The sequence below is a fragment of the Sapajus apella genome, unplaced genomic scaffold (assembly GCF_009761245.1).
Source record: "Sapajus apella isolate SASKATOON/1434 unplaced genomic scaffold, GSC_monkey_1.0 scaffold26, whole genome shotgun sequence".
Taxonomy (NCBI): domain Eukaryota; kingdom Metazoa; phylum Chordata; class Mammalia; order Primates; family Cebidae; genus Sapajus; species Sapajus apella.
Genome location: NW_022436966.1, coordinates 11,182,636 through 11,254,175, shown reverse-complemented (window position 1 = coordinate 11,254,175; position 71,540 = coordinate 11,182,636). Strand labels below are relative to the sequence as shown.

General features: G+C 45.4%; 1 protein-coding gene across 2 annotated transcripts; it reads left to right on the top strand.

Annotated features, from left to right (window-relative positions):
* The first annotated feature begins 32,667 nt into the window (after positions 1 to 32,667).
* On the top strand, positions 32,668 to 62,681 carry B3GNT2 (UDP-GlcNAc:betaGal beta-1,3-N-acetylglucosaminyltransferase 2). Of its 2 annotated transcripts, XM_032292006.1 has the most exons (3): positions 32,670 to 32,890; positions 48,790 to 48,867; positions 59,978 to 62,681. In XM_032292006.1, the coding sequence occupies exon 3, from the start codon at positions 59,987 to 59,989 to the stop codon at positions 61,178 to 61,180; it is 1,194 nt and encodes a 397-aa protein (XP_032147897.1). In that variant the 5' UTR covers positions 32,670 to 32,890; positions 48,790 to 48,867; positions 59,978 to 59,986; the 3' UTR covers positions 61,181 to 62,681. The 2 variants fall into 2 exon arrangements, with proteins under 2 accessions (XP_032147896.1, XP_032147897.1); XM_032292005.1 differs by lacking the exon at positions 48,790 to 48,867 and having other exon boundaries at positions 32,668 to 32,890.
* The last annotated feature ends 8,859 nt before the right edge of the window (positions 62,682 to 71,540 follow it).

Here is a 71,540-nt window from a genome sequence, read left to right as displayed (position 1 = left end):
AGCTATCAACTGGAGTCTTAAGACTCCTGGAAAATCCTCCTTAAGATGTTTAAGTGGATAAGCCACTAAGAGCTTAGTAATTGAGAAGCAAGGAAACAATGAAATGGAAAATATAGGAGTATAAATTGAACTTTGAAGATGTCACATTAGAAAAGTCAGAAGATGGCTTTCTAAAAGAGTGTTGTTGCATTTGAGTAAAAAAAGCTAAGAGCCAGGCATGGTGGTGCACCCTGCTGCCCCAGGAGGCTACAGTGAGCTATGATCGTGCCACTACTCCCCAGCCTGAGTGACAGAGCAAGAACCCCCCCGCCTTTTCTTTTATTTTTCATAAGGAAGCTAAGAATATTCTTTAAAATATGATAATTGCAGATGATAAATGTGAATTTGGCCATGTCTATTTTTCTGCTCCTTTTAACTAGTTTTGGTTCTGTTTTCCTTTTTCTTATCCTGTTTTATAGAGGAAAATATTTTAATTTTTAAATGTCTTCAAAGCTTTTTTGGAGTAGGGTGGGGTATAAAAAATACTTTAAAAAAATCAGATTATTATGTGAACAATAGATGTCCCCTGGGAACGGCTGGGGTGGAGAAAGGTATGCGGGGAAGGACAGAAAGTCCCCTGATAGCATTATTCCTCTATGTGGTTCTGAGCACAGTGTTCTGTGTCATTCCAGACAAAACTGACCTTTTGACTAAAGAATTCTTTTTTTAAAAACCAAGTACTTTTGATACATCAAGGCCGTCTGCTCCTCAGATAACCGAGATCCTTTAATTGGACAGTAATACGGTTTAATCCATATTCACAACTCATAGGAAAAGGAACGTATTGTCTTAGGCTTTATATAATACATAGAAGTTGAAGAAAATGAGAGAGTTGGACTTGGGCGACCACCTAGGAATCTCCTTTAACATAGTCCACTGGGGAGGGGTAGGGTGCGGTTCTCTCAGGTTGACAATCAGTTCCATATTGTCACAGGTGGGCGAGGGCCTTTGTTAGCTTTGTCCTGCCTCTTTACAAAACACAGGCAGAATCCAAACCCCTTTTTGGAGACCCAGGGAGTAAATACCCTTCCTTTCACCTGAAGCTTCAGACGGCTGACTTTGAGCCTCCGCTGGATCCAGACAATAATTTTCTTCTTTTAATGCTTCCATAAAGTTGATTTTTCCCTCTGAGCTAGGTGGTCCACAGAGGAGCTTTCCCTGACACAGCTTCCTGTTAGGGGTGACCAGGGGTCATCATCCAACACACATCCTGACTGCTGAGGCTGCAGGCTCTTAGAGCTAACTCTGGAGGAATGGGCCCTCCCTCATGCTCTAGTCTTGCCTCTCCAGCCCCTCACATACAGGAGCTGGGTGTCCTCCATGCTCAGAAAGCCTAACTTGGAGCCAGGCATATAGGAAATGTTAGCTAGTTAGCATTGGCTCTACTACTTTAATGTGTATATAGCTTTCCAAAAGGAAGTATGAACACCACTATCAGAATGGCTGAAACAAAATTAGTGATAATACCAAAGGCTAGCAAGAGGGCAGAGAAACAGAATCACTCATGTATCATTGATGAGAATGTAAAATGTAACAGGCGCTCTGGAAAAACAGTCTGGCAGTTTCTTACAAATTTAAATATGTACTTACTATATGACCTAGCAATTGCACTCCTGAGAAAGAAGGCAACTCATTTCTCGGCTCACTGCAGCCTCCACCTCCGGGGTTCAAGCTATTCTCCTGCCTCAGCCTCCTGAATAGCTGGGACTACAAGCACGTGCCACCATTCCTGGCTAATTTTTTTATTTTTAGTAGAGATAGGGTTTCATCATGTTGGCCAGACTTTTTTTAAAAAAATGTCTGATTCTAAGAATGCAGATGAAACACACAATTTGAACCTAGAGGGTCTTGTGGTGCCAAGAGGTAAAAAAATGCTCAAAGAAAACACGAAAATGCCATACTTCAAAAGGATACAGGAGTCAACTCAGAGAGCTCCTAACGACCAAAACTGGAACAATTTGAGCAACAAAATGAGTCAAATAGTATTGGATTATAACCCTAAGTAAAATAAATATTCATGAGTCTACTGATATAAATACATGATTGAATAAAAAAGTAAATTAGGGAGATTAGACATATCTCTATGCATGACAAGAATCACTTGCAAAAAAATAAAAAATAAAAATAAAAAGACACATCTTCATGCAGAATTCCAAATAATTGATGTCGATATTCTGCTCTTAAGAAGTTAGAACAGGGCCAGGCATGCAGTGGCTCACGCCTGTAATCCCAGCACTTTGGGAGGCTGAGGTGGGCAGATCACAAGGTCAGGAGTGTGAGACTAGCCTGGCCAACATGGTGAAACCCCGTCTCTACTAAAAATAAAAAATAAAAAAAAAATAAAAAATAGCCAGGTGTGGTGGCATGTGCCTGTAATCCTAGCTATTCAGGAGGCTGAGGCAGGAGAATCACTTGAACCCAGGAAGTTGAGGTTGTGGTGAGCGCACCATTACACTTCAGCCTGGGCAACAGAGCAAGACTCCATCTCAATATAAATAAATAAATAAATAGAACATAATTCCCTACTTCTTAAATATTAGTTGCACATAGTGACTTTTTCCCCAAGAGTACAGTATGAAATAGGGCTTAAAAGAAAAAAAAAGAGTAACTTTACGGTGGTAAAATCTGAAAAACACTATCTTAAGACAGGTGGTCAAGGTCAACATCAACAGTGATGTCAGCCTGGTGCAGTGGCTCACTCCTATAATCCCAACACTTTGGGAGGCTGAGGCGGGCGGGTCATTTGAGGTCAGCAGTTTGAAAGCAGCCTCACCAACATGGTGAAATCCTGTCCCTACTAAGAATACAAAAAAAAAAAAAAAAAAAAAAAAATTGGCTGAGCATGGTGGTGGGCTCCTGTAATTCCAGCTACTCTGGAGGCTGAGGCAGGAGAATTGCTTGATCCTGGGAGGCGGAGGTTGCAGTAAGCAGAGATCGTGCCATTGCACTCTAGCCTGGGAAACAGAGCGAGACTGTCTCAAAAACAAAACAAAACAAAAACCAGTGATGTCGATGTGATGACAATGGCATTTTACCTCTCTGGTCTTCTTCCCTAAAACACATGACCCCAATCTGATCATAAGGAAGTTATTAAGTCACAATTGAAGGACATTCTACAAAATACCTGATCTGTATTCCTCAAAACTCTCAAAGTCATCAAAAACAAGGAAAGTCTCTAGACAAAGTGTCACAGCTAAGAGAAGCCTAAGGAGATATAACTGCCCTGTTAGAACAGGGCCACCGCGCGCCCGGCCCTGTTCTAACTTCTTAAGGGCAGAATATCATTATCAATTATTTGGAATTCCTCATGGAGATATGTCTTTTTATTTATTGTTTGGCAGTTATATGGATATAACTTTCTGTATCAGGATCCCAACTCTGAATTTCAGATGGGAAATTAACTATCATCACTGCTTCCCAGAAAAAGTGATTTGAAACCAATTTGGTTTCCTACTCTAGCTCTGGTAGGATCCTGATACAGAAAAGGGACATTAGGAAAACGATGAGGAAATCTCAAGTATGGACTTCAGTTAATAATAATATCTCGAGATTCGTCCATTCATAGTGACATATATCCCCCACTAATGTTAGCTGTTACTAAGAGGGAAAACTGGGTGTGGAGTATATGAGAACTCTACTATCTTAACAGTCTCCCTGTAAATCTAAATAATTCTAAACTGTTCTAAAATTAAAAATTTATATTAAAATAAAAGGAATAGGTGAGGGTTGTGGTTTGCCTGGGCCAAGGTGGGGACGATGCCATTGCATTTTCTCCCTTCCTTCACTCCCTCTTCCCAAAACTCCTGGTGTGGCAGCAGCTGGAAAGATCCTCTGCTGAGATGCTCTAAAGACCTGGGGACAGGATGGGAAATTCACTATCATCAGTGCTTCCCAGAAAGACTGATTCATACCTCTCTTCCTAAGTTCCCAATTTGGTTTAGCACTCTATCTCATATGGGCTTTTATTAATTATTTGTTTTTACTTTCTTTTTTGACTGTTATTTCAGGTTTGAGGGTACATGTACAGGTTTGTTACATGGATAAATTGTGTGACACTGGAGTTTGGGGTACAAATAATCCCATCCCCCAGGTAGTGACATAGTAGTAGACAGGTGCTTTTTCAGCCCTCGCCCTCCTCCCACCGTCCACCCTCAGGTAGACCCAGTGTCTGTTGCTCCCCTCTTTGTGTACATGCACTCAATGTTTAGCTCCCATGTTTATAAGTAAGAACATGTGGTATTTGGTTTTCTATTCCTGTGTTAATTTACTTAGGATAATGGTGTCTGGCTGCATCTATATTGTTGCTAAGGACATAGTTTTTTTTTCTTTTCTATGTTGTGTGGGGTTTTAGATGTCAATTGTTTTTTTGGAGACAAGGTCTTGCTCTGTTACCCAGGCAGAAGTGGAGTAGCACAGTCATGGTTCACTGCAACCTTGACCTCCTAGGCTTAACTGATCCTCTCACCTCAGCCTCCCAAGTACCTGGGACTACAGTTGTGTGCCACCACACCTGACTAATTTTTATACTTTTGTAGAGATAGGATATTCCCATGTTGCTTAGGCTGGTCTTGAACTCCTGGGCTCAAGTGATCCTCCCGCCTTGGCCTTCCAAACTGCTGGGATTACAGGGATGAGCCACAGTGCCCGGCCATACCTGAATCTTGACTAGACTCCCTGGGCTTAACCAACTGGCCTAACATATATTGGGCAGTTGCATTACCTGTCTATCTCCTTATTACTGCAGTAATCATCTATGCATACTTATTTGAAATTAGCATGATGAATAGCCCTCCACTTGACTCCATTCATACAATCACAGATAACTGTGGTAAAAATCAATAGCAGAAAAATATCAAGAGGCTCTCTCAACGTTGAGATATTCCTATTAGTGAAATAAACTAAATATATTTTTCTTGCAGCCAAAGTACATTATACCAAAAAGTGAATTTTAGTAGACTTTTTTTTTTTTGAGACAGACAGTTTCACTCTTTTGCCTAGGCTGGAGTGCAGGGGCACAATCTCGGCTCACTGCAACCTCTGCCTCCCAGCTTTAAGTGATTCTTGTGCCTCAGCCTCCCTAGTAGCTGGGATTACAGGCATGCTCCACCACACCTGGCTAATTTTTTTTTTATTTTTAGTACAGATGGGGTCTCACTTTGTTGCCCATACTGGTCTCGAATTCCTGAGCTCAGCAATCTACCCGCCTTGGCCTCCCAAAGTGCTGGGATTACTGGCCTGTGCCAGCTCACCCGGCCAACACATAACAATTTATATTAAAATTTTGAAATAACAAAATTACAGAGATGGAGAACAGATTAGTGGTTGCCAGGGCTTAGGGATGTAGACTAGGGAGGGTGTGAGTACAAACAGGTACCACAAAGGATCCTTGTGATAATGGAACTGTTAGGTATTTTGATTGTCGTTGTTGTTACAGCCGTCCACACATATAATAGAACTACATACGCACATGAGCAGGTAAAAATGGCAAAATCTGAATAAGCTTTGTGGACTGTACCAATGTCATTTATTTTCCTAGTTGCAATGTGATGCCATAGTTATGCAAGATGTTACCACTGGGATAATCTAAATACAAGGTAAATGGAATCTTTTATACATTTTTAAAGGCATTAGCTGTTATTTTTATTCATTCTTTTTTTTTTTTTTTTCTTTGAGACAGGGTTTTGCTCTATCACCCAGGCTGGAGAGCAGTGGTACAATCTTGGCTCACTGCAACCTCCACCTCCCGGGTTCAAGCAATTCTCCTGCCTCAGCCTCCCAAGTAGCTGGGACTGCAGGCATGCACCACCATGCCTGGCTAATTTTTGTATTTGTAGTAGAGACAGGGTTTCACCATGTTGGCCAGGCTGGTCTTGAACTCCTGACCTCAGGCGATCCGCCCCCCTCAACCTCCCAAAGTGTTGGGATTATAGGCATGAGCCACCATGCCCAACTTTTATTCATTCTTTTAAAATTGACATATAATTCATATATCATAATATTCACCCTTTTAATGTATATAATTCAGTGGGATTTTTTTTTTTTAAGCATATTCACAGTTGTGTATCCAGCATAACTATCTAATTCCAGGACAATGTCATCATCCCCAGAAGGAACCCCAAACTCATTATTAGGTGCCTACCATTCTCCTGTCTTCCTCTTCTCTAAAAACTATTAATCTACTTCTTGTCTCTGTGGATTTGCCTATTCTTGATATTTCATAAAAGTGGAATCATATAACATGTGTTCTTTTGTTTGAAGTGAACATATTCAAGATTCATCCACACTGTAGCATGAATCAGTTCATTCCTGTTCGTGGTTAAGTAACATTCTGTTATACAGATAGGCCATGTTTGGTTTATTTATCCACTGATGGACTGGCATCTAGGTTGTTTCCACTTTTTGACTATTATGAATAATGTTGCTATGAACATATATTTTTTGTGAACATATGTTTTCAATTCTCCTGAGTATATAGCTATATACTCAAGAATTTTGGAATTTTGGGGTCATATTGTAATTCATTTTTGAAGGACTGACACAGTTTTTCAAGATGTTGTGCCATTTTACATTCCCATTGTCAATGTGCAACGGTTCCAATTTCCTTACATCCTCAATAACGCTTGTTATTACCTGTGTTTTAGATTATAGGCATCCAAGTGGGCATTAAGTGGTATCTCATTGTGGGTTTGATTTTCTATTTTTCTTGGCTCCATTTCACTAGCTCTTGTCATTCTAGGAATTTGTCTGTTTTATCTAGGTTATCTGATTTGTTGATATATACTTGATCCTTTATAATGCCTTCTATTTCTGTAAGGTTAGTAGTAATGCCCCCTTTTTCATTTCTGATTTTAGTAATTTGAATCTTCTCTTCTTTTTTCTTCATCAATTTAACTAAATGTTTGTCAATTTTGTTGATCTTTTTAAGGATCCAACTTTTGGTTTTATTGATTTTCTTTTATTTTTTTTTAATTCTCTCTCCTTTATTTTAAATTTTCTTCCTCTTTTTTATTTTTGGTAGAGACAAGGTTTTGCTGTGTTGCCTAGGCTGATCTTGAACTCTGGGGCTCAAGTGATACTCCCACCTCAGCCTCCCAAAGTGCAGAGATTACAGGAATGAACCACTGTGCCCAGCCTGTTTTTCTATCCTTTCTTTCATTTATTCCTTTCTAATTTTTTTTCCCCTTCCTGCCACTTGCTTCGAACATAGTTTGGTCTTCTTGTTCTAGTTTCTTTAGGTTGAAAAATTAGGCTACTGATTTAAATTTTTTTTTCTTTTTAAATATAGGCACTTATCATGTCTGTATATTTATTTCAACCTCATGTGAATTTATAATTATTTCAAAGTAAAACTTTACAAAGTATGTACTAGAGGAGCCATATATGGTGATGACTCAACCATTATACTTACCCTCAAGTAACTTAATTTAGTGGAGAAAGATACAAACAATGTTATAGAAGATGGGACGAGGAAACGGCTGGCTGCTGCAGAGATGAGAGAAAACACTAAATAATATCCAGGAAAGCCACAAAGGCACAATCAAGGGCTTTTTTGAACTGAAGAGTGATGCTTTTTATCTCCTTTTTTTTTCTTTCTTCCTGATATCTCCTTCCAGAGGAAGAGCGATGCTTTTATCATGAGAGTTCCATATTCAGAGGGCAAGCCTCTAGGGAGGCTGTCACTTATTTCTTCTCAGATCTTTAGAGACCACAGCTGAAGCCATTTGGGACAGTGATGGACCTACACTCTGATTAAGGCTAATGTTCCTAGCTGAGGGCTTTTCTCTGTAGCTCAAAACGTTCAAGGACACCCCATCTCGTACCAAGTCACTTAAGTGTTCTTTTTTTTTGAGACGGAGTTTCACTCATGTTACCCAGGCTGGAGTGCAATGGCGCGATCTCGGCTCACCGCAACCTCCGCCTCCTGGGTTCAGGCAATTCTCCTGCCTCAGCCTCCTGAGTAGCTGGGATTACAGGCACGCACCACCATGCCCAGCTAAACTTAAGTGTTCTAAATGTGCAGATTAACTTCCTTTACAAAAGATAGCAAGAATGGTATTTAAACAGCAAGAGAAAACTGTAGAAAATTTTTCTGGGGCTGGGAGCAGTGGCTCACACCTATAATCTCAGCAGTTTGGGAGGTTGAGGCGGTGGGATCACTTAAGGTCAGGAGTTTGAGACCAGCCTGGCCAGCATAGTGAAACCCCATATCTACTAAAAATATAACAAATTAGCTGGGTGTGGTGGTGTGTGCCTGTAATCCCAGCTACTCAGGAGGCTGAGGCATGAGAATTGCTTGAACCCAGGAGGTGGAGGTTGCAGTGAGCCAAGATCACATTACTGCACTCCAGCCCCAGCAACAAAGTGAGACATTGCCTCAAAAAAAAAAAAAAAGTAAAGAAAAAGAAAATTCGTTTTGGTTGTTAATGCTGAAAACATTTATTTTAACTTTTAATTTTGAAATAATTCTAGACTCACCAAAAAAAAGTTGCAAAAATAGTACAAAGAACTCCCGTATACCCTTTAGTCAACTTTTCCAATTCTCCGAAACACTAACAACTTGAATTGGGTTGCTAACACTTTTTCTGATGCCTGTTTTTAATTTTTTTTTTTTTTTGGACTAGGTTTTCGCTTTTACTTTATAAAGCAAAACAATATAAAGAGATACACAAGTGAGAAATCTTGTTCTTGCCCCTACCCTTTATATCCCGTCACTCTCACCCCTCACAAACACAGGTGACCATCTGTATTTTTCTTTATGAAAACATAAACAAAAAAATATTTTTTTCACTACCCCTATCTCTGTACACACACAAAAGGTAGCATCTACGCATACTGTTCTGGATCTTGCATTTATTGTTTAACAATATAGCTTAGAAATATTTTCCAAATTGTCAGGTGTGGTGGCTCATACTTGTAATCCCAGCACTTTGGGAGGCCAAGGCAGGCAGATCACCAAAGGTCAGTAGTTCAAGACCAGCCTAGCCAACACGGTGAAACCCTGTCTCTACTAAAAACACAAAAATTAGCCGGGCATGGTGGCAGGCGCCTGTAATCTTAGCTACTCGGGAGGCTGAGGCAGGAGAATTGATTGAACCTGGGAGGTGGAGGTTGCAGCGAGCCAAGATTGTGCCATTTCACCCCAGCCTTGGAGACAAGAACAAAACTACATCTCAAAAAAAAGAAAAAAAAGAAAAATTCCGGCCAGGCGCAGTGGCTCACGCCTGTAATCCCAGCACTTTGGGAGGTCAAGGCAGGTAGATCACGAGGTCAGGAATTCAACACCAGTCTGATCAATATGGTGAAACCCTGTCTCTACTAAAAATACAAAAATTAGCTGGGCATGGTGTTGTGTGTCTGTGGTCTCAGCTACTCGGGAGGCTGAGGCAGGGGAATGGCTTCTACATGGGAGGAAGAGGTTGCAGTGAGCCGAGGTCGCACCACTGCACTCCAGCCTGGGTGACAGAGCAAGACTCCGTCTCAAGAAAAAAAAAATCCCCAATCAGAATGCAGCAATGCTTTTTTAATTTTTAAAAAACTTTAGTATTTACTCTATCTTAGCCTCAGTACCCTCCAACCACATCTTAGACATTGCTTATGGCTCCCTCTTTTCTGTCTAACCTGGATTATTCAGCTCGCAAATCTCCAAGCATACTTCATTCTCTGCACTGTGTAAGCTCAGGGCCTACACAGACCTCAGGCAGTATGACTGGAGCAAAGCCATCAACCCCTTGTGCCTTCAGGACTATAGGGACACATTCAGAAACAACAGCAACAGGGTGATGATTGCTTAGCCTGAGCGACACCCCAAAGAGATCACTCTGGGCCAGAGACGAGATGGTCTGGAACAAGGCCTTGTTGCCAAGCAACCCCAGAGGGGATGAAATTAACGCAGTCTGTTTTTCATGTAACTGCATCTCAAATGAAAGCTGAGGCCAGAGTTGATCCCATGCAAAATTAATAATTACCATATGATTCTTTCTTTTAAATGGCTGTTGCCAAAAGACTGAGGACTAAAGAAACCAATATATCCTTTATTTAAAAGGGCTGAGGGAAGGGGAAGAAAAAGAACAAGTATATTCAAATCCTGTGTTTTTCCATTTGCGTCTTAGGTAGGAAATCAGACATTGCTATCTTAGACTGCTGTTGAATCTGCCTGTTGGGAAACCTGCTTTGAAAGCAGATCCCAAGAAGACAAGATAATATGTACCAAAGAGCTGAGAAAAGATGTTTTTTAGGGACAAGAAAAAGCTTAGGATAATTTAAGACCCTTTGTACTTTCTAGAAGATCTAAAATATACTTTTCCCCATTAGTACATTCAGAGAGGGCAAATTGTTGTAAAAATAAAAATAACACTACTGTTTTCACTCCACTCTCCCTAACCTCATTCTTAAAGGCTGAAAGAGCACAGCTTGAGATACCCAGTAACCCTTGTTTCTTGAGAGCTTATCAATATTTTAAAAAATGCAAAAATGAGATAGAAAAGAAGATTCTACCCCCATCCGCTTTTGCTGCATTGATTTGGGTAAATTAACTCTGTGGTCAGAGCAGAGCAATGGCCTTTCTCACCAAGAGAAACTTTTTAATTATTATTTTGTGGCTGTGCAATGAAACATAATTCAAAACAAAGCATTTTTTAGCCAAAGAAACTATTTTTTTCTGAAAAGGAAAACTTTCTTGCCTAATGGAAGGTTGGATCCAGACTTCGTTCTGGGGAAAGGTGGCCACCAAGTTCAGTGACTTCCAGCATTGAAGGATGACTCCCTTCCCTCCCTCCTGCCACCCCACAACCCTCACCTCATACTGGACCATCAAACTGGCAGATATGCTCCCAGCCAACTTGCCCCTGTGAAGCCGTGTGTATTTGCTCACAGGGTTGATCAGAACGTACCAGTACATAGAGGAAACCAGAGCAAAAACGTGCATGCTCCATTTTGGGGATCTTTTATCATTCAGAGTCTCAGCAAGAAACAGATGGTACCGTCATATTGGGTGGGGAAAGGGTGTTACCTTGGGCTGGTAACATGGGTTGGGACTCATCACCATGTCTAGGCCTGAATAAATGAGAGAATTGGGAGGCAGAGGGGTTGTATGGAGAGGGCTGCCTCACAACAATGTCAGGCTCTGGAGGAATGAATATCTCTGTGTCTCTTGCCTTCTTCCCTCTGATGTCTGGCTAGGGCTTTCCATTTGGCTGAACCCCACTGGAAGTCAGAGGACAGGGAAGCCCTTTAAGGTAGTACCCCCAGAGCAGCCTCCCCTGGCAGAGAGCAGCCGGAACATGGTGACACACAGATAGACAACACTGAACCTTAAATAATCTTTTTGGGCTGGGTGTGGTGGCTCACACCTATAATCCCAGCACTTTGGGAGGCCGAGGCGGGCAGATCACGAGGTCAAGAGATCGAGACCATCCTGGTCATGGTGAAACCTGTCTCTACTAAAAATACAAAAATTAGCCGGGCGTGGTGGCACACGCTTGTGGTCCCAGCTACTGGGGAGGCTGAGGCGGAAGAATCGCTTGAACCTGGGCGGTGAAGGTTGCAGTGAGTCAAGATTGCGCCACTGCACTCCAGCCTGGCGACAGAGCAAGACTCCGTCTCAAAAAAAAAAAAAACGTCTTTGGTTCCCAGTCTATTCAGTCACAGAGCCAGCACTTATTGATCACCAAGCTATTGATCAGCCAGCACTTACTGATCACCAAGCTGTTTGATCAGACAGCACTAATTGATTGCCAAGCTATTGATCAGCCAGGACTTACTGATCACCAGACAGGCACTGAAAGAGGAGATACAGTGGTAAACAATGCGGCCCTCATGGCTTACAATTCCTGTGGCTGCGTCAGGCCCTGGCAAGCTTCAAACCACATCCAGACTGAAAATGTAAGACCACAGTTCTCCAGCTTGTACTGTAGTTATCATATGACTTCTCTTATCTTCTTCCTGCCTATCAGGAAAAAGTACGGTCTCTGGTTACAATTAATAGTGGCGGTAATGGTGACATATACTTGTTGGTGTATGTTAAGGTGTGGATATTGAAAGGGTGCATATACAGAAAAACCCAGAAAAAGAAAAATGCTGGGCCTCAGGAAAGGCAGGAATGTGGTAAAGCCAGGTCACAGGAGTTTCTCTCCAGCGCTTAGCCTTTCATGTGATCCAGCTCCTACCCATGGATCTGGCCTCTGCCTCCTCCACATACACCCAGCTTCCAGGTGCCATTTCCATAAGTGTGGCCCAGCTCATCTATCCATGCCAGTCTCACTTGAGCTTACCGCCTAGTCTATGGGGGGGTGGTCCTTGGGCTAGCCCCCTGGTTCTGGCCCAATCAGTGGCTATTCCTGGGCATAGAACAGCGTGGTGCTATCTCTGAGCAGGGAGTTATAGGTGGGGTAGTTTCCCCCTCTATAAGAAACACTGGGCATGGCAGAGCCCAAAGCTGACATGCTCAGAGCCCCCTACTAGGAGATGATAAGCTTCTGGAGGCCAGGACCTAGGTCTTACATTGGTTTTCCAGTAGCATATGTCATCATTTCATGGAAGTCAGCCGTTCAGTTGACATTAAATTAGACTGGGAAAAATAACCCCAAAGCTAAAAATTGGATACCTCAATCACATCCATCATAGGAATCTTTTAAAGCACAAAGGCACTTGACATTTGTTGAAAGGACATTGTTGATCCACAGGCAGAGAAGCCAATCTGTGTTTGGGATGACAAGGAGACAGGCTGGCAAAGTACACATCCTGCTGAGGACAATGGCTCCTTTCTCCTGAAATGACTCCCAGCTGTGTGTGGCCAAAACAAGGTGAGGCAAAGCTCGATTCTTTGCCCTAAGAAACCTCCTGAAGCAGCAAGAGAGTAAGGGAGGCACTGCCTTTGTAGTATGGTGACCTGCTTAGTCTGTTTCAGTGACACAAGCTCATTGACATTGTATGAGGTGACTGATGCTGCTGATCTTCCCAGAACCAAGCTGGCCTTTCTGATGGTGCACATGGTGCTCCAATGCTGCGTACCATAGAGATGTTTTCCTCCTGGGTGGATGTGGGGAATCAAATTCCTTTGGCTGAAAATTTTCTATAAACCATAGTAAAAGCTGCTAGTAGGAAGGCCTTTGGGCTTTCCTGGCTTAGAATTTCTGAGGCGGAGAATAACTGTTTTCCTTGCAGGCAAGGGAAACAGTTTTCTATGTGGCAGTTTTCCAAACCAAATTCTTAAGTCTGGAGACTTAGCTGGAGAACATCTTGAAGGTTCTCCATGAACAGTAGGAGCTGACCCTTGGGGGAGGGGAAGGTTTTAATTAACTCTGTTGGAGAAGTTTCCAAGCACTCTTCAGCTGTTTTGGAATGTTGTATTCCAAGTTGTAGAGGTAATGACTTTCTCTTTCTGGAACCCAAAAACAACTTGTGGAAGCAAAATGAGGACAGCTTTTGGCCTCCAACACTGCAATGCATCAGCCAGGCCTGGATCTTGCTACTAAACCGAGGAAAAACTGTCTCTGGTGTCTCCTTATGGCCAGAGTGACATATTCAACCTCAGACATGAGGACGTGGCAGTTTCCGAGCAGCTTGTTGACCCTCTGCTAGGGTCTGGGTCTTCTCCTAATGCCTGGGAATTTGAGACATGGCCAGCTAATGGAATGGCCAACTGTGCAGTGCTGTGTACCAGGAGAGGGGAAATGGTGGCTCTTTGGTACCATGAGGCCTGATGTCTTGGAACAGACAGCACCTGTTAGGACTAACGTATCTTAAGAATGTCAAGGAAAAGCGTGTGAGAATATTTCTCAATTGAAAGGATGTGCTGCATCCTTTCAAGAATGGGCATCCCATTCTCCCATTCAGGGAAGACTGAGCCCCTTCTGCCTAGCAGGCACGATGCTGGGTGTTAGAGGCTAGAGCAGTGAATCACATTTTAAGGGCAAGAACCATGTTCCATTCTTCTGCATCTTGCTTGTAACAGATACTCAGGCAACACTTCACTGAAAGGGTTCTTTCTTTTTTTCGTTTTTTGGTTTTGTTGTTGTTGTTGTTGAGATGGAGTCTTGCTCTGTTGCCCAGGCTGGAGTGCAATGGTGCAATCTCAGCTCACTGCAATCTCCGCCTCCCGGGTTCAGGTAATTCTCCTACCTCAGCCTCCCAAGTAGCTGGGACTACAGGCGCCCGCCACCACATCTGGCTAATTTTTGTATTTTTAGTAGAGACAGGGTCTCACCATGTTGGCCAGTCTGGTCTCGAACTCCTGACCTTGTGATCCGCCTGCTTGGGCCTCCCAAAGTGCTGAGATTGCAGGGGTGAGCCATTATGCCCAGCCAGAAATGGTTCTTTCAAAGTTCCTTGGCTTTACCCCATCCTTCAGTGTCCATTTTTCATCCCCTTCCTCACTTTGGTCTCCTGTCTCACCAAATTAAGGAAAATACAGCTGGGCACAGTCCCAGCACTCTGGGAGGCTGAGGTGGGAGGATCACGAGGTCAGAAGTTTGAGACCAGCCTGACCAACATGGTTAAACTGGTCTCTACTAAAAATACAAAAATTAGCTGGGCGTGATGGTGCATGCCTGTAATCTCAGCTGCTTAGGAGGCTGAGGCAGGGGAATTGCTTGAACACGGGAGGCAGAGGTTGCAGTGAACTGAGATCACACCACTGCACTCCAGCCTGAGTGACAGAACGAGACTCCGTCTCAAAAAAAAAGGAAAATGCAATGTCTTCCCTATGCAATTGCACAGAAATTCACCTTGAAGCCAAATCAATAACCTACAAACCAAACCAAAAGAAAACAAGAGGGGAAGGGACGAATAATTGATTTCCCTGTGAGCCCTGCCTAGTTTTCATCTGGCACATTCCGATTCTAAGTGGTTGCTGGTCACTGGCAGATAGCCTGTTTCTCCTTAACTCTTCCCCCTCAACCGCCTACTCTTTCATTAAAGAGAAAGTTAATGAAAGCTTCCTGATTATAAAAATGATGAATGCATTTGGAATAGAGAACACATTGTCCCACCTCCACTACATTTTTGTTTTTTTCTTATTTAGAGACACGGTCTCACTCTGTTGCCCAGGCTAGAGTGCAATGGCATGATCATGGCTCGCTGCAGCCTCAACTCCTGGGCTCCTTACTGTTAAAACCCACCCTGAATGAAGAGACCGCCCCCCCCACAAACAGGCTTTGTGTGAGCAACATGGCTGTTTATTCACCTGGGTGTGGGCAGACTGAATCTGAAAAGAGAGTCATAGGACAGCGGAGGAATAGGAGCTGGTTTTATAGGTTTGGGGTAAGCAGTAGAAAGTTATAGAAGTTACAGTTTAGGGCTGTTTTTTGCAAGCTGGGAGGGGGTCAGAGGGTCTGGAGTCACAAGGTTGACCAAGGTTGGTTACAAAGTCCAATGGCCTTGTCAATTGAGGCCGGAATAAGAAACAATAGAAGAATGTCTCAAGCTAGTTAGGTGCCTCAGGGGTCATTGTTCCCTCTTCCTCTTTCCAGTTACTTCAGGTTTTCTAATTCCAGAAGGCCTTCCAGAGGTGTATGTTTGGGTCACAGGGGTCGCCATCAATGGCGCTGTCAGTCAGCCTAAAAGACCTTACACCTACACATTTTAAAAATGATTTTCAGGCCTGGCACAGTAGCTTATGCCTGAAAAATCAAAGTTCTCAGTGCTTTGGGAGGCTGAGGCAGGAAGACCACTTGAGCCCAGGAGTTTGAGACCACCCTGAGCAACTTGGCAAGACTCTGTCTTTATAAAAAACTTAAAGAATTAGCCGGCCATCTGCACACATGCCTGTAGTCCTAGCTACTTAGGAGGCCGAGGCGGGAGGATGACTTGAGCAGAGGAGTTCGAGGCTGCAGAGAGCCACGATCGTGCCACTGTACTCCAGCCTGGGTGACAAAACAAGACTGTCTCTAAAAACAAAAAAAATTCAGGGTGGCTTTCTGAAGCCATGCTTGGCCCTCCCCTCTCAGGGGTTTCCAGAGCAACCCTTGATCTCTGACTCTCAACTCCATTGTTTACCTCCTGCCCTACAAAGTGCTTCAACCCCAGGGTTTGTAACTTCATGCAGATGATCACAGCTGCCCAGATGTTAATTTTAACTGAATTTCATTCATACAAAAGAGAAGAAAATGGGCAGGAAATGAGGAGAGGGGCCCAGTAGTGAGATTTTGTTTATAATGGAAATAGCACTAGCCTGGGAGCTGAGCTGTCAGTGTGAGTCCAACCTTTGCCAACGATTAGCTGTTCCTTTACACAAGTCTCCCAGCCTCCCTAAGTGTTTACTTTATCATTTGTGAAATGATACAATTGCTTTTATTATCTCTAAGGTTCTTTAAATTGCCCTGACTCATAGAGTTTAAGAATAAAATGTGGGAGCCAGGCCGGGCTTCGTGGCTCATGCCTGTAATCCCAGCACTTTGGGAGACCAAGGGAGGAGGATCACTTGAAGCCAGGAGTCAGAAACCAGCCTGGGGAACATAGTGAGACCCTGTCTCTAAAAAAAAGAAAGAAAGAAAAAGAAAAACAGTAAAATGTTTATTTGGCTAATCTACTTCCTCCCCTACCACGTTCTTCCTCTTTTCACCTCAAAGACTCATCAGTTCAGTTTCACTGTTTCTTGTTACCCAGCTCTGCCACTGTTCTTTTTGGTAAAGAGTGAAATGTTTTTTCCAACAGTTTGTCCCACTGTTCATGCCAGTGGGCAAACTTGTCTCACTTCTCAGTCATTTTTATGCTTTTCTTCGTGCCCTTTCAGTTGCCTTCCTAGCCTTTCTTTGTGTTTTTTGTTTGTTTGTTTTTTGAGACAGAGTCTCACTCTGTCGCCAGGCTGGAGTGCAGTGGCATGATCTTGGCTCACTGCAACCTCTGCCTCCGTGTTCAAGCGATCCTCCTGCCTTAGCCTCCCTAGGAGCAGGGACTATAGGTATGCGCCACTACGCCCGGCTAATTTTTTGTATTTTTAGTAGAGATGGGGTTTCACCATGTTGGCCAGGCTGTTCTCGATCTCTTTACCTTGTGTCCACTTGCCTTTGCTTCCCAAAGTGCTGGGGTTACGACTGTGAGCCACCGCGCCTGGCTTTTCTTCCTAGCCTTTTATCCCAAACCAGGTCTCATACAAGCAGGTTTGCCTCTCTGATCTGTGGCTTTAATTACCATAATGAAAGACTGAACAAGTCTTAATGGACACTTACAATGAACAAAGCACAGCTTGGTGCTCGTAAAGATGAAATAGGTTTAAGACACGTTTCTCAGCCTTCAAGGAGATAAGACCTGTGAGGCTTCAAATCCCTTAGCTGCCTTATGTTCTACCACTAACCTCTGGGTGCTAACACTGACAGCCCCACCCACCGAACACCACTGTGCTGAAACCAGCTCTTCCATGGGATGCTGGGTCTTCACACTCTGGTTTTTTTTCTTCTCCCACTTCTTCCTGGCTTCCTTTTGCTGGATTCTCCCTCTGGGTCCCTCCACTAAATTGGATCCTCAGAGGCTCTATCCTAGGCCCTCTTCTCTCAGTCTCTTTTCATTCCCTGGACAAGTTCAACCATACTTGTGACTTCAGTTACCGTCTATATGCAGATAATTCCCAAGGGGGTGTGTGTGTGTGTGTGTGTGTGTGTGTGTGTGTGTGTGTGTGTGTATTTCTGGTTGCTATGGTTTGTTTCCACCAAAACTCAGGTTGAGGCTTAATCCCCAATGTAATGATATTGAGATGTGGTGAGACCTTCAAGAGGCATTTAGGTCATGAGGGATCTGCCGTCACAAAAGGATTAATGCAGTTTCTTGAGCGTGTGAGTGCAGGTTGTTACAAAGTGAGCCTGCCTCTCATGTTTGCTTTTCTTGCACACGCCTGCCTCCCCTTTTGCTTCTCTGCAGTGTTGTAACACAGCACAAGGCCCTCATCAGAAGCTGGCCAGATGGGCCACCCTATTGTTCACCTCCTGGGCTCCAGAATTGTGCGCTAAATAAACCTCTTTCCTTAATAAATTATTCAGCTTCAGGTGTTTTGTTATAGCAACAGAAAACAGACTGAGACACTGGTCCTTGCCTGGGTTCCAGATCCGTATATCCAGTTGCCTCATGGCCGCTCCACTTTGACATCACATAGACACTCATACTCCCCATTGTCACCACCGAGTGTATCACCTTTCCCACCACCCTGCTCCTTCTCCCTTCCCATTGTTCTCAAACTGAGTAGATGGGACTGCTACCATCTACATAGCTGTTCAATCCTAGGATTCCTTCTCATTTCCACAATATTCCTGTCCCTGCCCCCAAATCCAATCAAATTGCCTTATAAATATATTGAAATAGGCCAGGCATGGTAGCTCATACCTATAATCTCAGCACTTTGGGAGGCCACGGTAAGAGGATCACTTGAGGCCAGGAGTTTGAGAACAGCCTGGACCAACTGTGGAAGTTTGGACTAATATACATATATACATGTTTGGACTAATATACATATGCATATATGTGTGGACTAACACATATGCATGTATGGATATACATACACATATATGTATATTAGTTCAAACCTCCAAACTTCTAAACATCATCTCAGCCAGAATATATAAAGAATGCCTACAGGCCGGGCGTGGTGGCTCACGCCTATAATCCTAGCACTTTGGGAGGCCAAGGCGGGTGGAATCATGAGGTCAGAAGTTCGAGACCAGCCTGGCCAACAGGGTGAAACCCAGTCTCTACTAAAATATAAAAAATTAGCCAGGCATGGTGGTATGCACCTGTAGTCCCAGCTACTCGGGAGACTGAGGCAGGGGAATCGCTTGAACCTGGGAGGCAGAGGTTGCAGTGAGCTGAGATGGCGCCATTGTACTCCAGCCTGGTGACAGAGGAAGACTCTGTCTCAAAAAAAAAAAAAAAAAAAAAAAAAAGGCCAGGCTCGGTGGCTCACGCCTATAGTCCCAGCACTTTTGGGAGGCCGAGGTGGTGGATCACAAGGTCAGGAGATCAAGACCATCCTGGCTAATGTGGTGAAACCCCGTCTCTACTAAAAATATAAGTATTAGCTGGGTGTGGTGGCACATGCTTGTAGTCCCAGCTACTCGGGAGGCTGAGGCAGGAGAATTGCTTGAACCTGGGAGATGGAGGTTGCAGTGAGCCCAGATCATGCCACTGCACTTCAGCCAGGGCGACAGAGCAAGACTCTGTCTCAAAAAATAAAAGAATGCCTACAAATGAACAAGAAAAAGACAACCCAATTTATAATAGACAAAAGACTTAATCAGGCACTTTACAAAACAGGGCATCCAAACAGCCAATATGCTTACGAAAGGGCATTTACTGTCATGATCAAGTTAAATACAAGTTAAAACCGAAATGGGGACCAATATACCTCCACTGAAACAGCTAAAATTTAAAAAAAACCTGATGATGTCAAGTTTGGGTGAAGTCTTGGAGCAGCTGGAATCTTCACACTTATGGAAGTGTAAACTGGCACAACACTGTTGGAAACCTGTTTGCCTGGAATTACTAAACTAAACATATGCATCCCTTGTAACCCAGCAGTTCAACACCTAGGTACATATCCGACAGTAATGGGTGCTTCTGTCCACCAAAAGACATGGCCCGGGTTCCCGATTTTGTTGCTTTTCCAACATACAGGTGGCTGGATGTGAAGGGGCTCCCTCACATCCTCATCAGCCCCTCACTGTGCCCAGAAGTGGCAGCATGTGCTTCTTCCCTGCCAACATGAGCCCTTCGGCTAAACCTTGGTCACCAGTCCAAGTCCAGATGACCCAGTATTTTGTCCTGCACACTGACCTCATTGGGATTAACTTCATCCATCAGATTCTAATGCAGGCCCACAATCCTCATCGAGGAGTTAGAATTTTCCAGATTTTAGAGAAGTAATGGCGCACATATACCACCATGTTTCACTGCAGATATATGAATGTGTCTGGAGCAGCTCCGTGATCAAACACATTAACATATTTGTAGTAAAACACGGGATAACTAAAAACTATGCCCTCTCATAAGTTCCAGTCAGATTTTGCTGCCATGTTAGTTTTCGTGCCACCTTCTGAAAAAACTCTTTCATTTTCCAGAACTTTATGGACTTCAGAATTGCAGAGAAGATTGTGGGCCTGTGTGAGGAGGGCTGGCCTTTGTCAGGACAGAGAGGGAAAAAAAGAAAACAAAACTGTTTATTTCCATTTCTCCAAAACAACCAACACCCCTGGCCTTATATCTACATAACCAAAGGACCCTCCAGTGGTTTTTTTCCCCCAAGGAGAGTCAGTGTATCTACTGCTAGAATGAGGAGTGACGAGAAATTTGTAAATAGTTTTTCTTGTTAAAAAAGAAAAAAAAATTCTACCAGATCTGGCTCCACACTACAGTAGGTGCAGTTTGAAGTATAAGATTCAAGTTCCTTGCTCTTACTCACTTAGCTAAAATGCTTGAGGTTTCTTTAACACATATTCCTTGTGCTTCCTTAATGAACACACAAACACCCATGTGTATGGCTTTAATTTTGAGGTATTTAACTAGATATATAACAATGCACAAAGTAATTTCCCCAGCTTCTTTCTATGACAACTATTTACATACCCTAGCATAACACTTCCTATGAGTTGACCCTACAGCCAGAGTAGGAATACAGTCAGGGAGTTTTCAAAAAATGGCGGGGTGGGGTGGAGGAGCAGGGCAGTGTGGAGAGGCTGGATAAAGTGATATTTCAGTGTTTTTAGTGAGACAGGAAAAAAGTCATGCAAAGAGCTCTATTCCCTCTCCCTCTTTTTGTTTTGTAAAGTCTTTGTCCAAAGCTCAGTTTTGGATTAGACCCTTGTTGACCATGTCCGCTTAAGTCCTAGATAAAGACTTATTTATTGGACCTGCATATCCATAGTTGCTGGAACTGCTCATTTTAATTTTCCTATTGTCACCAGAAAGCTTTCTACACTGTGTTGGGAAGCTTGGCAGGAAGCATGCGATGGAAACGTGGAATCGAACAGTTGGATGTGTGTGATTTGGGAAGTTCAGCAGATGCCAGGGCTTAGCAGGCTCCCAGCTTGTTCAAGACTAATCCTGTGGATTTTCATTCCTGTAGGCATCATGCCCCTTAAGTCTGAGGGCTGGATCCCACCCAGACTCAGTTCACACAGCCATCTCCTAGCTGTCCTACTCCTAGTGACCAGGGCAATGCTGTGCTGACTCTTAGAGGCTCTCCTTTCCTTCTCCCCAAGGAAGTAGAGGGTTCCAGAAATGACCCTGGTCAGCCGGGCCTGGTGGCTCACTCCTGTAATCCCAGCACTTTGGGAGGCCGAGGCAGGTGGATCATGAGGTCAAGAGATTGAGACCATCCTGGCCAACAAGGTGAAATCTCGTCTCTACTAAAATACAAAAATTAGTTGGGTGTGATGGTGTGCTCCTATAGTCCCAGCTACTTTGGAGGCTGAGGCAGGAGAATCGCTTGAACCTGGGAGGCAGAGGTTGCAGTGAGCCAGTATCGTGATCACTGCATTCCAGCCTGGCAACACAGCGAGGCTCTGTCAAAAAAAAAAAAAAAAAAAGACATGGCCCTGGTGAAGACTGCCATGTTTTCTCTGGACATGAGTGTGGACTCCAGGTTGGATTCTGGGAGACCTGAGGGACTGCCCGTGCAAATTCATCTTCCCTATAGTGGATGACATGTTGTGTCACCCAGATCCCCGCTCCACGACTCAAGCACTCATGCCCCCCATCTTCTGGGAGTGCTGACGCAGCAACAGCCCTCTGAGTTCCTCCCTGACACTTGTCCTCTGCTGGAGAGAGAGCCACCTTGCCTAAGATGAAGCTCACATTGACCATGGGCAGCCCACATCTAATGACTGGCAGATGCAGGAGTAAAAAGGCCTTGTCCTTTCACCCCAATTTGGAATAACTCTGAGCCATTCCAGCACCAGAGCTCTATGAAAGGTCAGCTGAGACCTTTACCATGTTTGCACTGCAATTCAACTTCTTTGCCCTTTCCTGCCCACCTCACTTCCCTTCAGGCGTTGATGCTGTACCCTTCAATAAACTTCCTGCCTGCCAACCTGTGTCCGAGGTTGGAAACCTTACCTACAACAACCCCTTTATCCTGCGGGTAGAGCCTTTACTGTGTCTGGGGGATCATGCCTGCTCCATGCCATTCATGCTGTCCTCCCGCTCCACCCTATCCAGCCATCCTTTGAAAACTCAAAAGTGGTCTAAATGATTCAGGATGGTGCTATACACTCTTGCCAGTGATTGGCTTAGGTAGGGTCATGTGACTGTGTTCTAGCCAATGAGACGACAAGGGAACTTGGGTAGACAACTGTAGGAAAGGTTTTCTGGGTCATAATAAGAGGCAAGGGAGAAAAGAGTCCCTCTCTGTCGGATGTTGGCTCTGACTGAGATGCCTGAAATAGCTGTAGAAAGCAATAGATGTGAGAAGAAGATGGAGCCAAGAGAACAGCAGAGAAGTCAGACTGAAGCAGAGCCACAACGTGCTGGGCTGGAGCCTACTCTGCGTGTGATTTTTTTTGTCATGTGTGATACATCCCCTTTGACAGCACAGAAGGGATTTGTCACACAAGTACTTAATGATGAAGTTGCATCAAATTTGCAATTTTTGTTCCAGATCCAACTGTCCATTTCATTTTCCCACCCTTTTGGGGCCTCTGTGTTTTGAAATGCGTGGTTGTCAGGATTCTTTCTTCTTGGAAGCTTTCTGGTGACCCAAACTCTTTTTTTTCCTGATTTTTGATGATCGTTAACATGTCTGATTGATTAACTAAACTGCTTCCTTTTTCGATGTTCTTATGGTTATGAAGTTTTTAGGGCCAATGTTATGCAATGTGTATATAGTGCTGGGGGTGGAGGGCTGCTGACTCTGAAAAACCCTTTCCTGGGATGACCTTAGATGAGAAAAGAAGGAAACAGTGATGAAAAGCTTTCAAAATGTAGAGGAACAGGGCTTGGACCTAAATGGTTAGCACAGACTAGGATATTCTTAGAAAATGCCTCCTGCCTCTCTGTACTTGATTTTGAAATGTCAGTTCATAACTGCTGTAGAGTTTGGCACTGGGAAAATTGCCTAACACAGCAGTGGGCGCGATGGGTGAGGAAGCCCTTTCTTTTTCCCACTTGCCATACTCCCCTCTGCCTAAAGACTGCTGCTTCCCTTTTTTTTTTTTTTAAGTGGATGTACAATTTACAAACAATAAAATGCACATTTCAAGCAGTTAACTAATAAAACAGAATTTTTTTTTCCAGAAAAGAAAAGCACAAATCTGAAGTTTATAGTCTAAAGAGTGGTGACAATGTTATGCTGTCATGTAACCAACATTCCAGTGAAGAGGTAGAATCTTTCTCTTATCCCAGAAAATTCCCTCATGCCTTTTTCCAGTTAATTCTCTCTTTATCCCAGAGGCAACTAGAGTTCTGATTTCTGCCACTGTAGATAAGTTCTTGCCTGTTCTTGAACTTCACATGTACTTGCATATGACTTCTTTCACCCAGCATAATGTTGGAAGATTCATCTATACTGTCGCATGGATCCTGCTTCCCTTTTCAGACTATTTATGGGATCTGTTGCTCTCTGATTTCCCTGACTGCCGACTGTCGTGTTTGAGGAGGAGGCCCTGCCCTTCCTGGCAATGGTTTTGCTGTGAGATGAATTTGTCAAGTGACTTTCATAAGTCTGGATCCTACAGATCAAGCAGGTGCCTCCTTCCAGGGACAGCCAATTGATTTTTCCATTCTATATGATTCTTTTGATGATGATGGCGTCAGAACCCTTTCGAATGAGAACAGAATGGCACTCCCTCCAGTGGAGGGCCCAGGACAAATGTTGAGAATGCAAAGCATTCTATGCCAAGATACCACTCTTACTTTATGGTGGGGACTTGGTTCCATGGCCAAGACCGAGGAGGGAAACAAACATTGATTAAGTCCCAAATGCAGGCACTTAGTGGTAAATGACCTCATTTCCCCTTCCTGAGAACTCTTCAGATGTTACCAGCCTCATGAGGACCACACTTAGCTTCTTCCCAAGGTGGGATTTGAACCTGGAATTGGAGATCTCTATACCATGATTTTTCACTAGCAGCAGCCAAGACCTAGGCCACCGTATCCACCTGAGTTGGTGCATGCCTGTCTCCACGTGGTGGCTAAACCTCACAAGTATGTCCACAATTGGATTGCCACAAAGCTAGATAAGACTTGGAGCCAGATACACTTCCTTTCTTCCTTTCTCAATAAGAGCCAACTAGAGTTGGCAGATTGGTCTTCATTTTCTAAAAATATTCTCTTTCTCCTTAGCCAGGCAGCTTTGGCCTTTGGTAAAGGTCAACAGATCTTTGTTCTGCCCCCTGGAAATCACTGTTTTGTGACAGTTATGTTTACAACTGAAATGGTTTCTAAACCCTGGGAAGCATAAGAAAGGGCGATGCCAGCAAAAAGGCATTATGTTCTCTAATAGGCTTATGTCCTGATAATCATATTAATGGCACTGTCTCATGTTTGATGCTACAATTATGGGCCTCTCCTCTTGCATATAATTTTTCATTTTGATGATAATTAAGACCATGATTTTGCATTTCTCCTTAATGAGAATTCCATTCCCAAAACAATAATGATGACCCTAATAGAGAAGAGACAGCTGTTCATGCCCCTCCAAATTGCTAACCATAGGTACCACCACAATGTCATATACACACTGGACTTCACTAACCTGGGAATTTGAAGTTATTCCAGCATCAGGACTCTGTGGGATATGGAGCAAGTCCCCTGGGAATCAGGACATTTGTTTCTATATCTGCATCTGATAATGAAGCTTTATGTTTTTCTACTGTTACAAAGTCCAAAGTCACAGTAACCTTGGGAGCAAAGGGTCTGCTTTAAGAGCCAAGTGATTTTTAACCTGTGATTTAATTGTCCAACGTTCAAGATATTATCTCTGGTATTAGGTATTTGGCTTCCAGAAAGCTACTTTGGGGGCCTGATTTGCCAGTTCCAAGGGATTGAACTAGAATTCTAAGAATTACAGTGCCAAGCTTCCACACTTTCCATCAGTAATTAATATTTTAGCCATTGACAGAGGTGGTTGTTGTTTTCATAATCCCACTTGGGACTGATTAACAGACTAGGAGAACACTGCCATCCTTCTGTAACAACCTAAGTTGGAGGATATACAAAGTTTGGGGATTTCTGCTGCTGATGCTATCCGTGTGTGCCTGGCTCTTAGACAGGCTGGGACCTTTTCTAGGTCTGTGCTGAAAGGAGGAAGGAGGTACAAGGCTGAGGCACCCATCTGGCCGTGGGGCTTGCCACTGAGGAAGGAGGCTTTCGTTCTGAACCATGTGCAAAGGGCTGCAGGAGTTGGTTCCAAGAGAACCAAGAAGGTGGAAGCCAGCTCTGGGCTTATAGATGTTTGAGCTCAAGGTGGGAGTTCCATGGGGTCCATACCTGAACCGCAGGTTGTTGGGTGCTCCTGGCTAGTGAGGCAGAGGCAGTAAAGAACAAAGGAGGTGAGTGTGGCCCAGGACTGTGGCTCTGTGGGCCTGCCAGTGTCCTAGGCTGGCCAGGTGCAGTGAGGCAAACCGCAGACCTGGAAGGCTGAGGCGGGCATTCAGGTCTGATTGCTCAAAAGCTTTCAGTCTGGCTGGGCAAAAATACCAGGTAGATGCTGGCACCAAAGGGGGCACAGGAAACTTGAAGATCAGGCCATTTCCTCACCAGAAAAATGGGTGACAAAGCTGGGTGTGGTGGCTCACGTCTATAATCCCAGCATTTTGGGAGGCCAAGGCAGGCAGATCACTTGAGATCAGGGGTTCGAGACCAGCCTGGCTATCATGTTGAAACCCTGTCTCTACTAAAAATACAAAAATTAACCGGGCATGGTGGTGCATGCTTGCATTTCCAGCTACTTAGGAGACTGAGTAGGGAGGATCACTTGAATTTAGGAGGCAGAGGTTGCAATGAGTTGAGATTATACTACTGCATTCCAGCCTTGGAGACAGAGTCTCACTCTGTCTCAAAAAAAAAAAAAAGAAAGAAAAAGAAAAATGGGTGACATGGAAAAGCCAAACACGAGAGGCCCAGGGCCAAGCATACAGGATTCATTGTGTAGTCCAGACTGCCTGTCCACCTGGGCAGAGCACATGAGTGTGACGGAGAGGGAGCAGGGCTACAGGGGTGACAACACGCTGGGAAGCAGGAGCGCCAAGGGAGAAATTTATGACCTAGAAACTTTTTGTAGACTCATGTCAAACTGTCAGATCAACAGTCTTTGCAGCCACAAAGAAATGGGCATATTCACAAGTGTTCTCAGGATAAATGAGCAGTCTGGGTGCCTTCCACCTGCTCCAGGAAGCCTCCAGACTTTCCTAACCCTGGCTCACCAGTCCCTTTTTTCCTTTTCTGAGCTCTTATTGTCTGCACCTTACAATTCAGCACTTAATCAGACACAGCTGTGAATTCCTCTGTAATTGTTTTGGGTGTGTTTGTCCTGTCTGGGGCAAGATTACAACTTCCTCTGGGGCAGGGACTCACAGTCTTCTTGGGAGGGCTCCTGGGAAGGATGTGGGTGTATGTGGGGTCCTCAGAGAACGATCTCCCATTCCTACAGGGCCTTAGAGTTTAGAAAGTGCTTGTACTTACCTCTATTCCTTACGGTAGCGCCAGGAGGTGGCCTATCTTACAGACAATGAAACTGGCTGGAGGTCAACAGCCTGTTTGAGGAGAGGGAGATGAGCAGCAGCGGCAGGATGAAACTGGGATCCTGGTGCCTGGTCACACAGGGCCCACAGGGGCTCATTGGGTGACCACAAAGCCCCCAGTGGAAAAGAGGGGGAGGGGAGGAGGAAGCTTCCACATGCCCTTCCCTGATGGAAATCTTGGGAAGGAAAAGAAAGCAAGAGGCACGTGGCCCTGGTTTGTAGAGCTGGTGGGTCAGGCTTCATAAAGAGGCAACTAGGGCAAAACCAGGCCCGAGAACTGAGGCCACTCATTTGTTTTTTGTTATTGCCTTACAGATCCTCTGTCGTCCCACAGCGCTCTGCTCCTCCTGGCACCTGACCTACCCCTCTACTCACCTACCCCCTCCAAATCCTTTCACATGCTCCTCTGGAACTGCAGATTTCAACAAGCGAACTCAATCAAAGGTCAGTTCATCCACCTGTGCATCTGTCGGTCCATCCTTCACCTTTGCTCAGAATGAATTTCCCATCTTCTTTGCTTTCCTTGAAGCACTGGGAGTTGAGTCTGCTGACTGTGTCCCCCTAGTTCCAGTCTTTGCAGCCACAAAGGAATAGGCATATTCTTAAATGTGCCCCTTGGGTTAAATGAGCAGTCTGGGTGCCTTCCACTCCACCTTCTCCAGGAAGCCTCCCAGACTTTCCCAACTCTGGCTAATTGTTCCTCCACCTGATCACTTCTCCTCCACCTCCTGCAAACGCTCTTGTTCCTTTGGGGAGCCTGCTGCTCAGACATACTGCCTCTCCTCTGCCTGAAGCTTTTTATCTTCTCCTCTCCTGCTCACTCACTCTTCCTCACTCTTCAAACTTCAGCTCCTGGCTCCATGGCCTTCATACCATAACCACCATTCCTGCTCACATCCTGGATGGCTTTCCTGTTCACACAGATGACCAGTGCCCTGACTCTTAATCTCTTGACCTCATATTCTCCAATGACTTTCTCCTCATGCCTGCCCCATCGGGTCCTGGCTTTGTGAAGGCCCTAAACTTTTCCACCTCCTGAACCTCTTACTTCAGATCCAGTCTCTGACCCAACTTCCTCTCCTTCTGGTGCGACAGAGTCTTGGCCCCTTGACTTTTCCAGTCCCTTGGCTCCTGTCCTTCCTCTCTGGTCATTCACCGTGCCGCCTCACTGTTGCCAAGGCTCTCAATTCCTTTGCTCCTCTGTCCTGGCAATTTCCTCATTTGAGCTGGCACCACAGTGGGCAGCTGAGCTGTAGGAAGAAACCACACAGGAGGACCAAAGGGCACCTTTAAAGTCCACAGGCACCAGCCCCAGGGGGACTGCCATGCTGCCTTGCTATCTGGCTGTTTCTCTGGTCATCATAACCCTCCCAAACTTCTGCAGTGACTGTGTCAAACCTTCTCCACTCTCTTCAAATCTGTCATCTTTCCTTGTCCTGTCCCTAGCCTCCTTTATGTCACAGAATTAAGAGGAAGTCATCAGGTGGAAAGATTCAACTACCTCTGTGAAAGCAGCCTGGCTCAGTCCTCCTCCAGCCTCCTCCCTCCTGTTATAACAGAGAAGCTGGCCCCTGCCTGAGGTCAGCCTTTCTGCCTATACTCTGGTTCCAACCCTTTCATGGACACAGGAGCCTTTGTGTTCCATTGTCCTTTCCCTATTGTACCTTCATCTTCCTCTTCTCTGTGGGATCCTCCTCATTTGCATTTACATATACTCAAGTAATTTCATTCTAAAAATAATTAAAATATAGAAACCAAAATAAACCCACTGCTGATCTAACATTCCCCTCCAGCTACTTTTCTTTCCAACTTTTCAGTCAAACCTTGCAAGAATTGTTCGTACCCTGTGCCTTTCATTTCTCACCCCTTGCTCATGCCTCCATCTACTCCAATCTATTTCCCAGTCCCCTCACTCCACCAGCCACTGCTCTGTAAAAGTGCCAGTGACATCAAGGTCACTAACTCCAGTGGATGTTATTCAATTTTCACTTCACTTGGGTCACTTAGCCGTTTTTTATAAAAGAGATGGGGGTCTTGCTATGTGGCCCAGGCTGGCCTCAAACTGGGCTCAAGCAATCCTCCCCCCTCAGTCTTCTGAGTATCTGAGGCTACAAGTGTGTGCCACTGCATGCACCTTTTGTCAGCCATTTTGAGTGATGTTGACTACTGCCGCCTGCTTAGAGTGCTTTTGTCCCTGTTCTCTGTGACCCTACCTCCCCAAGCTCCTAATTTTCTTTTTTTCTCAAGATGGAGTTTTGCTCGTTGCCCAGGCTGGAGTGCAGTAATGTGATATTGGCTCACTTTAACCTCTACTTCCTGGGTCCAAGCGATTCTCCTGCCTCAGCCTCCCAGGTAGCTGGGATTACAGGAGCCCACAACCACGCCCAGCGAATTTTTAGTAGAGACAGGGTTTCACCATATTGTCCAGGCTGGTCTCCAACTCCTGACCTCAGATGATCCACCTGTCTCGGCCTCCCAAAGTGCTAGGATTACAGGCATGAGCCACCACGCCTGGACAAGCTCCTAGTTTTTTTCCTGCCTCTCTGGCTGCTCTTTCACCTCTGCTGCCAGAGGTTTTCCTGTCGGGCCCTTAGATAAGAGTTCTTCAAGCCTCAGTGCTAGGTCTTCTGATCTAACTCTATACTCTTATAGAAGCCCACGTGTCTCTGGTGACGTCGTTACCATTGCCACATCAGCGATTCCAGCGCCAGCCTCTCCTCAGAGCACCAGACCCTACAGCCAACCACCTGCTCAACATCTCCACCCAGGCATGTCACAGGCACCTCAAACCCACTTTAACCAAATGTGAACCTTGGGAGGGTTCCCCAACTCAGAAAATGGTACCGCCATCCATCTGATGAAAGCAAAGATCTGGGAGTTCTCCTTGATTCATCCCCCACTAAGCAATTGCCAAGTCTTGTTTGAGTCTACTTCTCTATATTCACTCTACTGCTTAGACAAATGGTATCTCTCACATTAAATGGGCAGCAGCCTCCTAACTGTCCCTCCACTCCAGTCCTCCCCCTCCCCTATTGCTTCTTCACATTGCAGTTAGAATGATATACTTCAAAATGCCAATTTGAGTGTATGACTCTTGTTTCAAATGTCTCAGGATAAACCAAACTCTGCCATGTGGTGCACTGGCCCTGCGTGATCTAACCCCTGCTTGCCTAACTTTCCTCTCAAATACTTCTTCCTTTATAGTCTGTATCAGCCAGGAACTCCTCCTGGACTCCCCAGATGATCCCACCACTTTGTACTCCCTTTGGCCCGTATCACAATTGTGATTGATAGTGCATTTAATTGTTAAGCCCTTCTCTCCAGCTAGACTGTGAGCTCCAAGCAGGGAGTGTGTGTTTGCCATGTTCACCACTCCAGCACCTAGTCCTGTGCTGCACCTAGAGGACGGCCAACTCATTTTTGTTGAATAAGTGAAAAACACATCTCTGCCCGCTGATGATGGACCTGGGTCCCAACCTAAAGGTAGGGACTATAGCCAAGTGATGTGGAATCTAGCATTGAGTTACTCCCCTAAGGACACAGTGTAGCTGTTGCAGATACACTCCCAACTGCGTTGAAGGCACCATGGAGATTTATCTATTTATTTATTTATTGAGACAGTCTTGTTCTGTCGCCGAGGCTGGAGTGCAGTGGCAGGATCTCAGTTCACTGCAACTTCCACCTCCCGGGTTCAAGCAATTCTCTTGCCTCAGCCTCCCAAGTAACTGGGATTATAGGTGCCTGCCACCATGCTCAGCTAATTTTTTTTGTATTTTTCGTCGAGACAGGGTTTTACCATGGTGGCCAAGCTGGTCTTGAACTCCTGACCTCAAGTGATCCACCTGCCTCGGCCTCCCAAAGTGCTAGGATTAAAGGCGTGAGCCACTGTGGCCAGAGAATGCTCTTTAAAAAATTTTTAAATTTCATGGCCAGAGCAGCCTTTGGCAGCTGCAAGCAAGCTTAATTTCATAGTTGGTTGCCAGGTGACATTGTAGCAGTTCCTTTACTAAAAACCCCTTGGCTGGCAGTCCCTGCAAGCATGTCTGTGACTACAGGGAGTGCATTTAAAGGGAAGACACCTATGCATAGAAACAATATACCAACCTGATGGCACAGAAAATCTTCCTTAGATGTCGGCTTTGTCTCATCACTGCATGTAAATATCAGACAGCAGCTTAGAGATATCCTTATTTAAACCAAGGAACGTGGACTCAAGATTATTCTGACACATAATGAAAAGACATAGGCTTCCTTTATCTATTAAACTTCCTGAAGAGTTCTTAAAGAATTTCTAGCTTGTTTCTTTAAATATGTTTTATTAGTTTTCTAAATTATGAAAGTAAATATAACAGGAAAAATACAAAACCCAAAGTTAATGCAGTAATAACTCCCTTGTTTCCTCTAACCGCGTAATCGTGGTTAACAGTCGGTGTGCACCCTTACAGATATTTTTTCTATGAATATGCAAACATTCCACTTGTTTCTTGGACTTTACATCGCAGTCCAAGGAGAATCATGTGAACGGCATAAAAGCAAGACGGTCTGACGACTGCAAACCGTAACATTTCCAGATCTACTGACTCAGAATTCCTGTTTCTAGAGGACCGTACCCACGTGGCTCTGCATCCGCAGCAACTTGGTCTTTATTCCTTTGCCGAGTTTGGTTAAGAGTAAGGGCTGATCGTTGAGTGGGCTCAGTTCGCAGGTGCCTGAAATTCCTACTTAGCAATGTTCCCTTCCGGCTAATTCCGCCTTCCAGAGCCTTAAGAAGAAATGCTAACAGTTGGGGGTGAAGCGTCCTTAATTGCTCAGTCCAATTATCTAGGTGGGTTCGATTTCGATACAGAGGTAAGGACCTGAGGGCGGGGGCGCTTCCAGGTGCGCTCCTGGCGACGCTTGCCTCCCCGCGGAGCGCCCGCGAGCCTTGCTGGCTGACCTGGGCCTTTTAAAACCAGGTAACTCCTCCATCCCGTTGCACCAGGCTTACCTGGGGGCCTCAGAATTGTGTCTGCTGCGTCTCGGAGTCACTTTGGAATGCAGTGCTCTGGGGAGCCCTGCAGGAGCCTGGGGGTAGGAGGGCGCAACAGCGGTCCCGGGGGCCCCCGCTGGTAGGTGTGGTTGGCGCCAAGGCCGCCTCTGGCTGACGGAGCCCAGCATTGTCCAAAGGGGGCGGCGGAGTCCCGCCCTTTAGGCCTCTCCTGGGTACCCGTCCTGCCCCTTGGGGCCGAGCGCCCCAGCATCTTGCATTTCTGGCTTCCTAAGACGGGCATGGGACCTCGAGGAAACCCCTCTGTATAACCCCACGAGGAGAACTAAGGAACTCTCACTCCTCATGCCCTGGACGGCTTCATAAGCCAGAGGATCCAGTGGCAGTGTCAAGCAGGGCACCACCCTGGTCGTGAGCTCCTAAGAGATGGAGCAAAGGTCAGGCCCCACGGTGGCCCTGGCTTCCCTCCCCCGCCTCTTCGGCAGGGACGTTCCTCCCCCGCCCCAGCACTGGAGGGGGCGGCCGGGGTCCGCCTAGTTACAGTCACAAACGGGCCAGAAAAGGCCATTGGAGTCTCGCCAGGCGATGCGCTAAGTCGCCTACCCTCAGACGGACCGCAAGAGGGGCCACCCGCAGCTGGAGGGGCGGTAGCTGGAGTTGAGTTTCATTCGTGTTTCGGAGTTTGGAGCTGCCGGGCTTTTCCGGGGCGGGGGGTCTTCTTCCTAGAGGCTTCCTTTCCCCAGCTTAACCCTTGGCTTTGCAGGAGGGTGCGTGGGGGCCGGAGGGTCCCAGGAAGCCGCGGGGAGCGCAGGCCCAGGCGGGTCCCAGTGCCCGCTGTGGAGAGCCGGGCCCTACCAAAACTTGGGGCGCGGGGCGGTGCCGTCGGGCGGTGACGCGAGAGGCGGGGCCGGGCCCCATTGGCGGGCGGGAAAGGGCGGGGCGGGGCCGGGCGCCCGAGGCGGCTGCTGCGCCCGGAACCGGAGCCGGGAGTGAGGCGCAGCGGCAGCGGCGGCAACAAGTGCCGGAGGCCAGCAGAGCCTAGCCGGAGCTGTCCCCACCGCCGGGCCGCCCGTCCCGGGCGCCGCGCATGGAGCGTGAGCGGCGGTGGTCGCCGGGCTGAGCCGCGCGGAGCGGCCGGGACGTGGATGCGGCCGCGATCTCCCGCCCCTGCCCCCGCCCCGCCGAGCTGGAGCTGCTCCCGGACAAGGTAGGGCCCGGGGCGGCGAGCACCGCCGCCGCCTCCCTCCCCCCTGCCCTCTCCCCGTTGGCCCATCTGCCGCTCCCCTCCGCCTTCCTACCCCCGGCCCCACCCTCCCGACCCCCTGCTCCCCCCGCCCAGTTCCTCGCCGGTTCCGGCCTCATACCCGCACCCGGGTGGAGGAAGCCGTCCTTAGGTGATTCCTGCCGCATTTAAGCCTCCTCTACCTTCCCGCCATCCCGGCCACCCTCCCTACCCCAGAGGGAGAGGAGAAGGACACCGCCTGCCGCGGGGCTTTGGAGCCTTGCGCCCCATTCTGTGCCCACCCCGCCCTGGGGCCCGGGGACCTTTCCCCTCCCCGCTGCACCCCAACTTCCGGGGGATCCGGCTCCGGGGTGATGTGGGCTTTGGGAAGGGGCATCTGGGGCCGGGCCTCTTCATCCGGGCGCACGGGCATTTCGGGGAGGGGCGCGAGCCTGATTCCTCGCTCGCACCCCCACACCCCACCCTCGCACTGCGCCGGCCTCCTGTGCCGCATGGGGAGATCAGGTGTTTTGTGAGCCAGGGAGCCGGCGGCAGCCCCTCCCCGCCCCCAACCTCTACCACTTCTGTCTCCGTCTCCCCCAAAACTGGTTTCTGCCAAACTTAGGGAGAACCTTTCGCTTTGACCTTTAAAAAAATATTCCACGCCGCCTGCGTTGAATGATTAACCAGGCTGCTAGCCCGATTCGTGGGGGTGGGGCGGGGCGGGGTGGGGTGGGTGCTGCCAGGCTAGGGAGCGCCTGAAGCCGGATTCTGCCAAACACCTCGTGGGAAGGTGGGCGTGGGGGCTCTGCGAGGGCTGCGGGCACTGGGCTAGCGGCTGCCCCAGTGCGGCAGGCGGACCCTTCTGGAGGCAATAAACCAAGGCACCTGGTTAATTTCCAGGCTACGATATTTGACACTCGGGGCTGTGGAGCCGTAGAACTCCCTGTCCCCCCATTAAGTGGAGGTGTAGTCGGGAGACTCCCCACAAGTGTCACAACGTCGGAGCTCATCTTTAAAAAATATGTACATTTATAACCTGGGTTGACGAGGAGGCGCTCCCCTGCCCAAAACGTAGGGGTGGTTGGGTTGTTGAGTGGGCTCAGCTCACAGGTGCCTGAGCTCTATCCCCCGTGGCCGCCTCAGCCACCCTAACTTCTCAGAATGATTGTTTAGAACAATTAAACCATATTCTTTTGCCCTTCCCTTGTTGGAGCCCTACAGTAACATCTGATTGCGAAGCCAGTTGGTGAATATACAGTTATACTTGTTAAAATAAATTTCTCCAGTGTAATTATTTGTGCCTCTGGAGGTGATGGGATGGTAAACGAGGCGGCCGACAGGGCTCAGACTGGGAGTGGGAAGGCGGGGACCCGGGCTGAGTCAGTCCCGGGACTCCGAGCCGGCTCATGGGCTCCTGGTCGCACCCATGCGGATCTGACAGCTGACCCGGAGGGAGGACCGGCAGGGCAGAGCAGTGCAGGGAGGTCACTTCCCACTGTCCTAGCTCCTGCTCCTGGTTCTTTTGAGTAGAGAGAGGGTTGTTAAGCCTGGAGGAACTGGGGAGAGTTTTACTCAGAGCCCATGCACTCTTAAATCAGATGAGATTTTACGAACAGAGAGGTGCAGGACCCTGTAGGACTGTACTTGAGTAATTTGAGTAATCCTTTCCCGCCCTGCCCAGCCTTTACAAATGTGTTTATCATTAGATCTTCTGTTTGAAACTACAGCTAGTGCTCGACTTACGACCACGATTGGTTCCGGCAGACCGGTCGTAACACGATTTGGTCGTAAGTTGAGTAGGCTATGTGCACGCAGAGATGGTAGTGCTGCCGGAAGCTGGTCCGCACTGTCGTACGCCCAGCTGGGCAACGCTTGCGCTGCCAGACGCGGAGCAGTCGTGTCTAGCGATTGTGGTCGTAAAGTCGAATGGTCATAAGTTGCATAGGTCGTAAGTCGATCAATACCTGTACTTCTTTAGTTTGGAATATTGCTTTTTCTCCCTACAGCAAGGACTCACTGTTCTTTAGTTTTTGTGCAGATGGCATTTCTATGATGAAGGCCTAATTCTGTGTGAAACTCACCATTTTTCACCCTTAACATTCATTAGACTTGATTCTGCCACATTTAGTTCAGCGATCTTGGGCAAGTTATTTCTCATATGAGCCTCATTTTACATATGTATCTGATTTTGGGATGGTAGTGTCTGTTCAACAAGATTATTTCTGAGGGCAAATGGGATGTTTGTCAAACTCCTAGCATTGCACAAGGAGAGTTAAGAAGTGCTAAATAAGTGGTGGTCATTGCTGTAATCAATATAGAAGTTCCTCCTGGCATCGACTTCCCCTTACCAAAAACAGTAACCCTGTGGGAACCGTTTAGATTTGCCTGTCTGAGACAGAAATCAGCCACATTTGGCAGATGCACATAGAAGGTTCTTGAAATCTAAGGAATGAAGTAGTATTTTGAGGAAAATATACATGATTTGTTTGTTGTTCAAAAATTATAAATTTTCTGGGCTTCTGACGAAGGGCTGACTATATGAAGAGTTTGTAGTTTTGAAGATTTTCTTGTTTTAAAGAAAAGTCATGTTTTAGGTTTCTGAGATACTAAAGTTATGCTAAAAGTGGAAAGTGGAACTGATAATTCATAGTTGATTTTCACTATACTGTTCAATGTGTGCTTTTTTCTTTTAAAAAAAAGTTACATTAGGAAATGAATGAGGATCCCCAAAATGATCATTTTACTTTGCATGAGGCGTCTTTGGTATAAAGCTAAGATATTCTGGAGAGAAATATGTGGGGCTTTTTCAGCTGATGCAGGGGTAAAAGAAAAGGTGAATCCTGTTTCTCAAACTTTGAAACTTTAAATGTTTTCTAGCAATGCTGGGGTGTCTTGAAAATCCTATTTAGGGATGCTGATTCACAGCTGTTAATGTTCTTGACATACTGGGTCAGTGCTTTTCATTCTTTCTAACTTGCTTATTGGATGCAGTATTTGACTCTTTAGTTTTCTATAGTTTTTGATGGTTTTATTGGAAAGTCTGTTAGAGACTTTAAAAGTTAATAATTAACTATGGTGGCTTTTAGAAACATTGAGATCTTGAGATCTTACAACTAGGCTAATACTTGGTTATGTAATCTATTGCAGCATGCCTGATGGTGATGCATACATTACCAATACTGAAAGATTTTCATAAAGGCTTTTTGGTCTTTTATGTAAATGCCCAGGGGAAACTAAAGTCATTCGATGGCTTGGTATTTTTGGTGTGTACAGAACGTTAAAACATGAATTAATCTAGACTCTGAAGTGGTAAATGTTTCCTGGCTGCATCCAGTAAAGAAAACAGCACAAGCACCCAAAAGGTGTCCACCCAGCTGTCTTTTTCTCTGCTCTGTAAGGTGGGATTGCTGTTCCTAGGTAGTTGCCAAATACGTCTGCAAATCGTAGAATGAATACATGCCTCTCTCTGGAGAGGCAATTACTGTTTGAATAAGAGGTATATGTATGTGTGGGGTAAGGTTTTGGGAGAATTGATGTAATGATTTCATCATTACTCAACTGGTGAGGAGGCTTTGCCAGGCCGAACAAAGCTTCAGCAAGGAGAACTTGTTACTTGATGGAGAATTTATTAGGGCTTATGTGGCACAATTACTTTGCTGCTGGAAAAAGTTACATATACTGAGTTTGTGTGTGTGTTTGTGTGTGTGTGTCTATGCCTTACTAAGAACACATACTTAGAACTACAGAAACATTAGGTCTTTTTTTTTTTTTTTTTTTTGAAATGGAGTCTTACTCTGTTGCCCAGGCTAGAGTCTAGTAGCACAATCTCGGCTCACTGCAACCTCTGCCTCGCGGGTTCAAGTGATTCTCCTGCCTCAGCCTCCTGAGTAGCTGGGACTACAGGCACACGCCACCATGCTCAGATATATATATATATATATATATATTTTTTTTTTTTTTTTTTGTATTTTTAGTAGAGACGGGGTTTCACCATGTTGATCAGGCTGGTCTCCAACTCCTGGCCTTGTGATCTGCCTGCCTCAGCCTCCCAAAATGCCCTTTTTCTTTTATTACAAATTTTAAGAGTTGAGATTTTGCCCTCTCTGTGTATTGCCCTGTGAGTGTTAAGGACCTTTGCCCACCAGCTTTGTCTTCTTACCTTGTCTTAATTTTTGTAACAAAATTCAGATGTCTTTTGAGAGTTAGTCATAACATGTATCTTGTGTAATTTTAGCTTTAGGTATTTTCTTATATAACCTTAAGAATATGTTACACATTATTTTCTGTGCAGCTATAAAGGTTTCTTTTTAGCAGGGTTAAATTTAAAAAGTTTCAGATGTGGCTACAGGAGGGGGAAATTCCCAGTAGCCAGGAAATTGATACTTTCTACTTTTCATTCTGTGGTATTTTAAAACAGATGGTTCAGGTGTCTTTATTCTGATATGAGTAGGATGTATGTTGCTTACCAGAATGTTTGAAAAAATTGATAATCCAAGGCAATCAATTCTAGCATGTGGCTAGGTTCTGTCCTAGTGGTTAAGAGTGTAAACTTGGACTCCATAAGATGAGGATTTTTTTTTTTTTTTAACTTCAGGTATAGCATGCAGTAAAATGTGTGAAGTGCTAATATTAAGCGTGAGCTCATGTATGTAAGCTCTTAGATGAAGAAATAAACATTTTCAGTACTGCAGAAGATTCCTGTGCCCTTGTCTTGTCTGTGTTCCCGCCCCTCAACTCTGAGGGAACTGTTGTTATTCTTTCTTACATCATTGTAGATGTGAGTTCTGTCATCATGGATGGGTTTTACCCATTCTTGAATGTAAGTGGAATCAGTCATACAGCATGGCATGTAGTCTTTTGTGGAATAGACTTCAGGTCCATTTTTACCACTTACTGTGTGACTAAGGACAAGTTATTTCATCTCCGAGCCTTGGTTATGTATGGGAATGCCTAAAGTTAAAATTACACAAACTATTTCAAGATAAATTTTCTCACTTGTAAAATGGGGAAGATAAAGCCCTATGTTAGGTTAACTGGGGAAAGTAATATAAAGCTACACCTAAAATACCAAGCACTGTGCCTGACGCGCAGTTTCCTCTTCTCCTTTTTATTTCTTTAACAGGGTGATAATTAAAGCAACTATATCTTTTGTGTTTAAGTGAGCTATTTCATTAAAAGTCCCGTAGGTCTTTTATTGAAAGTTAGAAGACAAATCTTTGTTTAATAGTTTGTTAATACAGCTTTAGCTTAAACAAGATATATTATTTGTTAGTTGATTGTCTTTAGAGAAGAAATGTCAATTAAAAATAGGCAATCATTGAAATGTCCCATTTGGAGCTATTTGGTCACCTGTGTGACATGAGCTAGGAGGCAGTGATGAGAACTGGTTTGTGGTCGATTTTGAAGCTCGTGGAAGTTTAGTTTGGGTAAGAGGCATCAATAAGTGCCCAAGATGTTCACAACAACGTCTGCTTTATGTTGAGCGAAATAATTATTTCAGAGGTGAAAGTACAGGGCCAATTATTTTAATTGCATGCTTCAGACAAGCCACTTAAAATGTTTTCAACTTTTTTAATCTTACCGTGTAAGTGGTATTACGTAATTCCATGGTCTCATGCCTCCTTATTTGTTTGGTATTTTTCATTTTTGAATCCATCCTTCAAATGTAACTGGGGTAATACTTTGGCATTCCTTCTAAATGACTTTTATTAGATGTTTATTTAGAAAAAATATTCAAGATAAGGTAAAAGAAAATAAAACTAATTCTATCATCTCTCACCACTGTTAACTACAGTTAACTTGATGTGGGTCCTTTTAAGTGCTCGTTTCTTCATTTGTACACTTCTAGAATAACCTTAGGAAAAACATACTGTCAATACTTTAGGCAAATTTAAAGTAGAATGTGGGCCTGCTTAGAGATGTCTAGCAGAGAAGGCAAGAGTCTTTAAAGGCCTGCATTCAAATCTGACCACACTGTGGGCCTACTTGGGGCTGTACCTTTGTCAGCGCCGAGCACACAGTCCCCAGAGGCTCCATCAGAGGGGCTTCGGTCTCCACATTACGGTAGCCAAGATGGAAAACCTGTCTTGGAATACTTTTCCATTAAGACCTCAAGATGTTTAGTGAAGTGGGCAATTTGTTCACCAACCGAACACTCATTGAGCACTTGGTGTATGCCTAGCACTGTGCTTGGCCTGTGCGTGTTCATAGATGGGTTAGGCATGGTTCCTCCCATCTGTGGGCAGTGTGGTGGAGACAGCCGGGAACTGGTGAGATTGCCTTGGTAGAGGTGTAAGCAAATCGCGTGTTGGAGGCAGCCAAGAAATTTCTTAAGGAAGTGGCCTTTGGGTTTGGTCTTGAAGGATGAATGAGTAACATTTCAGGGGCAGAGAAAGGAAGGTAGAAGTGCTTAAGGGATTGTAGGCTAAGAAAACAGGACACAACAGAAAGGCTCATAGAGATCTTTTGGGGAAGCAGCAGGTGATCCATGCTTGGTGCACTCCAAACTCAATGGATCAAAAAAGTGTGATAGGCCATGGTACAACCTCGGGGATTGTGTGGAGGTGTGGCACTTAATGGTTATGGAGGTAATGGGGAGCCAGTGAAAGTTGTGATCAGGAGAGAGAGAGAGAGGGTATGCTGACAAGTTATGGACAGGCCCATTGAGGAAGATGGGCCTGAGTGTGAATGAGGCGAGCCTGACGCTGGGCAGGTCATTGCAGTCCCTTTACTCTCTGCTTCCCATTTGCCCCCTACCAGTCTCTCTCAGAAAGAAGCTGGAGGGATCCTTTAAAAACTGAAATGACAGCCCGGTACAGTGGCTCACGCCTGTAATTCCAGCACTGTGGGAGGCCAGTCACCTGTGTGAGTGGATCACCTGAGGTCAGGAGTTCAAGATCAGCCTGCCCAACATGGAGAAAACCCGTCTCTACTAAAAATACAAAAACTAGCTGTGCATGGTGGCGCACACCTGTAATCCCAGCTACGCAGAAGGCAGAGGTTGCAGTGAGCCAAGATTGCTCCATTGCACTCCAGCCTGGGAGACAGAGTGAGACTCTGTCTCAAAAAAAAAAAAAGGCTGAAATGACTTTAGCTTATTTCTCTACTCAGAATCCTCCAGTAGCTTCCTGTCTTCTCCAGAGGAAAGCCAGAGTGTTCACCCACCTACTAGGATTGGTGATCTGCCCTCCTTTCCTACCTCCCTTCTCCCCCCTCATTTCACTCCAGTGACACTGCCCCCCAGCTTTCCTGCCTCTGGTCTTTGTGGTGACTGTTCCCTCTGCCTGGAACTACCCCTCACCTCCTCTCTGAGAAGAAAGGCTTTCACTGATCTCCCTGCATAAAGCAGCCTTTCCTTATCCCCTGTGGTGTGCTTCATATTTCATCTAAGTGTTTATCAGCTTTACAACAATCAACTCTGACTTGATTATTTGCTGCCTGTTTTAAACACTGCTTGGTTTAAGTAGGCATTTGAATTTGTTGAGTTAGGCCATTTCATTAAAATCAGTCTCAGTAGAGGGGAGAGACTTAGTAGAGTCTTAGTAGAGGCCCTGGCTGAGGGCCCAAACCGGGGCAGGGATGGTACAAGATTGAAATGTGTGTGTGTTTTATTTGGAAGAGGTGAGAGAGAAGAAGACTCATGGTGGGTGTAAAGGAATTTGGAAACCAATTAAGGGAGGTTAGGAGGAGGGCTATGACACAGGTACATTGGAGCATTTTTTAGCATATGGGATATGGGAGTCTACGTTGATGTCTGGGAGGGTCTAGGGGACAAGAATATGGGGTAAGGGAAGACCCAGCAATAGACTTGGGTCCAGAACTGTGGGGAGAGTCCATTTTGGGGAAATGGGGCCAAGGAGCAAAGGCTGCCAAGATGCAAGAGAACTCCGGGGGTTCCTGAGCTTGGGGTGGGGTAGACATGGTGACCAGCAGTATTGAGTGCTCTAGAAAGTCAGGAAGGTGCAAGGACTGTGAAGATTCTAGATGAGGAGGATTGGGAGAGTCAAGGCAGGACAAAAGGGCATGACAAGGAGCATGTGGCTGGAGTCATTGGAGAGGGAGAGCCTGAAGGTGGAGGAGGGAGTGGAGATCCTGGACGTGAGGGGTCGGGGACTGGCTGATGTGGAGAACTTGAAGTAGGTTTTCATCCCAGAGCTGACATCAAATGTCATTGTAACTATGGCAACCCACTTAGCCTGTTTCCCACCTCCTGCAAAATAGCATGAAACTTGCACAGCCAACTTCCCATGTTTGTTATTGGAATCCATTGACCTCATGAAAAAGTGTTAACACTCTAGGAAGGTATTCTATGGGCCATAAACTTGCTTCAGTTCATTTGTGCTTCAGAAAAAAATTTTCAATCCTTTACTTTCTTTGAAAAGCACTTAACATCCAGCTGGTTCCCCAAAGTACTTCTTTTTTGAGTCTTAGGGAATAACACAATTGTGAGGAGTTTTGTGTGCACATGTGTGTTTTTAACGCTTCAGGTCTGGCTCTAGATTGTTCACTGGGAAGCCTGATGATATTTTCAGATTCAAATATGTCTGTCTATTGAAAGGGTCAAAGTGTTACAAATGCCATCCTTTCTAAACAGTTAACATTTGGAACTAGTGGGACGTATTTTTAACCTTTATTATTTTATGGTTGTATTTGAAGTTTGTTTATAAGGAAATTATGTAATTTTATTCTTGAGACGTAGCCATTATATTTTTCTTCTCTTCCTTTACCACATAAGGAATTATTTTCTTCAAATGAACTTAAAATATCTCTCATGAATACTCCTATTTTTAACTGAATGCTTCCTTTTTTTAAAATCTTATTCCTCAAAGTTCTGATGGATCTTTTTTTTTTTTAACTCTTTATAATGGAAATTTTCAAACAAATGCCCATAGAATGGTATATGAAGCTTCCGGTAGTCACCATCGGCTTCAGGACAATGATTCTCTATTTCCATCTCTATCCCACTCATGACTAGGGGCCCATGGGCACCATGCAGAGAAGGAGAGGAAGGTCACACTAGACCACAAGGATGGCAGCCATCAACTTAAGAGATAGTGGAGGCTGGGGGAGAGGGTTGGAAGCTCTCAGGGAGAGTGAGAAGCAGATCAGGGGAGATTGGAAGCTGGAGAACCTGGGATTGATGTGGTCCCTGGTGTCTCCTTCAAGGGAACATGCAGAGACTCGCTTAAAACTGAGGTGACTTAAATTGCTTGGTAAAAGAGGGCCAGTTTCTGAGCAGTTCAGTAGGGTGCCCATATGTTGAGCAAACATGTTCTTCTTTACTTTGGCGAGAAAAACTTTTCTTGGCGGGTGTTGGGAGAAAGCTATGTTACTATTCACCTCTTCTTTAAATATGGAAACACAAATCTTGGTTGAAGGCCTGAAAGATGCCTATTTTAGAGAACATTTGGATAAAAGGCCAAAGTGTTACTGAGGATATGTATTTAAAAATGTATATGATTTATTTTGATATTTAAAAAGAAACAACTTGAAAACAACAGTCCTGAAACACTTGTCAGTAATTGGGACAGAGTTGGGATTTAACCAGCCTTTGAGAAAGGGAGAAGAGGCGGGACAGGAATCTGAGTTGGAGCAGGGAGCCCCTTTGCTTGTTTGCCATCTTGCTCTGAAGTTGCCACCCAGGGTCACATGTCACTAGAAGTGTTGGCCTCTGGGAGGAGGATGATCTCTGACCCTGGAGAAGAGGCAGCATCCCAGAGGGAGGCCAATTTAACTGAATGCTCAGTGTGAGAGGAGGGGTGCTGGCACCTGGTGGCTGGGTGCTATGGGCAGGGCCTGCCAGCCATTGGCTGTCATTTGCCACTTGGGACAAGCTGCTTACTTCCAGCCTCCTGGCTCACCTGGAACCATTTCTCCTGGGAAGCACCGTCTGAGAGAGTGGATTCCAGGTGATGAGGGCTTGATACTCCTTTTGGGGGATCCTGAGTGCCAGGAGGAGAGGATGACATTGATGCACTAGAGGAATCGAGGCTGTCCTCTCGGGGAGGAGACAGAATTTGAACCTGGACCTTCAAGGATGGCGGTAAGGATGGAGAGAGGCAAGATAAGGGACATTTTAAGCCAAGAGAAGCCAGGCTGAGCAGAGGTGTGGGTGGGGAGGACAATAGTTGTTATTAAGGGGTGCTGGTGTCTAGAGGCTTCCGGAGGGGGGTTTTAGGAGTGGCATGCCTGGATTAAGGAGATCAGGTCTTTGAGAGTGCTCAGTGAGGATGGGGATGCCCATCTCCCTCCGTGCAGCCCTGGGCTTGGGGTGGCCCATCTGGGTTCTCAGTTCTTTCCCTCTACTTTCTCTGGGAACCTCAGACAACTCTCTGATCCTATGAGCCAGTTTACTTCTGTGAAATGAAGACACCTCAGTTGCCACTTGACTGTGTATCCAACTGAGCTCATGGCATATGGACGAGCCCTCCCTGAGCTAATTGGTGGGGACTAGGTGTGCAGTGGTTGTCTTATTATAAGGAATGTCCTAGATATCTTTATTTCATTTCTCTATTTCTTTTTTCCCTTCCCCAAAGTGTCAGACTTTTTAGACAGAGTTTTACTCTTGATGCCTAGGCTGGAGTGCAAATGTGGGATCTCGGCTCACCGCAACCTTCACCTCCCGGGTTCAAGCGATTCTCCTGCCTCAGCCTCCCAAGTAGGTGGAACTGACTACAGGCACACACCACTGTGCCCAGCTAATTTTTGTATTTTTTTAGGTAGAGACAGGGTTTCGCCATGTTGGTCAGGCTGGTCTTGAGCTCTTGGCCTCCCAAAGTACTGGGATTCCAGGCATGAGCCACAGCACCTGGCCCAGACCATGCACTTTAATACAACATTATTTTTGTATATTTTTTTCTTCTTGTAGAGACAGGATCTCTCTATGTTGCTGAGGCTGGCCTTGAGCAATCCACCTCCTCTACCTCCCAGAGCGGTGGAATTATAGGTGTGAGCCACTGTGCCTGGCCTAGTACAATATTATTTAAAAAACTCTATACATGCCTGTTCTGCAGAACTTTCTGTAATCTTTGTGCTTGTTTTTGGAAGAGCGGGTCAGGCAGCTCTCTCCAAGCTGCAAGACTCCAGATGGATAAGCAAGGAATCCCGTAGCCTGAGGACACCTCACTTTTCCGGTGTCCCCTTCACTGTAACCAAGGGCATATTCTCTTTTAAGAAAATGTGTCACTGGAAACCTTCATCCTAACAACCAAGAAATTGAGACTTCCCAAAGCAATTTATCAAATTACTTAAAATACAATGAATGTCATTGGTATAATTGTAAATGTTTATTGAAGTTACAAAAGAAGGTTATTTTTAATATGCTGTGTATAATCTCAAGTTGCAGCATGTTCAAACAGTGCTTTCCTGATTTTGAGGTTATATTTTTATTTTGGAAGGAAGACAAATGTAAACGTTTATCTTGCAGGGAAATGTTCGAGATGCTCTCAAACTCTGCAGTTCTTTTTTTTTTTTTTTTTTTTGAGACTGGGTCTAGCTCTGTCTGGAGTGCAGTGGTGCCACCTGGGTACACTGCAGCCTCCACCTCCTGGGTTCAAGCCATTCTCCTGGCTCAGCCTTGCAAATAGCTGGGACTACAGGCGTACTATAGGTACTACAGGCCACCACCCTGGGCTAATTTTTATATTTTTAATAGAGACAGAGTTTTACCATGTTGGTTATACTTATAGTTCTTGGGGAATGAGAATTGCTAAGTGTAATTTAATAGAATTGGAAAGGCAGTGGTTGTTTTGAAAAGAGTTTGTAGAGTACCTGTTGGAAGTGAGGTAGATCAGTGGTCCCCAATCTTTTGAGCACTGGAGACCAGTTTTGTGAAAGACAGTTTTCCACTGACCCCAGGGTAGGGGGGACATTCGAGATGGTTTCAGGGTAACTGTTCCACCTTAGATCATCAGGCATCAGATTGTCATAAGAAGCATGCAACCTAGATCCTTGCACGTGCAGTTCACAATAGGGTTCGCCCTCCTGTGAGAATCTAATGCTATGAGAATCTAATGTCGCGCTGATCTGACCGGAAGCAGAGCTGGGTGGGGGGTAATGCTTGCAGGCCTGCCCACTGCTCACCACCAGCTGGGCGGCCTGGTTCCTAACAGACTGTGGACCGCTAGGGAATCCGTGGCCCAGGGTTTGGGGACCCCTGCCATATATTCTTTATGCCAGGGAAAATAGCGGATTGAATTTGATTGCCCAAGTGCTTAACCTTAAAGTGCTTGTTTTAAAATCTAAAATTTCTGCTCCTGTGTGTGGCCAGTTACCACACCTATGGAACTAAGTGGGGGGGGAGTGGTGTACTTTGAAAGTCAATCTTATGAGTTTGAGAGGGGTCGCCTTTAAATTTTGTAAATTGGTCATCATTTGAATTCTTATGCATTTTACTATGTAAAATGATAGTAATCACTTTTCCATACTTATGTGAAGATACTCTCCTTTTCTGTATAGGTGTCTGTAGACATGAGGAACCCACAGAACGGATAACAGATCTCCCCTCCCTCCCTCCCTTCCCCATCTCTGTTCACCAAGACTGCCAAGGCAGGGCTCATGGCCTACTTATTTCCGGAAGTACTTGTACAAGGTCACTTTGATAACTTAGTTCATATAATGGGATTCTGTTTCTAGTCCAGTAAATGTAATTTATGCCTGTGCATTTCTATTACTTTTTAATTGCCTTTTTTTCTCCCCTCCCCTATCCCTGAGGCCTATGTTTGTTTATAGATTTATTTAATTGTATGTGACTGTTTTCCTGAGCCATGTTTTTAGGTGATGTACTGCCTTGAGATGACACCAGGTAATTGTGTCTTGAGGAGTGAGGCGTAGAGGAGAAAACTTGGGAATTGGTAGATACTTAGGGTACTTACGGAGAGGAGAGGCCAGGGACCAAGGGGAACGATGGGGAGGGGGGATGTATGAAATTATCCAAGAATGGTTTGCTAGAGCAGTGTTTACAATGTTTGGTCAAAATGGTCAAAGAATACAAAATTTCCTTTAGTTACGCCCTGATTCTTTACTGTCCCTCCCTTTGTTGTTATCAAATAGATTGCGTGTTGAGTGGCAGGTGCTAGAGATACAGACGTGAGTATGGCCCATTCTGCCCAGGAGTCCTCAGTGTGTCAGACCTGTTATCACACCGTGTGCTAAGTCAGATAAATGTCAGTGAAGCGGTATTAACAGCAAGAGGGAAGTCATTAAAGCAGCCCAACCCCGTGGGGTAGTGGGGTGGGAGGAAGAGGTGGTGCCAGGGCCATTGGCTCCTTTTTTTGTTGTTGTTTTGCTCTGTTGCCCAGGCTGGAGTGCAGTGGTGCAATCTCTGCCCACTGCGGTCTCTGCCTCCTGGGTTCGTGCCTCGGCCTCCCTAGTAGCTGGGATTATAGGCAAGAGCCTCCACACCTGGCTAATTTGGGGCTATTGGCTCTTTTGTTTTTTCTGTTGATAGCCCAGAATGGAAGCTATAGACTCCAAGAAAAAGACCTCGTTACTAATGATAATTCTCACTGCTGGACTCTCCAGTCCCCTGGGACTCCTGGTAGTAATCCCAGCGTTCTCCCTCAGGGTGGCCTTGGGCTAGGCTCTTTCTCCCTGTGCCTTGTTCTCCTTTGCTTTAAAAGGGGTATTAGAGTGGATGGTCTATAAGGCTCTGGGAAAGAAATTCTTGGAGCTTCTTTCTGGTAATGAAATTGGGTCACAATCTGTGTATGAATTCATGTGCATGTTGTTGAAAAAACAAGTAAAAGAATGAGGTAAGCCAGGCGTGGCGGCACACTTGTAGACCCAGCTACAAGCTAGTGGCTGAGGTGAGAGAATCACTTGAGCCCAGGAGCTCAAGACCAGACGGGGCAAAAGAGAACTCAGGCAGACCCTTTACCCACACCCCCTCAAAACACACACACCACGAGTGAGATGGTTCAGTTGGTGGCCAACGCTGGTTCTTTGATCCCTTTTCTGTCACAGGCTCTTCTCTCAGAGCCAGGAGAGCTGGGGTCTGGGCCGGCCCGGTGCTACTGTCTCAACCTGTGGCAGGCTGTGAATGTGTGCTGGTCTCCCTTCACTTCAGGCTGCGATACAGGAGGGAAAGAGGCAGATTTTCTCCACCTGTAGCCAGTTCTGACAGAGGTTTTTAAGCCCCGGCAGTCTCTCATCCTTTCCTATGAATAACTAATCAAAACTACTCATCACAAAACACATCTGTTGGGGATTCTGCCTATGGTGCAGAAGTGTTACCAGGCTGGGACCCCTGGATACGTGAAACCATTGAGTCGTTCCCAATGGGCCATTCTGTCTACATTGTTACTTTCTAATATCAATTTGAAAAAAAAAATTCGATTTCCCCTGGCTTTCCTTGGAATTCTTCACATCTTCCTGGGTGGGTATCCACAAATGCAATAATTTTGGTACCTTAATTATTTTTAAAAGTACAACTTTATTTGGAGATTCGCAATCCTCTTCAAGCAACAGTGTTGTGTGGTAGAAAATATAAGTGCTTAGGCCCAGGGTTGGGGCCAAAGTCCAAATGCTGGCTCCACCAGGATTAGCTCTGTGACCTCGAACTAATTGCCTCACATTTTTTAGCTTGTTGTGAATATTAAATGAGAGGAGAACATCCCAACATTAAAAATGGGCAAAGGGCATGGGGGATTAGGAGGACCAGAAGGAAGCATATGAAAAGAAGACGTCAATTAAAATAGGGAGGTGTTCTTTTTTTGGTAAAGATTAAAGGAGGACAGTGGCCAGGCACGGTGGCTCATGCCTGTAATCCCAGCACTTTGGCAGGTGGATTGTTAGAGCCCAAGAGTTCGAGACCAGCCTGGGCGACATGACAAAACCCTGTCTCCACAAAAAATACCAAAATTAGTTCTGGTGGTGTGCCTGTGGCTCCAGCTACTCAGGAGGCTGAAGACGGGGGGATTGATTGAGCCCAGGAGGTTGAGGCTGCCGAAAGCTGTGATTGTGCCACTGCACTTTAGCCTGGGCAACAGAGCAGGACCCTGTCCCCCAGTCCCACCCCCCCAGATTTGATAAGGCAGACCACATATACCTATATTTTGTCAGAGGTGTGTTAGCAATCTGATGATAGCAGACCAACCACTCGGATCATGCTCTTTTTTCCTCCTGTGAACTGAATCTGCTTTATAGAAATTAAGTCTTCGGGACAACAAAGCCGACTAAATTTGTAATCATGGACATCCAACTTGGAGTTCTTCCTTATTCTCTTATTTCTTGTTCCTGTGTGTTGTGGTCAGTTTTCCATTTTAAGTTGAGGGGATGTGAAGGAAAACACATTTCCTCCAGTCCATCCGGCAGCAGCATTTGTTCACTTAGCTGCAGCTTCACGTATCCTCTTCCTAGCAGACCTCACCACACCGTCCCCGAACCAGCCTGCCCCTAAAATGGCTGTGTCGATCTCTGCCTGCAAACACTCTGTGCTCCGACCCCATCTCTTGCCTGCCCTGCTTCTCCCTACATTTCTGAAATTTGCCCTTTTATAACCTCTGCTCGGGTCCTGCCTTGTCCCCTGATGTTGACTAACGGGCTGTCATGTATTTATTGCCTCTGCCAATTTAGTGTACAGGACCCATGTTTTATACTCCCTTTTCCCCAAACTCCAGACTTAAATAAAAATCTTTGTAGTTAGAGATGACTCTGGGTTGATGATGTAGAGATCTATAACTTGTACCAGTTTTTAAGTATTGCCTTTCCGCTCCAAATTCACCCTCAATTGCCTGATCTCTGAAAATGGATCTGGGCTCTTTAGTTTTTTCTTTTGCCCTTTGTAAGTAGAGGTCTCTGAAGGGGACCTTGTAGGAAAAAGGGATTTTCCTTCCTGATTTCATGTATGTGCATGTTTTCCCTGTACTCCTCTATTCCTGCAGGGCACACCTTTCTCCAGCATTTGCTGCCCTTTTTCCTAATCCCTGGCATCAGTGGTGGGACCAGGAGCCTAAGACTAGGTAGATAGACCTCATGCAGCCCAGATCATTGCTCACTTCAGCGTCTCAGCCCCCATTTGTGCACCCCAACTCCCCTGGTGCCGGCCATCTAGTGAGCTAGCCACCTGATCTTTGTCCTGAGCACAACCCTAAGCTGCTCTTGCCCAGGGTATACATTGACGTGCTAAACTTCTACAGAGGGGGGCCTCTTTACTCCCAGGTCCAGCAGCACTTGACTCCCTGTGTGTGCCCTCCTTACTTCTGCCTGTTTGACTGTCTACATCCAGCCTTGCTTCCCTGCACCCTAGAAGGTTGCCCCTCCTTCTTGGTGACTGGATGATCTCTGGCCTAGGTACCCAGGAAATTTTCTGCCAAATATACTTTCTTCTGGGCACTCTCCACGATCAAGATCTTCACACCGCACCACCACTACACTCCAGCACTGGTACCTGAGAGTCACCCAGCATTTGCTAAAAGAACAGATACTTTGGTCATCTAGACAAGTTTACAGTGAATGTTCAGGAGAAACCAGATTAATTAAATATATACACCCTTTCTCCTAAGAGATGACAATGGAAAAAATCACAAACTCAAAAACCCCCTGCCCTACTTTTGGGAGTTATTTTTGATCTGTTCCAGGGCATCCTTTAGATTATTATTCCATCTTTATAATTACTCAGGTATCATATTTTTTTTGTATTAAACTTCTCTTGCTTAGAATAACATCTGGTTTCTGCCTGCTGGTTGGACCCAGACTGAAAAACAGCTCACCTAAGCAAGCAGAAGGATGAATCAGAGTTTAGAGATGTCTCTGAGGGCTCACTGAGAGCTTGCCAGAGTACAGTTGCTTATACAAAGGTCCTAGAGGTTGGAGTGGAAGCATCTGCCTAGCTACCTACAAGCTTTTACAAGGGCTTCCAAACACATTAAGATCCTAGGAAGGGACTACTTGCATTGCAGCATTTCTTTTCTAAAATGACTTCAGCTGGGGCAACATGAAGAGACCTCATCTCTACAAAAAATTTTTTAAAAATTAGTTGAGTGTGGTGGAGAATCCCAGCTACTCAAGAGGCTGAAGTGGAAGGATCACTTGGGCCTAGGAAGTTGAGGATTCTGTGAGCTGTGATTGTGCTACTGTAGTCTAGCCTGGGTGACAGAGCAGAGACCCTGTCAACAAAAGACAGAGTGGAGACAATGAACAAAACATGATTGTCTCACCTTAGGTAAGTAGATGGCCCCAGGCTGCAAATCTGTACTAGGGATTTTCTGCTAGACATGGTTATCATGACTGTCATGCCCTTATCGTAACAATTGCTGGAGGTCCATCCCTCTCCAGGAAGGAGGTAGAGTTACCCCATTTTGGGATAGGGTCCAGGAAGGATAATTTGGGTCTGCTGCAGAGGAAGGATGGCACCCTCACCTGGAAGCACTGCTGAATCCCACACATCTGCACTGCTGCACACCCATATGTCTGCTGCCTTTGGTGGTCTGGGGCTGACTGTGGGAAATGAGGGGGTGGCTGTACTTCTCACCCCAGTTTACCTCTTCACATCTTGCCCCCACCCTCTCACATCTAACATGGAGTCAGCACTGCTGAAATTCTTATCTCCCCTAAGTCTAGAAAGTTATTTAAATTTTTCTGTTATCCTTTAGTTCTTAATAAGTGAGACAGGTTTCTATAAATAAGTTTGTAATTCACCAGCACACATGTGATTTTTTTCCATTGTCATCTCTTAGGAGAAAGGGTGTATATATTTAATTAATCTGGTTTCTCCTGAACATTCGCTGTAAACTTGTCTAGATGACCAAAGTATCTGTTCTTTTAGCAAATGCTGGGTGACTCTCAGGTACCAGTGCTGGAGTGTAGTGGTGGTGCGGTGTGAAGACCTTGATCGTGGAGGGTGCCCAGGCAGAGGCATCTTGACCAGGAACAGAAAGCCTGACTGCTGAGCAGTGAGGCTGGTGTTTAGGCTGGGGCATACCCTTGGGCAGGACCTCTCTTAGAAGAGAGGAAGAAGTGAGGAGGCCCTGAGTTTAAGCTCTGGGAATGGAGAAGAAAGGAGTTCTAGAAGACAACAGACACGTAACTAGAGTTAGGCTCTGAGGGAGCAGTAGCATATTGGTGGTGGTCTGACGGTACTAGGGGAACAGTATGAGCAGGGAAGGGATGTCCATGGGACAGAAGACTTGGGAAATAGGACATATTTGAGCATAATGGGAAATGAGGCTGGAGGCTATTGCAGGCTCTGATGGAATAGAGGAGAGATGAAGAGGGAGTAGGAACACAGGACCTGGCTCCTGGCTGAATGTACAGAGCAGGAAGTAACTCAAGGTAATGTGGGGTTTTCCCCATGTGCCTGTGAACTTGATCAATTGCACACAGGGGCCCCAGGAAGGACTCCACAAGCCATGTGGAAGCCACTGTCTGGAGTTAAATGGGTTGACCTGTGAATCCTCCTTTTGGAGGTGATGCTCATGGCATTGGATGGATGAGTTTGTACAGAGAAGACCTGCTAAAGAGATAGGGAAGGACAGAACTAGAGAAAAGTGCTTCATTTAGGGTTTGGTGGAGAAAGCAGACCCCTGAAGAGCTGTTGGAGGTTATATCATCCCATTTCCCAAAGGAGGAGAGGGAGGCTTAGAGAAGGCAGGTAACTTGTCTAAGGTCACACAGCCAGTAGGTAGCATAACCACAATTTAACCTTGGTCCTCTCACTCCAGATGCCAAACTGGCTTTCCAGTCTGAAAATGGATCTTGGACATCTCCATCCTCAAACATCTGCTACCCTTATTTTTACATAGTCTTTCCACTGAGGACCTAAAACCCTTTTCAGTTTTACTAAAGGCAGGGCAGGATGGCCTCTGGGAGGGTTAATTCCCCTCTCCTTTTTTTCCCCCAAAAGTTCTGTGTGTATTTATTTGGAGAATACATCTAGTGGCTATTTTTATTTGAAATGTTGAATATCATTTGAAAAAATGGGCCACAGTGGGCTTTTGGGGGTTTGTAATCAGTGGGGACCTGAATATGTCCTGCCAGGTGCTTTGATCTGCCACCTGTGGGACTGTGTAGGTGAGTATAGATTCATTTTAAATACTTTTTCCTTTTAATTTTGAACATGAAGTCTTAAAGTAATGGCTGGGAACCAAATTCCTTAAATCTAGCTGATGGCTGTTCTGTGACAGACTGGAGAGCAGAGGCAGATGGATCATCTTAGCTTCGTGCCAGCCTCTCGGTGAGGGAGTGTGGGGAGTCCTGGGGCTCCCTTATCCTGGCCCTGGTGAGAACCCAGGCAAGGCCTCTTTCCCCAATCAAGGAACAAGCTGTAGGTGTGGCCCAGCTCTTCTGGTCCCACTGAGCTGCTCCACTCACACCCTTATCACCCCACCATCTGCCAGCAGTCCTGGGAGCTGTTCTCTCTCCTAGAGCCACTTAGCTGCAAACTGTCTGTCTCTGTTTATCTGAGCAGAACCTGAAAAGGGCTGGCAAGGACCAGGCAACAGATGGGACAGCCAGGGTGGTGAGGACTTAGGTAAACCACTCTTGCCAGACTCCTGTAGGGCAAGGGTAGGCAAAGGGCAGACTGAACATGCTCCTTTGGCCTCGCGGTGTGGCAGGGGGCTTGGGCTCTTACTCCCCGAGGATTCATGTGTCCTGTTTGAGCAGGAAAAGTGTGCAGAAACCAGGATGCCCCCTAGACATGGAGGCTGCTAGCCCAGAGGCTCCTGGGGTCCAGTCGGAAGCTTGGATTTCCAGCCCCTTTCTCTCAGCCTGATTGGGTGGGGGTGAGTGGTCATTTTATTTCATGGTTGAAAGGAGGTCTTGCTGTTCTTTCACCTTTCATCTTGGTAGCTGGGGAAAGTGCAGGGCAGTGTTGGCACAGGTCTTGAGTCTGGCTGTGACGTATTGCTCATTCTGTCCCCGGCTAGTTACTGTCGGGCATCTCTAACTCGCCTGAGCCTGTTGTGGGGTGGGTGGGTGGGGAGCAGGTCACACCCTGCCTGAGTTCTGGGAGAGAGTCCTTGTGGCTGTTGGTGGCCACATTCATGTGTTTTCTGTGCTTGTAGTGCTTGTAGGCCTCTCAGAATTGAAGGGAACCTTTTTAGGGTCATCGGGCTCCGCGATTCCCAGTCTAGTGTCCATGGATGAAACATTGGAATTGTTTCCGTGTTTGAGTCCTAGGGAAAATAGCCTGCGTGGGCTAGAAGGTATTGAAGACTTTTGCCTTGGCCAGAGTTAAACCAATTGAAGGTCATCTCGGATGGGTGGGAGGGAGGCCTGGGGGAGGAGGGATCATAGCTTCTGAATTTTTTTTTCTTTTTAAGAGATAGAGTCTCACTGTGTCACTCAGCCTGGAGTACAGTGGTGCAATCTTGGCTCACTGCAGACTGGATCTTCTGGGCTCAATAGTCCTCCCACCTCAGCCTCCTGAGTAGCTGGGACCTCAGGTGCCTGCCACTACGCCCAGCTGTTTTTTTTTTGTTGTTGTTATTTAGACATGGGGTCTTGCTATGTTGCCAAGTTTGGTCTTGAACTCCTGGGCTCAAACAGTTCTCTCACCTTGGCTTCCTAAAATGTTGGGATTACAGGTGTGAGCCATGGCACCCAGCCCATAGCTTCTGAGAGAGATGAATGGGGGCGCATTTGCCCAGAGCCTAGCCTGTAGAGTCGCTAACCTTACTTAGGATAGCACACTGCCTCCCATATCTGATTCTTGACTCAGTAGTTTTGTGGGTTAAAATGTATAAATATAGAGCTTTTAAAAAAAATTGCCGCTTTAAGAAGATTAACCATGGAAAATAAGACCAAATCCCTTCAGTTCCTGCAGTCCTAACTCTGGCAGCAACGTTTGCTTGCATGATTGCATAATGGTTGAAAAGTTGCATGCTGGCGCTATCATTGCCTGGGTTTGAGTCCTGGCTCTACCATTTAGCAGCTGTGTGACGACGGAGAGGTTCAGTCACCACCCCTTATCCCATGCCTCAGTGAAATAAGCCATGGGAATAAGAGTATCTGCCTCACAGAATTGCTGGTACCTGGTACATATTTGTTAAGGCAGGTGCATTCATGTTTTACTGTCACATGTAGGAGCCCTTAGGAGGCAGCACAGGCACAAGGGAAGGTGTGCAGGTAGTAGGGATGGGTGTTGTGACAGAGCCTGTGTGCAGCACTGCAGGGGTCGAATACAGTGAGGCAGTATCTGGGACTGCAGCTGAGGCACAGGTCTGGGGTGGGCTGTGGAACTGGGAGCCCCGCACGGGGCTGTGTGCTGGGTCCCGCTCCCCAGCGTGTGGAAGAGGCTGCTTCCAGGGCAGACGGTTGGGCAGCATTAAAGGATGTGAAAACGGCTTCTCATTTCACCACCCTGAGTTAACCCGCTTTGTTTCTGTGTGGTGTTTTATCTAGATTGTCACATAGTTTCAGCATCACGTCTGTACGGCTTTGTAATCCATTTTTCAGCTAAGGTTTTCTCACTTATACTGTCTTTCTAAATATTTTAATTTCTTGGCCTGGTGCGGTGGCTCACGCCTGTAATCCTAGCACTTTAGGAGGCCGAGGTGGGTGGATCACCTGAGATCAGGAGTTCAAGACCAGTCTGGCCATCATGGTGAAACTCCATCTTGAAATATATATCTTTTAATTTCTTTAAAGAATACCAAATGAAGTGTTTTAGAAGTTTCAAAACTGTTCTGTCCCTGTTGGGGACAAGGTAAAAAGCTAAGGTCGCTTTTTGTTTATATATGGGGTTTACTCTTATTTCTGTTACAACAAAAAGTCTGTGTTTCACAGCGAGAGTTTATAACATCTTTCCCCAGCTTTGGGGTAAGTTTTCTCACTCAGATTCTTCTTACGCAATGTAACTTCCTGCTGAAAAAAGGACATTGGAATTGGGTTTTCTGTCTGTGATGGGAATATTTAGTCAGAGATTTAGAGAGCTTTTTCCCACAGATATTTTTATGGGGGTCACTGCTTTATCCTCCCTTCCATGAACTTGGCGTTGTTCTAAGAGTTTACTAGAAGCTGAGTTCTCATGCGAGACACTGTGCCCAGGCCACAAGTGCACGATGACATTTAACCTTGATGGAAATGTGCAATTGAGAATCTTGTTTTTTCCACCCTTCCCCTTCAGAGTGGCTTGAAAGAAATATCCTCTAGCAAGTAATGGGAAGAGTTGCCTCCAACTGAGTCTTTGGGAATCTGAAGTTTTTTTTTACAAGAAAGGCTGGTCTGTTTCCTGAGGGGGGCTGGGAGCTCGTAGATGCCCCCTTTTCCCTTTCTTTGGAGCTTCTTGGTAACTATCAAGGTACCATGACCCAATGCCATAGTCAGCCTGTGGGACTTCACTGTTGACCTGGACCAGGTAACTAGAATGTGGTTGAACCTCGTAGAATAAAGAAGAGATCCAGAGAGCCCTGGATTGGGAGCCAGAAGGCGGTCTTGTCTGAGCCTTGTCACTCAACTCTTCCGTAATATTCAGGCAAATCATCAGTCGCCTCTGAGCTTCCATTTTCTCCTAGTAAAGTGGCATCCTGTCAGCTGCAAATGAGAAATGAGCAGGAAAATGCTCTGCAGGTCGGAGGCCTTTAGCACTAAAATGTAAGGTGAGGGTGCTGTTCCTGGGAAGGCCACTAGGCCCTGTGTCTTGGGCCAAGGTGATATGAGAACTGTACCTTGGTGTGACCTTGATTGAGGAAATAAAACCCTGAATTGTATCAGGTGAAGTTGGAAATCTTGCCAGGGTCAGCAAGCTTATTCTCAGAGCATCCTCAAAAGAAGGATTGGTGCTTTCCGTGCCAGAGCTTCAAGTGGCTGTGGCTAGATTCCAGTTATTTGTGGCCTCCCCCATAACCTAGATGTCCTGTATCTTTCCTAGGAGAATTAGCTCTGGAAGTTCACCACCCCCTATGTAAAGTACCGTGCTTCCCTTTTTTTCTTGCCTAAACTGTCCTCTTTTACTCTAGAAAGTTTGGTAAAGGTCTGTTCATGTTTAAATTCCTTTATTGAGTTATTTTCGCTGGGTATGTGCTGTTTTTTCCTGAGCAGTCTCCCTCTGTTGCCCAGGCTGGAGTGCAGTGGCATGATCTCTCACTGCAACTTCAGCCTCCCGAGTAGCTGGGACTACAGGTGTACCACCATGCCCAGCTAATTTTTTGTATTTTTAGTAGAGGCAAGGTTTTGTTTTGTTGGCCAGCCTGGTCTCAAACTCCTGGCCTCAAGTGATCTGCCTGCCCTGGCCTGCCAAAGTGCTGGGTTTACAAGCATGAGTCACTGCACCCGGCCCCTTTGTAAATCTTTTTCCTCATTGTAGTTTGTCACCATCATCACACACTTTCTGTTGCCTGTCGTCCAGCCTAGGAAGGGCCTGAGACTTAGTGATAGCAGTACTGGGTCAAGAGCTTACTTTATTTAGCATTAGGAGAATTGTCCAAAGTTAGAGAGAACCTTTTATGTTTGAGAAGTATTTGTCTCTTACTGTCTCAAATCTGGAAGTCAAAAAAAGCACTTAAATGTGTCTGTGATTTATTGTCTAAAAAGTGGACTATTATTGGCCCACTGCAGTGGCTCTCGCCTGTAATCCCAGCACTTTGGAGGCTGAGGTGGGTGGATCACAAGGTCAGGAGTTTGAGACTAGCTTGGCCAACGTAGTGAAACCCCATCTCTAGTAAAGATACAAAAAATTAGCCAGGCATGGTGACACGCACCTGTAATTCCAGCTACTTGGGAGGCTGAGGCAGGAGAATCGCTTGAACCTGGGAGATGGAGGTTGCAGTGAGCCAAGATCACAGTGTTAGACTCCAGGCTAGGCGAGACTCTGTCTCAAAAAATAAAAAGTTGACTATTACTTATCTTGCACTCAAGTGTCCACTTGAGTTCTCTTGCTCTTGCAAGTTAGGCCCATAGCAAAGAGGTTTAGGTTGCAAAAGATGTCTCAGGCCCAGACCTTTAGTGAGCTCACAAGGTTTGCTCAAAAGCTCTTTTTGAGGCTGGCATGGTGGCTCACACCTGTAATCCTAGCACTTTGGGAGGCTGAGGCGGGCAGATCACAAGGTCAAGAGATCGAGGCCAGCCTGGCCAACATGGTGAAACCCTGTCTGTACTTAAAAAAAAAAAAAAATCAAGTGGGCATGGTGGTATGTGCCTGTAGTCCAGATAGCTTGAACCCAGGAGTTTGAGACCAGCCTGGGAAACATGGCAAAACCTCGTCTCTACAAAAAATGCAAAAATTAGCCAGGTGTGTAGTCCTAGCTACTAGGGAGGCTTAGGTGGGAGGATCGCTTGAGCCTGGAAGGTCAAGGCTGCAGTGAGCCACCCACTCCAGCCTGGGTGACTGAGACCCTGTCTCAAAAAACAAACCAGAACAATTCACTGAGACCATGATATTATGGTAAAGAAAGCATTTAATTGACTTGAGGCTGGCCATGTGTGAGAACTGGAGTTATCACTCAAATCTCCAAAGATACAAGGTTAAGTTTTTCAAGAGTAATTTCATGGGTAGGGGACCAGGGAATGGGTGCTGCTGATTGGCCACAGATGCAATCAAAGCTGTTTGCTGAGTCTGTGGGGGTGGTGGGTCAAGGGGAGTCATGAGTCTGGATGGGGCAAGTCTGAAAAACATCTCAAAAGACCAATCTTAGGTTCTGTAATAGTGGTGTTCTGTAATTACAGGAGTACTTGGGGAAGTTGAAGATCTTGTGGCCTCTGGCCATGTGACTGCTGAGGAGTAAGGAATTATAAAAATTGTGCTTACATTTTAGCAGAATTCAGGTCCCTCTCATAATCCTAATCTTGTGACCTTTCACTAGCCTCAGCCCCCTGAACAAGGAAGGGATCTGTTCTATGGAGGGACTGTTGTCATCTTGGCTTCCAAGTTAAACTGTAAACTAAATTCCTCCCGTGGTTAGCTTGGCCTATGCCCAGGAATGAGTGGAGACAGCCAGCCTGTGGTGGTAGAAGCAAGATGGAGTCAGCTATGCTAGATTTCTTACTGTACATAAGGTTTGCAAAAGCGGTTTCAGCAGTAGTAAATACAAGAAACCAGATTAAGATCTACTAGACAGATCTTTAGAGACACACATGTGTAGCTTGTGAATTCCTATTGATCTCATCTGAGCTGTCCAACATGTAATAGTTTTACAGTATTCGCAGCATGACAAGTATTATTTTACCTTAGTACTGTTTGGTAGAAAGTGAACTTTAAAATCCTCTTTTAAAAAGCAAATACTAGATTAAAATAGTCACGAAACTTGTTTTTAGAGGTTGGAGAAGTGTGGCTACCTTTTGGCATGGAATAGTCTTGAAATCTGTTTGCCTTGGCTGGTATTCCAGTGTGCCTTCATTTCTTTAAATGTTGTACCTTCTCAGGTATAAAATGGGAATGAGTATAGTACCTAAGGGTAAATTCCCAGTTGAATTAACCTGATAAGAAAATCCTCAGCTCTTTATAGAACATTGCCATTCCACTTTTTTGGGCTGTCTTTTAATGTCAAGTTGGTTTAAATGTTTGTTCTTGTATAGGTCATCCATGTCAATAGTGTTAGAACCTTGGAATTATCCTCAGCAAACCGTCTCATTACTCATTCTTTATGCTTCCATTGCCCATAGCCTGAAATCCTTTGATATTTCACTAAAATGTCATTTGTATTTCCCTTTTTCTTTTTGCTACAAATAATAAGAGATCTTAAGTATACAGTTTAGGGTGTTTTTTTATTGTACTTTAGGTTGTGGGGTACATGTGCAGATCATGCAGGATTGTTGCATAGGTACATACGTGGCAAGGTGGTTTGCTGCCTCCATCCCCCATCACCAATATATGTCATTTCTCCCCATGTTATCCTTCCCTACCCTCCCTGCCCGCCCCTGCTGTCCCTCCCGTATTCCCACTCAACAGACCCCAGTGTGTGATGCTCCCCTCCCTGTGTCCATGTGTTCTCGTTGTTCAGTACAGTTTAGGCTTTGACAAATACACATCCATGAAACCTTCATCAGGATCAAATCCTACATAGAACATTTCTGTACCCCAGGAAGTTTCCTCCTATCCTTCTCTAAACCCACCACTTCCATCACTTTAGATTTCTAGAACCTAGATTAGTTTTGCCTGTTCTTGAAGTTAATATAAATGGAAAGTTGGGTCTGGCTTTCATTCACAGTGAAATGTTGTTGCTTGTCACAATAGTTTTCCTTTTTATTGCTGAGGGTATACCATTGTCTGCAGATGACAACGGTTCTGTTGATGATACTTAGGCTGTTGCCAGTTTTTGGCAATTGGGATAAAGCTGTCCTGAGTCCGCTTTCATTTTCTCTCTCTGAGATGCCATGTGGTTCGTGTCTCCTGCTTCCTAGCCCTGTGACCCTGGGCAAGTGTCTTAATCTCTCTGCTTTGGTTTCCTCATCTGTGAAATGGCGGGTCGGAAAATAATTCAGGGTTGGGACTAGCGTTAAAAAACAAAAAATGAAATAGGGTCAGACATGATGGCTCAGGCCTCCAATCCCAGCACTTTGGGAGTGGGAGGCGGGAGAGTTATTACCTGAGATCGGGAGTTCGAGCCCAGCCTGGGCAACATAACAAGTCCCTGTTTCTACAGAAGAGAAATTTAGAGTGAATGACATGGAACTGCATACAGTGCATCACACACATGTAAATATAGGAGTGTGTGTGTGTGTGTGTGTGTGTGTGTGTACTAAACACTGCATAAAATGTATTTGTTATGACTTAGATAAATCGGTTTACCAAGCAATGTATGTGCCTTTGTAAGCAAGGAAGTTGAACTCTCCTGAGGTTATTTAGTAATAGGTATTTCTAGCCTCTGCATGTCTAAAACAATTATTTACCTAGTGCTTGCTGTGAGCCAGGCACTATTTTAAAAGCTTGCCATGTAACATCATATACCCCTCACAACCATCCTTTGAAGTGGGCATGATTCCCATTTTATATATGGAGAAACTGAGACATGGACTATTGTACTTGCCCATGGTCGGAAAGCTAGAAAGGAAGGGCCATGATTTGAACTTAGGCAGTGCATGTCTAGAGTCTTTGCTGTAAACCACTATTCCTGGGGAGATGAGTAAAATAAATTGTATGTGCAAATGCAAATTGATAATTAATTGATACAGTACTTCACCCCTTTATTCCAGATATGAGAAATGAGTGTTGGACGTCGAAGAGTAAAGTTGTTGGGTATCCTGATGATGGTAAATGTCTTCATTTATTTGATTGTGGAAGTCTCCAAAAGCAGTAGCCAAGACAAAAATGGAAAAGGAGAAGTAATAATACCTAAAGAGAAGTTCTGGAAGATATCTACCCCTCCCGAAGCATACTGGAACCGAGAGCAAGAGAAACTGAACCGGCAGTACAACCCCATCCTGAGCATGCTGGCCAACCAGACGGGGGAGGCGGGCAGGCTCTCCAATGTAAGCCATCTGAACTACTGCGAACCTGACCTGAGGGTCACATCTGTGGTTACGGGTTTTAACAACTTGCCGGACAGATTTAAAGACTTTCTGCTGTATTTGAGATGCCGCAATTATTCACTGCTTATAGATCAGCCAGAAAAGTGTGCAAAGAAACCCTTCTTGTTGCTGGCGATTAAGTCCCTCACTCCACACTTTGCCAGAAGGCAAGCCATTCGGGAATCCTGGGGCCAAGAAAGCAAAGCAGGGAACCAAACGGTGGTGCGAGTCTTCCTGCTGGGCCAGACACCCCCAGAGGACAACCACCCCGACCTTTCAGATATGCTGAAATTTGAGAGTGAGAAGCACCAAGACATTCTTATGTGGAACTACAGAGACACTTTCTTCAACTTGTCTCTGAAGGAAGTGCTGTTTCTCAGGTGGGTAAGTACTTCCTGCCCAGACACTGAGTTTGTTTTCAAGGGCGATGACGATGTTTTTGTGAACACCCATCACATCCTGAATTACTTGAATAGCTTATCCAAGAGCAAAGCCAAAGATCTGTTTATAGGTGATGTGATCCACAATGCTGGACCTCATCGGGATAAGAAGCTGAAGTACTACATCCCAGAAGTTGTTTACTCCGGCCTCTACCCGCCCTATGCAGGGGGAGGGGGGTTCCTCTACTCTGGCCACCTGGCACGGAGGCTGTACCATATCACTGACCAGGTCCATCTCTACCCCATTGATGACGTTTATACTGGAATGTGCCTTCAGAAACTCGGCCTCGTTCCAGAGAAACACAAAGGCTTTAGGACATTTGATATTGAGGAGAAAAACAAGAATAACATCTGTTCCTACGTAGATCTGATGTTAGTACATAGTAGAAAACCTCAAGAGATGATTGATATTTGGTCTCAGTTGCAGAGTGCTCATTTAAAATGCTAAAATATATACAAACTCAATTTTGCATAGAAAGGCGTATTTTGAATAGTTCCCATGTTCTCACATTAGAGCAATTTCTATATTAAACCATGAAAATTGCCTTTATGAGTGGCCTCTAACCCCTTCAATTTGGTACTTCAGTGAAGAGGGAAAGCGAAAGATGGTAATTTTTTTACGGGTGATATGGCAGAATGATTGGTTCTGATCTTACCGGCTAGTGGTCATTTTTAAAAACCTTGTCCCCTCTTATCTGAAATCATATTTCTGGAATTTTACCATTTTAAGTTATTTTTGTTTTACCCTCTTCTATAATATTCCTACTTCCCATAATAATGACTGATTTATCTGTAATTCAGGTGTTTATCAATCTATTGCCTACAAAGACTTTGTTAACGTGATCCGGTGGTTTTCGTGAAATGGAATTATGTTTATTTTTATGGGATTTGGATAAATTTTAAATTGTCTAGAAAACTGACACTTTAATTTTCAATTGTGGAATTCGCTTTTTCAATTGTGGAAATTTCCTGCTGCCCCAACAGTATTTTCTTGTGTTAATTAATTTTGTAAAATGAGAATCATTGTCTGACACTCATCTAATTTATCTTGTTGTGATCTTATGGTCATAATAAGGAGAAAGAGGGTTTAATTTTTCTTGTATTTGGTTTGCTGAGTCATATCATAACCTAATTTTAGTATTTGAAAATAATGAGTATGATTCCTTAATGGCCAACTGAAGATTGAATTGTCCAGAACAACCATACCGTGTTTGTGAATTTTCAATTTGGACCAGGAAAGCATATGTAACTTTTGAACTTGAGTGAAAAGATTGAAGTTGCAGACTTTTGCATAGGTGGTTTGTCATTTTAAAACTCCAGAATTTATTATTGCCATATTTTCACATGTTGCTTATACAAGATTATTATTCTGAGTAGTAATTGCTTCCCTGTCTATGTAGAAGTGCCTGTGTTTTTATTTATTGTTCAGATCAAAGACCAAAACATTTTCTTAAATATATTTTGTGTAATATTTTATTTGTATACAGTGTTGTTGAAATATTTAACTAGAGCATGGTATTTTAAATGTTAAGATGTAACATATGTTAAATAAAGCTGTTATTTTTGAATTTTAAAATTTGTTTTTTGGGGGTAAGAACTACTAGAGTTGATAAAATTCTGCCAAACTATTACTTATATGTACTATTGTGTAACATACTTTCTTGAAATATTTTTGTTTCTAGAATTGAAGGTTCTTATCAGATGGGATGCTGGGGACTATAAACAATGGAAATAAAGCCACTGTATTTTTAATTGTTTGTGTGATGTGTAATCTATGATCCTTGTTTCCCATATTTGATAACATTTTCCCTGAAAGAGGCCAGTTTTCACCAAGAAACCATTCCAGTAGTGTTGAACTATAACTGTCTCTCAGTGCGCCATCCATCTTTGGATTTAAAATCCCGAAAGTGCTTTACCATTTAAAGTCTTTAAATAAAAGTGAGAATGTATATATGCTTCCATTTTCAGTGAGTATAAATAATTAGGGAATGGTGTGGCATTGTAAAGATTGTGTTATCCTAAGCCATTTCTATTTTGGAGCTGGTGGCCAAGATGAAATACAGAGGCAGCCTTGACTACTCAATTTCCTTTCATAGACCCATGCTGAGAAGACACTACTAACGTCCAGTGGGAAACAAGTGGACAATTGATGAAGCTCAAAAAACAGAAGGATTAGTGTTGGAAAGAGCAAACAGTCTTCTCCTGTTTGGAATGTGGAAACCATTTCTAAAGTACGAGGACACAGGTTCTTGATTTGAGGTTGAAGACTGTTTTCAGCCTGGTCTTCCTGAAGGGTTCCTGGGGCCTGCATCTGACTTCTACTCCAGTGGCCGCTAGCACACCTCCCAGAGGGCCACACTGCCACATTACAGTTACAGAAGAGTAAAGTAAAGAAGCTCTGAGAACATTCACAGGTAATTGGGTCACATTTGCATTTGTCCATATAACCTGACCACGCGTTCTCAGGTAATAGGTTTCTTCTCTCAGAGGAATTTCAATTTTTTTCTTGTTAAGGATTCTTTTTCCCTGAGGTTTTAAGTCTCTTGTAGAGAAAGAAGAGATGGAGCAGGTTTTGAATCGGGTGTGAGAGGCCACTGGAGAGCCTTTTGTGAGCTTTCTGTCCATACGTGTGCTGCTGTTTGAATGTGAGTTCTTGGTGCTGATGACATTAGGATGAGATGATCTCTGGCCCTTCTTTATTTGGCAGAAGTTCTCATGCAGTGGCTGCCCAAGCCCACCACACTGGTCATTGCTGTCCTGTGAGATGGACCTCATGGGCTTTTCAGCAGAGCATATTAGGTTTTAGAGCTTTATGCATGCTTGGGCTCTGTTATGGTGCTGACCCTTAAGTCCAGGAAGGCCTCTCTTGGTGCCCACAATATGGGTTCTCACCTGATCCCCCATCTCATGGATGGAACTGCTGTAAGTCTAACTTATTCTTTGAGCACTGCTTAACAATTAGTTCTCAAGAGGAACTGGTGTTTTGGGCCTTTTTCTTGGCTATTCCCAAGTCGTGCTGATTTTGAGTTTGAAGGTCAAAAAGGCTGAAAAAGCATTGCCAGGGTTTGGACTATTCATAAACCCCATTCAGGGCCTTAAGAAACGGATGCAAGAGACAAGAATGGCTCGTTCCCATTCCTATCCTGGTTATATCCGTCTCCTTTCTCAGATGGTCAAGAGAGGCCGGAAAGAGCAGGAAGTTGGGGGGGAGTGCTTTGTTACATTTGTAAGTTGAGTCTGGAGTTAAAGACTCCCAAAGTGGGCCATCTCCTACTTGTCCACTTCTGATTGGTGGTGGTGCAGAATATTTGATATTCTGGGTCATCTTGACTTTCTCAGATGCAAAAAGAGAGGGTGGTTTTACTAATGCAAAGGATGACTTCACCCCGAGGAAAGCCGGAATGAATGAAGGCTTCACTTGGGCCAGAAGTTTAACTTCCCTATCATTTGCCTTCTGATGAAAAATGCCAGATGCAACAAAAATTCTTATTTTTGCCTAGAACAGGAAAATACATACTTTACATGCTGGGCTATTGAGATTATGAAATTACAGTATCTCATTTGGAGCTATGGAAAACAAAGATTATGAAATTAGGTTTTCCTTAATGTAAACCCCATGTGTTAGAAACATCTGCCAAATACTATCTTTTGAACTGAACTTTATTTGCATTAAAAAAACTGAAGTATTCTGACTCATGCAGTTCTTAAAGTAATGCAAGGGAAAAAAAGTTTTGCCCTTAGTATCATTATATCTTGAAAAGTACCTCATTCTTGAATGAGGCACTTTTGTCTTTAAAGAGCCCTAAAACACTTCTTTGCTCACATAATACGAATTACCATATTTGTTGTAATGTGCAATACTTTCCATACGCTACTAAAAACTGCCAATGTGATTTTTATCAATTGTGCCTCAATTACAGAAATATTAAAATGTGAACTATTACATCTTAGAGTAATTGAAATACAGCATGAGTCTTTAGGTATTTTTTTAAAACCTTAAATTGAAAGATGGAGTCCTGCTCAGGTGCATTTCCTGCTTCTGTCACTTTGACCTATGTTTATGAATTCTTATCCCAAGTAACCCTGGTGGCTTTTGAGCTTTGCCAGTCGCTTTCTTCTTGACTGTTGTGCATGGTGAAAGGGGATGTATTAACTGTGCTGAAGCAGTAAGAGTAGTTTTAATTTGTTTGTAATCTAGGGACTTATTTCTAAGTCAGGGACCTGGCAGTTGAAAAAGGTGTTTGCAGCTTCCCAACAGCTGCCCTGCACGGGATTGCGGGGTGGGCCTTTGTTGCTACTCAAGCAGTAAGCCACATGGAGAACTTGAATCTGAGTGTTAGCAAGGGCTGATCTCACCGCCTTGGAAACCTGCCATCTATGACTCGCCCTTTCCCAGCCTATCTTCAACTCACATCCTCTCTTCCTGCTCATCTCATCCAGCCCTTCCTGAAGCTGGCTTTCCTAGCTATTCTGCTGGTCACCAACTTCAGCCACCTCTTTAAAAAAAAAAAAAAAAAAAACTCAAGTACAAAATGAAAACCATTATTCTACCCTTGGTTTGGGTTTTTCCAGAAAACAGACTTTAAGACAAGGCTTCTAGCGCATGCAGGTTTTTTGGTGGAAGCGCAGGTACAGAGGTTGGCAGGAATTCACCCTTAGAAGGGAAGGCAGCAGATAAGGAGTGTGGGATTAGAGCTCAGTCCCACGGGGAATCTAGAGAACAGTGCAGAATACATGCCTCAAAATGCACCTGTCTGAAGTTTGAAGGAACTGAATTTTTTTTTTTTTGAGACGGAGTCTTGCTCTGTCCCCCAGGCTGGAGTGCAGTGGTGTAATCTCGGCCCATTCCAACCTCCACCTCCCAGGGTGAAGCGACTCTCCTGCCTCAGCCTCCGGGTAGCTGGGACAACAGGCACGTACCACCATATCCAGCTAATTTTTGTATTTTTAATAGAGACAGGATTTTGCCATGTTGGCCAGGCTGGTCTTGAACTCCTGACCTCAGGTGATCCACTGGCCTTGGCCTCCCAAGGTGCTGGGATTACAGGTATGAGCCACCGTGCCCGGCTTTAGTAGATTGTAGAATTCTGCTGCAACCATCACTCCATTACAAAGCCAATTTGGTTTTAAGTCATGATGATTCCACTAGCTCTCTAGAAATTTTTTATCTTGGCCATTTAAAAAAAGAAATCTCCAAAACAGGTTCTGTTCTCTGATTCCTCCTCTTTCCATAGGAGCCTGTTCTTCATGGATGCAAGGACTGTTTATAAGAAAATAAAGTCTTTTTTCCAATTCTTAATTAACTCAGGGATTAGGTGAGGGATTATTGTTCACCCTAATTCTTACGGAGAAGAACAAATACTAAGTGATTGTTGTCATTTAGTGAAGGACTGAACTGATTTGTAGAAGTTCCTAGGAGATGTTTCTTTTTCTGGGCTGTTTACCTGCAAGGCCACTCCTGCATTGGAAGGCTGGGTGAGGGTTACTGTGTGGATGTACGTCCTGGTTTCCTTTCAGGGGCTGACCTGGTGGGGTGGCAGGTAGACTTGACCCCAGATCTTGGAGCTGCCTTTCTTCCCTTTGCTCTGGGTCTGTTTTGGGGTGTTCTACTCAGCTACTTCAACTTGAACCCTATACATCCGCCTAGTTTAGGGAACATTCCTTAGCAGGTAAGCATCTGAGTTCATGCTCACCCAACTTGTGTGTTTGCGTGTGTGCATATGAATTTGGGAAGTTGGTGAAGCCAGCCCCCTTGTGTATCACCCCTTCTGCTTCCTCGAAGCTGGGAGCCTTTCCAAAGAAGCCTTCCTGTAACCCACATCTGCAGAAAAGCCTACACCTTTATGAAATTAGGTTTCCCTTAATGTTCAAAAAGGTGAAAAGGGTGCAGCTTTCTCCCCTTTATGTGCTGGGCTTCGGTTTCCTCTTCCAATTTGTCCATTCATTGGTGCCGGATGTTTCCCATCTTTCACAAAATGAATTTTTTCTCTTGGTGATACTGTCTTCGCTGCTAGTGCTGCCTTGGCTGCTTCATTATGTCATCTGTTATTTTAGTAAGGAAGGAGGCAAACACTTCTGACCATCCATTATTCTGACCTGGGAGCCCCCAGCATTTTAGATGTATTTATTTTTTTGTTTTGAGATGAATTCTCACTGTGTTGCCCAGGCTGGTGTGTAGTGGTGCGATCTCCGCTCACTGCAATGTCCACCTCCTGTGTTCAAGTGATCCTCATGCCTCAGCCTCTCAAGTAACTGGGACCACAGGTGTGCACCCCACACCCGGCTAATTTTTTTTTTTTTTTTTTTTTTGTATTTTAGTAAAGATGGGGTTTCACCGTGTTGGCCAGGCTGGTCTTGATCACCTGGCCTCCAGCCATCTGCCTGCCTTGGCCTCCCAAAGTGCTGGGATTACAGGTGTGAGCCACCACACCTGCCCTATTTATATTTTTTAAAGACAGGGTCTCACTGTCACCCAGGCTGGAGTGCAGCGACCCAATCATAGCTCACTGCAGCCTCAAGCTTCTGCGCTCAGGCAGCCCGCCCCTCCCACCCCCCCATCTCAACCTCCTGAGTAGCTGGGACACCAGGTGCGCACCCCTGTCCTGGGCGCCCCAGCATTTTTACTTCTCTTCCCTGATGAGGCCGTCACCACGTTGACTTCCCCAGCTGGAAATTTTCCTTCCTGCTGTGGATACGGCATCCTTGCTCAGGTTCTTGAGTTCCTGCCTGCAGGTGGCTGCTGAGTGCTGGGCCTGAGCCTCCCACAAAGCCCCACAGCCTCTTCTAGGTCTCTTCCTTGGCCTCCCCGCTCAATCCTCAGGGTTATCTCTGTGCGTGCCCTGCCCAAAATATTTCCGCCTCTTGTCCCTTTCTGAGTCAAGCCCACTCTTGAATCTACCTCCATGAAGGGGCTGTTGGCCCTTCATACCAAGAGAATCCTTCCAGCTTTACTCCTCACCCACCCCTGCTCCAGCGTCAGTGCCCTCGCCCCTCCCTTTCACCAGAGTCCGACTGTCCCCTCCCTTCAATCAGCTCCGCCTCTCCAGCACCCGCTGCCCCTGGTTGTGCAGGTCAGCCTGTCCGTGACGCTGGCATAGACTCTCGGGGTCCCCTTTGCCCATTCGTGTGCGCTTCTCAGCTTCAAACCCAGCAAGTCTCCTGCCCTATCCATAAATGGAGCCCCTTCCATTTCCTGGGGAAATGGGTTTCTTGTAGGCCCCAGGCCTGGGGGAGGTCCATTTTATGGTTTCTACGGTGTATTTTCCTGAGATTTAAAAGGATTGTCCACTGGGTGTGGTGGCTTACGCCTGTGGTCCCAGCACTTTAGGAGGCTGAGACGGGGATTGCTTTAAAACCAGCCCTGGTGACTTTGTGAGAACGAATCTCTATTGTAAAAAAATTAAAAGGACTGTCCCGTGGCTCCTGATCCTTTTAAGTGCTCTTAACTCTGGGGCAGGCCCTCAGCTCCCTTCCGAGTGGCTCTGGGTTGCCCAGGAGCGTGACAGAGGTGAGAATGCCCCTCATATCAAGACAAGAAAGTGAATATCTAAGCTCAGTCAGAGTGCATTCTACTTTGCTTGTCCTTGTTGATACCTGCCCCGTGCTCAGAGTCAGCTCCCCCACATCCCCCCATTCAAATGTAGGAGCTTCCCCTCCTCTGACTGCCTTGGGGTGAGGCCCCTCCCCATTGTCTACCAGAACTGGGCCCAAAGGACCTGAGACAGAGCTGTCTTCCTCTGCCCTATCCTCCTCCTTTGCCCCTTCGGCAGAGTGCAGTAGTGGGAAGGTGACCTTGGGAAGGGGCCTCTGGGGCTTGTCCACAGATACCCAACCCTGCCCAGGTGTCAAAATTCCAGGGGTGGGTATGAAGCAACCAGGCCCTTCCAGCCTCTGGCTCGCTCTACCCAACACCTCCCTGGACACTAGAGAAAGCCCCAGCTCTCACCCCCCTTTCCACTCAGTAACCCTCTGGAACTTTTCCTCCTCTTGTTCAAGGATTCAAGGCAGCTGGGGTCAGAATACCTTTTTCTGCTTTTCCCACCTCATTGCAAAATGTGGCATAGTAATGAGGTATTAACTAATCACTAGATTATTGATTTCTAGTCTGAGGTGTGGAGAGAGAATGGAAATGTAGACTTTTGTTGACACAAGGCTTGCAGGAAACCTAACTGGGGGGAGATTCGGGAATCAGGCAACAGGTGCCGAGACACTGCACAGGGCCCCACCCGGCTCCTGCCTTGTCGTTTCAGGTATTGGGACCTTTGAGGACAGACCTACCTGCTTCCAAGCTGCAGTTAGCCAGGAGGCCAGAGCTGTGGCTGCCTCGGCACTGCTGTTTTCCTGGCTGGGGAGGTAGGAGAACCTAGGGAAAAGCTCAGAAAAAGAGAAGACTCGAACGTGGACAGTCTCAAATGTCTTAAATAGCAATAACATCACGAGTTTTTCCTGTTGTGGGATATGAGAAATGAGTGGTAGACACTGAAGGATAAAGTTGTTGGGCTTAAAGTTGGTGGGAAATGCCTTTATTTATTTGATTGCAAAAGTCTCAAAATGAGTCACCACGGAAGGAATGAAGAAGGAGGGGTTGTGATGGATTCTCAGGAAAGCTGGGGAACTTACTCACTATTTTGAAGAACAAGACAAACAGAAGATGCAAAACCACCCCCCTGAGGCTGGCTCTGGAGGTGTGGGGAGAGCATTTCATTGTTGGGGGCGGTCTGTCTCACTGGCCCCTCCTCTAGAAGTTGGGGAGATGCTTACCTAGCTGAGTGTTTAGCACTTGTCCCTGCAGCTGAGTACCTGCTCAACGAATAGGGGCTGCCATGACAAGAAAAACCCCAGCTGTGGCAGATGTTTATTATGGCAGACAATTAGAAATATTCTCTGTATTATCCCAGGTCTGGACACGGTTCACTGTTGGTCGACCAACCCAATAAATTACTCCTCTGAGAGAACACTGATGTGTTGGGTGAACCTTTCACTTAGAAAGCTGTTTTATTTTATTCTATTTATTTTGAATTTTGAGACAGAGTCTCACTCCGCCACCCAGGCTGGGGGAGTACAGTGGCATGGTTTCGGCTCACTGCAACCTGTGCCTCCCAGGTTCAAGCGATTCTCCTGCCTCAGCCTCCCGCGTAGCTGGGATTACAGGCACATGCCACCACGCCTGGCTAATTTTTTGTGTTTTTAGTAGAGACCACGTTTAGGTTTCACCACATTGGCCTGGCTGGTCTCAAACTCCTGACCTCAAGTGATCCACCCACCTCTACCTCCTAAAGTGTTGGGATTACAGGCGTGAGCCACCACACCTGGCCTCACTTAGAAAGCTTTAAATTAAAAACTAAACTTTTTCAGTGTTGAATTAATTTTGCCTTATTGAAAAGTCATAAAAATACTATGCAGAGGCCCAGTACGGTGGCTCATGCCTGTAATCCCAGCACTTTGAGAGGCTGAAGCAGGTGGATCACGACGTCAGGAGTCGAGACCAGCCTGACCAACACGGTGAAATCCCATCTCTACTAAAAATACAAAAATTAGCTGGGTGTGGTGGCGGGCACCTGTAGTCCTAGCTACTCGGGAGACTGAGGCAGGAGAATCGCTTGAACCTGGGAGGCGAAGGTTGCAGTGAGCTAAGATCACACCACTGCACTCCAGCCTGGGTGACAGAGTAAGACTCCATCTCAAAAAATTAAAATTAAAATTAAAAAAAAAATAGCACTCAGAATACCCATATACCTCTACCCAAGTATTCCCAGTGTTAACATCTGACACATAACCATATCATAATTATAAAAATCAGCTATGGACCAAGCAAGAACAGCAGTGAAATCAACATTGCTATTATTCTGTTATCGACACTGCAAACCTAACTTGAATTTTGCCAATGTTTTCACTAATGTCCATTTTCTTTTCTTTTTTGTTCTTTTTTTTTCTTTTTCATTTTTTTGAGGCATTAAAGAATCACTGTTCTTTTTTTTTTATTTAACACAGGGTCTCACTCTGTCACCCAGGGTGAGTGCAGTGGTGTGATCACGGCTCACTGCAGCCTTGACTTCCTGGGCTCAAGTGATCCTGCAAGTGTACACCACCACGCCTGGCTAAGATGTCCACTTTCTGTTCCAGGATGCTATTTAAGGTCCCACATTGCGTTTAGTTACTTTTCCTTGGTCTCCTCCCATCTGTTTCTCAGTCTTTCCTTGTCTTTCATGACAAACAATTTTGATGAGTAGGGATTACTTGTAGAATGTCCTTCCATTTGGGCTTGTATGGTGTTTTCGCATGGTTAGAATGAGGTTGTGTATTTTTGGCAAGAACACTGCAGATGTGATGTTTGGTGCGTCTCGAAGCCTCACACTGGGGGCTCGTGATGTCACTGTGTCCTCTTCCTGGTCATGTTAACCTTGTGCTCTGGGTTTCTCCGAAGTAAGGTACTGTCTTTCTCTTTGTAGTTAAAAAGTATCTTGGGGACATTTGTACGTGTAAAATGTACAAAAAATTCAGTGAGTCGATGCATGTAAAGTGCTTGCAGACTGGCAGTAATACGTGCTCAGTGAATGAGTAGCTGTTGCTTTTGTTGTTGTCATTATTAGTGCTGCTTCTGTCCAGTTCTGTCCCCAGCCTCCCTCCTCTGGTGTTCAGTCCTTTTACTCTGTTTGTTGTCCTCTTCCTCTTGGGCTGGTCCTCCTCCAGCTGGTCACTTCCTTACATGAGGATTGACTGTCTCATTCAAGATGTCTGCGGCCTTAAGCAGGGCCCAGCAGAGCTGGGTGCTTCTCATCAGCATATGGGGTCGGGTGGAGGAGGAGCCT

Bases quoted from the DNA above. Each gene is read 5' to 3' on its own strand.
- B3GNT2 (XM_032292005.1), top strand. From the start codon at position 59,987: ATGAGTGTTGGACGTCGAAGAGTAAAGTTGTTGGGTATCCTGATGATG.